The following is a 71,139-nucleotide window of genomic DNA, read 5'->3' as shown; positions in this document are numbered from 1 at the left end:
CTTTAAACGTTGTTTCTCAGCGAGAAAAGCTTTTTCATGCAGTTACAAAGCAGAAATAGCCTTTTCAGTGTGTTTCTAGCTTTGGACACAGAAAGTCTTATTAGAGCTCAAAATGCACTTTTTGCTTAGTTTTTGACTTCTTATGGGCAGAAATGCTGTTTTAGTGCTTCTGAGCAAATGAACTCAAAACAAGTCTAGAAGTGCTTTAAACGTTGTTTCTCAGCGAGAGAAAGCTTTTTCATGCAGTTACAAAGCAGAAATAGCCTTTTCAGTGTGTTTCTAGCTTTGGACACAGAAAGTCTTATTAGAGCTCAAAATGCACTTTTTGCTTAGTTTTGACTTCTTATGGGCAGAAATGCTGTTTTAGTGCTTCTGAGCAAATGAACTCAAAACAAGTCTAGAAGTGCTTTAAACGTTGTTTCTCAGCGAGAGAAAGCTTTTCATGCAGTTACAAAGCAGAAATAGCCTTTTCAGTGTGTTTCAAGCTTTGGACACAGAAAGTCTTTTAGAGCTCAAAATGCACTTTTTGCTTAGTTTTGACTTCTTATGAGCAGAAATGCTGTTTTAGTGCTTCTGAGCAAATGAACTCAAAACAAGTCTAGAAGTGCTTTAAACGTTGTTTCTCAGCGAGAGAAAGCTTTTCATGCAGTTACAAAGCAGAAATAGCCTTTTCAGTGTGTTTCTAGCTTTGGACACAGAAAGTCTTATTAGAGCTCAAAATGCACTTTTTGCTTAGTTTTGACTTCTTATGGGCAGAAATGCTGTTTTAGAGCTTCTGAGCAAATGAACTCAAAACAAGTCTAGAAGTGCTTTAAACGTTGTTTCTCAGCGAGAGAAAGCTTTTTCATGCAGTTACAAAGCAGAAATAGCCTTTTCAATGTGTTTCTAGTCTTAAGCACAGAAAGTCATTTTAGAGCTCAAAATGCACTTTTGCTTAGTTTTTGACTTCTTATGAGCAGAAATGCTGTTTTAGTGCTTCTGAGCAAATGAACTCAAAACAAGTCTAGAAGTGCTTTAAATGTTGTTTCTCAGCGAGAAAAGCTTTTTCATGCAGTTACAAAGCAGAAATAGCCTTTTCAGTGTGTTTCAAGCTTTGGACACAGAAAGTCTTATTAGAGCTCAAAATGCACTTTTTGCTTAGTTTTGACTTCTTATGAGCAGAAATGCTGTTTTAGTGCTTCTGAGCAAATGAACTCAAAACAAGTCTAGAAGTGCTTTAAACGTTGTTTCTCAGCGAGAGAAAGCTTTTTCATGCAGTTACAAAGCAGAAATAGCCTTTTCAGTGTGTTTCTAGCTTTGGACACAGAAAGTCTTATTAGAGCTCAAAATGCACTTTTTGCTTAGTTTTTGACTTCTTATGGGCAGAAATGCTGTTTTAGAGCTTCTGAGCAAATGAACTCAAAACAAGTCTAGAAGTGCTTTAAACGTTGTTTCTCAGCGAGAGAAAGCTTTTTCATGCAGTTACAAAGCAGAAATAGCCTTTTCAATGTGTTTCTAGTCTTAAGACACAGAAAGTCATTTTAGAGCTCAAAATGCACTTTTTGCTTAGTTTTGACTTCTTATGAGCAGAAATGCTGTTTTAGTGCTTCTGAGCAAATGAACTCAAAACAAGTCTAGAAGTGCTTTAAACGTTGTTTCTCAGCGAGAGAAAGCTTTTCATGCAGTTACAAAGCAGAAATAGCCTTTTCAGTGTGTTTCAAGCTTTGGACACAGAAAGTCTTATTAGAGCTCAAAATGCACTTTTTGCTTAGTTTTTGACTTCTTATGAGCAGAAATGCTGTTTTAGTGCTTCTGAGCAAATGAACTCAAAACAAGTCTAGAAGTGCTTTAAATGTTGTTTCTCAGCGAGAAAGCTTTTTCATGCAGTTACAAAGCTGAAATAGCCTTTTCAATGTGTTTCTAGTCTTAGACACAGAAATTCATTTTAGAGCTCGAAATGCACTTTTTGCTTAGTTTTTGACTTCTTATGAGCAGAAATGCTGTTTTAGTGCTTCTGAGCAAATGAACTCAAAACAAGTCTAGAAATGCTTTAAACGTTGTTTCTCAGCGAGAGAAAGCTTTTTCATGCAGTTACAAAGCAGAAGTAGCCTTTTCAATGTGTTTCTAGTCTTAAGCACAGAAAGTCATTTTAGAGCTCAAAATGCACTTTTTGCTTAGTTTTTGACTTCTTATGAGCAGAAATGCTGTTTTAGTGCTTCTGAGCAAATGAACTCAAAACAAGTCTAGAAGTGCTTTAAACGTTGTTTCTCAGCGAGAGAAAGCTTTTTCATGCAGTTACAAAGCAGAAATAGCCTTTTCAGTGTGTTTCTAGCTTTGGACACAGAAAGTCTTATTAGAGCTCAAAATGCACTTTTTGCTTAGTTTTTGACTTCTTATGGGCAGAAATGCTGTTTTAGTGCTTCTGAGCAAATGAACTCAAAACAAGTCTAGAAGTGCTTTAAATGTTGTTTCTCAGCGAAAGAAAGCTTTTTCATGCAGTTACAAAGCAGAAGTAGCCTTTTCAATGTGTTTCTAGTCTTAAGCACAGAAAGTCATTTTAGAGCTCAAAATGCACTTTTTGCTTAGTTTTTGACTTCTTATGAGCAGAAATGCTGTTTTAGTGCCTATCAAATGCTACAAGTCTAGAAGTGCTGCGTTCCTGAATGCTGCGCTGAATGCGCTAATGAAACGTCTTTTGTTCGACCGGTTGTTGAAGCACGTGTGTCAAACACGCCAAAGTTTGGCTTATATAACCTCGGTCAGGTGACGTCACCTGATCATGAACACCTGGAGGTTATAAATAGATGTGACGCGAAACATCCTCAGGTCTTTTGTCTTCAAGGACCGCATTGTGTGTGAGTGTGTGAGGAAGAAGGAGAAAAATAAATAAATAAATATCTGAATAAAAAAAAAAAAAAAGAAGTTTATATAAAATATATAAAAAGAAAAGAAAAAAGTATGACGCATCAGGAAGGAGATGCTTGCCTCCGTGCCAGAGGCAGCTCTCCGAGGGCGATCGTCATAACTTTTGTTTCGAGTGTTGGGGAAGACCACGCGATCCTCGGGCTCGAGGCGAGTCGCGAGCACTGTGATCTGTTTTCCATCAAGGTGCTTGGCGCTCGCCTCGCCTTTTTAAAGGAAGATCGAGTGGATCGCGTGCCGATCCGGCTGAGCAGCGTGAGACGGACCAGCCCCTTTCTCTCGCGCTCGCCGGATCGCGAAGCCCTCGCGTCCGTTTCTCTATCGCGCCCGGCGCTTCTTCTGAAACGGACCGAGGAGACTTCATCTCTTGCTTCTGGGAAGCAGAAAGTGCCACCACAGAGCGCTCCTCCGCGACAATAAAGCGTGCGGAGCTACTCGAGGTGGTAACTCATGCAGTCGAAAGATTACATCTAGACTGGCCCCAGGAGCGAGAGAACCCCAAGCGCTCGAAACTAGACGACAGATTTCTGTCGGGTGGCCGGGGAGGGCCTCAGCGGCGGTCTCTCCCCTTCTTTGACGATCTCCACGAGGAGTTGGTTACGCTCGTGGAGTAAGCCTTATTCGTCCCGTGTCTTCGTGCCATCGGCGTCGATTTATTCGACTATCGTGGATCTGCGAAGGCAGGGCTACTTCGATGATGCCCCAGGTGGAAGAGGCGCTTGCGGGCTATCTCTCCCCTGGGACTTCATCGTCCCTAAAAACCGACCCTCCCCACCAAGCCATGCCGTATGACATCTTCGCTGGTGGGGAAAGCTTTTCAGGCAGCGGGTCAGGCTGGTGCTTCCCTGCACACCATGGCGGTCCTGCAGGCGTACCAGGCTGACCTGCTGAAGGACTTGAGCACAGGCGGGTCCATAGATGAAGAGGCGTTTTTAGAGCTCTGTCTCTCCGACCAAGCCACGGCCCGTGCCATCGGCCGTTCTATGGCTGCTATGGTGTCCACGGAGAGACATCTGTGGCTCAACCTCACGGGCATCAAGGACAAAGACCGCGCCATCCTCCTTGATGCCCCTGTCTCGCCTTCCGGCCTATTTGGCGACTCAGTTAATGCCGTCGCCACTAGGTTTCGGGAGGCGAAACGCTATGAGGAAGCGTTTGTGAGGTTTCTTCCCCGCCGTGCTCAAGAGTCAGGACCGTCGGCCACCCGGTCCCGACCAGGTCCGGTTCCTTTGAGGCGTGAGGCACAGAAGGACAGTGTGGCGAGCGAGCACCCCTCGTAGAGACTGGGGTGCGGCTCGCGCGCTTCACATCGCCTCAAGGAGACCGGACCTGCGGAGCATAATCTCCGCAAAAGAAGTCCTGATGCTGGTGCACTCAGCACCGTGGGAGTGCCTCCCCGGGAGAGCGCGAAAAATTCCAACAGAAAATAAAGGCTCCTTCCCGGCACCCTCAGGAAGCCATTGTTCAATCTCCGCCGCCACTGGTGTTTGAGAAGCAACGGTTTCAAACGAAGCGTTGGATGTTGGTCGCCTCCTGCCACGCGTTTCAGGAAGCCGAACATCTAACAACCCCCAACAAAACGAAGTGTCAAAATTAGTGCCCCTTTCAGAGAAGCTGGCAGCGTGGAAGCTTCTGCCAAATATCTCCCCATGGGTCCAAAAGACCATAGAAAGAGGCTACAGGATTCAGTTCGCATATTGTCCTCCGGCGTTTCAACGGCGTGATTTTCACTTCCGTGAAACCGGGCAGCGCATTTGTTGATACAGGAGTTGCAAACTCTGCTGGACAAAGGGGCCATAGAACGTGTTCCTCTACCAGACAGACAGTCAGGCTATTACAGCCGATATTTTCTCGTTCCCAAGAAAGATGGGGGGCTGCGTCCGATTTTAGATCTTCGAGGATTGAACCATCACCTCAGAACATACAAGTTCAAGATGTTAACAATAAAAATGATTGTTTCTCAAATCCAACCGGGCGATTGGTTTGTGACAATCGATCTAAAGGACGCATATTTTCACATAGAAATATTGCCACAACACAGGAAGTTCCTGAGGTTCGCTTTCGGGGGCGAAGCTTACCAGTATCGGGTTCTTCCTTTCGGCCTAGCATTGTCACCCCGCACATACACAAAATGCATGGATGCAGCTTTGGCTCCTTTACGACTCCAGGGCATCCGCATTCTAAATTACATAGACGACTGGCTGATTCTGGCTCAGTCTCAAGAGCTTGCGCCGACATCGGGATGTCGCCTAGCTCATCTCGGATCGCTGGGGTTGAGACTCAACGCCAAGAAAAGCGTTCTCTCCCCTGTTCAGAGGACAACATATTTGGGGTTGTATGGGATTCGACCACAATGCAGGCACAGCTGTCTCCTGCACGCCTCGAATCCATTCTGAACACCTAAAGAGCATCAAGCTAGGCCAGAAAGTCACTCTTCATCACTTTCAGAGAGTTCTAGGTCTCATGGCAGCTGCTTCCACAGTGATACCTTTGGGCCTCCTGCACATGAGATCGTTTCAGTTGTGGCTCAGAGCCAGGGGATTTCATCAAGGGCCAATCCCCAGAGGCAAATAAGGGTTCTGCGCGTCGAGGGCCGTACCCTATCTATGTGGTTCAGACCCGGTTTCTGACCTTGGGTCCCACTCTGGAGTCCGTGTTGTCGTCGCAAGATGCTAACGACAGACGCATCCCTCACGGGTTGGGAGCGGTCTTAGATGGCCGTCCAGCCCAAGGGATCTGGAGAGTCATCTTCTCGAATGGCACATCAATTGCCTCGAAATGAAGGCTGTATTTCTGGCCCTGAAATACTTCCTCCAGCAGTTGAGAGGCTACCATGTCCTAGTGCGGGTGGACAACACAGCAGTAGTCTCTTACATAAATCGCCAGGGCGGACTGCGGTCGCGCCGCTTGAGCGAGCTAGCGCAGCAGGTTCTGCTTTGGGCGCAGGACAAGTTCCTGTCCCTCAGGGCGATTTATATTCCCGGTCACATGAACAGGGGAGCAGACTTGCTGTCCAGACAAGCTGTGACACATGGGAATGGAAACTCCACCCGAAGTAGTCAGTCAAATCTGGGAAAGGTTTTACGAAGCAGAGGTGGACCTCTTTGCTTCACAGGAGACAGCACAATGTCCCCTCTACTTCTCTCTGACTCATCCAGCTCCCTGGGTCTGGGCGCGATGGCCCATGTGTGGCCCAGAATGCGTCTTTACGCATTTCCTCCGATTGCTCTGCTCCCGGAGTCCTAGCCAAGGTCCGTCAACAGGGTCTCGCCTCTTACTCATAGCGCCCGTTGGCCAGCAGAATATGGTTCTCAGATCTAATATCTCTCCTCGACGGCTCGCCGTGGGTGATTCCGGTGAGGAGGGACCTTCTCTCTCAGGCACAGGGGACAATATTTCATCCCGTCCGAGCTCTGGAATCTTCACGTCTGGCCCCTGAGAGGGACCAACTAAGTGATGCTGGCCTTTCAGCCAATGTAATAGAGACTATTCTTAGCGCTAGGGCTCCCTCCACTAGAAGAACATATGCCATGAAATGGCGCATCTTAAAGTTGGTGTACAACACACCATGCAGACCCAGTTTACTGCCAGATTGTTTCAGTGCTAGAGTTTCTGCAAGAGAAAATGTCCTCAGGCACACATCCTAATACTCTCAGAACTTACGTGGCGCCATTTCGGCTTGCCATGCTCTGATTGAAGGGGCTTCCGTGAGAAACACCCTCTAGTTGTTAACTTCATTCGAGGAGCTAAGAGGTTGAGGCCGCCCAGTAGGGCGACAGTTCCTTCATGGGATCTAGCTATAGTGCTTGAAGGCTTGGTGGACACCCCTTTCGAACCACTAGAGTCAGCGCCTGTCAGGTTTCTGACCCTAAAGATGGTTTTTCTAACAGCTATTACTTCTCTGAAGAGAATTGGGGATTTGCAGGCTCTGTCAGTCTCGCCATCCTGCCTAGATTTTGCCCCTGGGCTGGTAAAAGCTATTTTGCATCCTCACCCTAGTTATCTTCCGAAAGTTCCATTCTCGACTATAAATCCGGTCATCCTTGAAGCCTTCTGCTCTCCGCCATTCATGACACCGGAGCAGGAGAAACTTCACTTACTGTGTCCAGTCGTGCTCTCCAGATCTCGTCCACCGCACTAGCCAGTGGCGTAAGTCAGAGCAACACCGTATGCTATGGTGGCATAACCGGGCGGCTGCCACTAGACAGACTATGTCACACTGGGTGAGAGATGCTATTGCCCTAGCCTATGAGGCGTGGTCAAACTTCGCCTCTAGGAGTTAGAGCTCATTCAACCAGAGGGTTGCATCGTCGATGGCTTTAGCAAGAGCGCGCCCTTGCAGCAAGTCTGTGATGCGGCAGGTTGGTCCTCTCCGCACACATTTGTTAGATTTTATAGTTTGGATGTCCATGCTACTCCGGGCTCGCATGTCCTTGAGTCGACATCCCAGAGTAATGTCTGAGACCTCTTCAGTGTTGCGCGCGCACACACTACACAACGCTGGGGTCCAGACACTCCTAGTCTTGGCGGCGTTGGTATTCTCGTTCCCATTAGCGCATTCAGCGCAGCATCGAGTAGCTTTTGATGAGGAGCGTCTCGGGTTACTTGACTGTAACCCTGTTCCCTGAAAAGCGGGAGACGAGATGCTGCGCCTCAATGCCGCACTGTGGGCGTGACTGGACGTCCTTTCAGACAAAAATTTGACCTGAGGATGTTTCCGTCACATCTATTTATAACCTCCAGGTGTTCATGATCAGGTGGGACGTCACCTGGCCGAGGTTATATAAGCCAAACTTTGGCGTGTTTGACACCGATGCTTCAACAACGGTCGAACAAAGGCGTTCTCATTAAGCGCATTCAGCGCAGCATCTCGTTCCGCTTTTTCAGGAACAGGGTTACAGTCAAGTAACCGAGGCGTTAGTGCTTCTGAGCAAATGAACTCAAAAACAAGTCTAGAAAAATGTGCTTTAAACGTTGTTTCTCAGTCTAGAGAAAGCTTTTTCATGCAGTTACAAAGCAGAAATAGCCTTTTCAGTGTGTTTCTAGCTTTGGACACAGAAAGTCTTATTAGAGCTCAAAATGCACTTTTTTGCTAGTTTTTGACTTCTTATGGGCAGAAATGCTGTTTTAGTGCTTCTGAGCAAATGAACTCAAAACAAGTCTAGAAGTGCTTTAAATGTTGTTTCTCAGCGAGAAAAGCTTTTTCATGCAGTTACAAAGCAGAAGTAGCCTTTTCAATGTGTTTCTAGTCTTAAGCACAGAAAGTCATTTTAGAGCTCAAAATGCACTTTTTGCTTGGTTTTGACTTCTTATGAGCAGAAATGCTGTTTTAGTGCTTCTGAGCAAATGAACTCAAAACAAGTCTAGAAGTGCTTTAAACGTTGTTTCTCAGCGAGAAAAGCTTTTTCATGCAGTTACAAAGCAGAAATAGCCTTTTCAGTGTGTTTCAAGCTTTGGACACAGAAAGTCTTATTAGAGCTCAAAATGCACTTTTTGCTTAGTTTTTGACTTCTTATGAGCAGAAATGCTGTTTTAGTGCTTCTGAGCAAATGAACTCAAAACAAGTCTAGAAGTGCTTTAAACGTTGTTTCTCAGCGAGAAAGCTTTTCATGCAGTTACAAAGCAGAAATAGCCTTTTCAGTGTGTTTCTAGTCTTAGGCACAGAAAGTCATTTTAGAGCTCAAAATGCACTTTTTGCTTAGTTTTTGACTTCTTATGAGCAGAAATGCTGTTTTAGTGCTTCTGAGCAAATGAACTCAAAACAAGTCTAGAAGTGCTTTAAACGTTGTTTCTCAGCGAGAGAAAGCTTTTTCATGCAGTTACAAAGCAGAAATAGCCTTTTCAGTGTGTTTCTAGCTTTGGACACAGAAAGTCTTATTAGAGCTCAAAATGCACTTTTTGTTAGTTTTGACTTCTTATGAGCAGAAATGCTGTTTTAGTGCTTCTGAGCAAATGAACTCAAAACAAGTCTAGAAGTGCTTTAAACGTTGTTTCTCAGCAGAGAAAGCTTTTTTCATGCAGTTACAAAGCAGAAATAGCCTTTTCAGTGTGTTTCTAGTCTTAGGCACAGAAAGTCATTTTAGAGCTCAAAATGCACTTTTGCTTAGTTTTGACTTCTTATGAGCAGAAATGCTGTTTTAGTGCTTCTGAGCAAATGAACTCAAAACAAGTCTAGAAGTGCTTTAAACGTTGTTTCTCAGCGAGAAAGCTTTTTCATGCAGTTACAAAGCAGAAGTAGCCTTTTCAATGTGTTTCTAGTCTTAAGCACAGAAAGTCATTTTTAGAGCTCAAAATGCACTTTTTGCTTAGTTTTGACTTCTTATGAGCAGAAATGCTGTTTTAGTGCTTCTGAGCAAATGAACTCAAAACAAGTCTAGAAGTGCTTTAAACGTTGTTTCTCAGCGAGAGAAAGCTTTTTCATGCAGTTACAAAGCAGAAATAGCCTTTTCAGTGTGTTTCAAGCTTTGGACACAGAAAGTCTTATTAGAGCTCAAAATGCACTTTTTGCTTAGTTTTGGCTTCTTATGAGCAGAAATGCTGTTTTAGTGCTTCTGAGCAAATGAACTCAAAACAAGTCTAGAAGTGCTTTAAATGTTGTTTCTCAGCGAGAGAAAGCTTTTTCATGCAGTTACAAAGCAGAAATAGACTTTTCAATGTGTTTCTAGCTTTGGACACACAAAGTCTTATTAGAGCTCAAAATGCACTTTTTGCTTAGTTTTTGACTTCTTATGAGCAGAAATGCTGTTTTAGTGCTTCTGAGCAAATGAACTCAAAACAAGTCTAGAAGTGCTTTAAACGTTGTTTCTCAGTGAGAGAAAGCTTTTTCATGCAGTTACAAAGCTGAAATAGCCTTTTCAATGTGTTTCTAGTCTTAGACACAGAAAGTCATTTTAGAGCTCAAAATGCACTTTTTGCTTAGTTTTTGACTTCTTATGGGCAGAAATGCTGTTTTAGTGCTTCTGAGCAAATGAACTCAAAACAAGTCTAGAAGTGCTTTAAACGTTGTTTCTCAGCGAGAAAAGCTTTTTCATGCAGTTACAAAGCAGAAATAGCCTTTTCAGTGTGTTTCTAGCTTTGGACACAGAAAGTCTTATTAGAGCTCAAAATGCACTTTTTATGCTAGTTTTGACTTCTTATGGGCAGAAATGCTGTTTTAGTGCTTCTGAGCAAATGAACTCAAAACAAGTCTAGAAGTGCTTTAAACGTTGTTTCTCAGCGAGAGAAAGCTTTTTCATGCAGTTACAAAGCAGAAATAGCCTTTTCAGTGTGTTTCTAGTCTTAGGCACAGAAAGTCTTATTAGAGCTCAAAATGCACTTTTTGCTTAGTTTTTGACTTCTTATGAGCAGAAATGCTGTTTTAGAGCTTCTGAGCAAATGAACTCAAAACAAGTCTAGAAGTGCTTTAAACATTGTTTCTCAGCGAGAAAGCTTTTCATGCAGTTACAAAGCAGAAATAGCCTTTTCAATGTGTTTCTAGTCTTAAGCACAGAAAGTCATTTTAGAGCTCAAAATGCACTTTTTGCTTAGTTTTTGACTTCTTATGAGCAGAAATGCTGTTTTAGTGCTTCTGAGCAAATGAACTCAAAACAAGTCTAGAAGTGCTTTAAACGTTGTTTCTCATCGAGAGAAAGCTTTTTCATGCAGTTACAAAGCAGAAATAGCCTTTTCAGTGTGTTTCAAGCTTTGGACACCGAAAGTCTTATTAGAGCTCAAAATGCACTTTTTGTAGTTTTGACTTCTTATGAGCAGAAATGCTGTTTTAGTGCTTCTGAGCAAATGAACTCAAAACAAGTCTAGAAGTGCTTTAAATGTTGTTTCTCAGCGAGAGAAAGCTTTTTCATGCAGTTACAAAGCAGAAGTAGCCTTTTAAATGTGTTTCTAGTCTTAAGCACAGAAAGTCATTTTAGAGCTCAAAATGCACTTTTTGCTTAGATTTTGACTTCTTATGAGCAGAAATGCTGTTTTAGTGCTTCTGAGCAAATGAACTCAAAACAAGTCTAGAAGTGCTTTAAGCGTTGTTTCTCAGAGAGAAAGCTTTCATGCAGTTACAAAGCAGAAATAGCCTTTTCAGTGTGTTTCTAGCTTTGGACACAGAAAGTCTTATAAGAGCTCAAAATGCACTTTTTGCTTAGTTTTTGACTTCTTATGGGCAGAAATGCTGTTTTAGAGCTTCTGAGTATATGAACTCAAAACAAGTCTAGAAGTGCTTTAAACGTTGTTTCTCAGCGAGAGAAAGCTTTTTCATGCAGTTACAAAGCAGAAATAGCCTTTTCAATGTGTTTCTAGTCTTAAGCACAGAAAGTCATTTTAGAGCTCAAAATGCACTTTTTGCTTAGTTTTTGACTTCTTATGAGCAGAAATGCTGTTTTAGTGCTTGTGAGCAAATGAACTCAAAACAAGTCTAGAAGTGATTTAAACGTTGTTTCTCAGCGAGAGAAAGCTTTTTCATGCAGTTACAAAGCAGAAGTAGCCTTTTCAATGTGTTTCTAGTCTTAAGGACACAGAAAGTCATTTTAGAGCTCAAAATGCACTTTTTGCTTAGTTTTTGACTTCTTATGAGCAGAAATGCTGTTTTAGTGCTTGTGAGCAAATGAACTCAAAACAAGTCTAGAAGTGATTTAAACGTTGTTTCTCAGCGAGAGAAAGCTTTTTCATGCAGTTACAAAGCAGAAATAGCCTTTTCAGTGTGTTTCAAGCTTTGGACACAGAAAGTCTTATTAGAGCTCAAAATGCACTTTTTGCTTAGTTTTTGACTTCTTATGAGCAGAAATGCTGTTTTAGTGCTTCTGAGCAAATGAACTCAAAACAAGTCTAGAAGTGCTTTAAGCGTTGTTTCTCAGCGAGAAAAGCTTTTTTTCATGCAGTTACAAAGCAGAAATAGCCTTTTCAGTGTGTTTCTAGTCTTAGGCACAGAAAGTCATTTTAGAGCTGAAAATGCACTTTTGCTTAGTTTTTGACTTCTTATGGGCAGAAATGCTGTTTAGTGCTTCTGAGCAAATGAACTCAAAACAAGTCTAGAAGTGCTTTAAACGTTGTTTCTCAGCGAGAGAAAGCTTTTTCATGCAGTTACAAAGCAGAAATAGCCTTTTCAGTGTGTTTCTAGCTTTGGACACAGAAAAGTCTTATTAGAGCTCAAAATGCACTTTTTGCTAGTTTTGACTTCTTATGGGCAGAAATGCTGTTTTAGAGCTTCTGAGCAAATGAACTCAAAACAAGTCTAGAAGTGCTTTAAGCGTTGTTTCTCATGAGAGAAAGCTTTTTCATGCAGTTACAAAGCAGAAATAGCCTTTTCAGTGTGTTTCTAGCTTTGGACACAGAAAGTCTTATTAGAGCTCAAAATGCACTTTTTGCTTAGTTTTTGACTTCTTATGGGCAGAAATGCTGTTTTAGAGCTTCTGAGTATATGAACTCAAAACAAGTCTAGAAGTGCTTTAAACGTTGTTTCTCAGCGAGAGAAAGCTTTTTCATGCAGTTACAAAGCAGAAGTAGCATTTTCAATGTGTTTCTAGTCTTAAGCACAGAAAGTCATTTTAGAGCTCAAAATGCACTTTTTGCTTAGTTTTTGACTTCTTATGAGCAGAAATGCTGTTTTAGTGCTTGTGAGCAAATGAACTCAAAACAAGTCTAGAAGTGATTTAAACGTTGTTTCTCAGCGAGAGAAAGCTTTTTCATGCAGTTACAAAGCAGAAATAGCCTTTTCAGTGTGTTTCAAGCTTTGGACACAGAAAGTCTTATTAGAGCTCAAAATGCACTTTTGCTTAGTTTTTGACTTCTTATGAGCAGAAATGCTGTTTTAGTGCTTCTGAGCAAATGAACTCAAAACAAGTCTAGATGTGCTTTAAACGTTGTTTCTCAGCGAGAGAAAGCTTTTTCATGCAGTTACAAAGCAGAAATAGCCTTTTCAGTGTGTTTCAAGCTTTGGACACAGAAAGTCTTATTAGAGCTCAAAATGCACTTTTTGCTTAGTTTTTTGACTTCTTATGAGCAGAAATGCTGTTTTAGTGCTTCTGAGCAAATGAACTCAAAACAAGTCTAGAAGTGCTTTAAACGTTGTTTCTCAGCGAGAGAAAGCTTTTTCATGCAGTTACAAAGCAGAAATAGCCTTTTCAGTGTGTTTCAAGCTTTGGACACAGAAGGTCTTATTAGAGCTCAAAATGCACTTTTGTAGTTTTTGACTTCTTATGGGCAGAAATGCTGTTTTAGTGCTTCTGAGCAAATGAACTCAAAACAAGTCTAGAAGTGCTTTAAACATTGTTTCTCAGCGAGAGAAAGCTTTTTCATGCAGTTACAAAGCAGAAATAGCCTTTTCAGTGTGTTTCTAGCTTTGGACACAGAAAGTCTTATTAGAGCTCAAAATGCACTTTTTGCTTAGTTTTTGACTTCTTATGGGCAGAAATGCTGTTTTAGAGCTTCTGAGCAAATGAACTCAAAACAAGTCTAGAAGTGCTTTAAGCGTTGTTTCTCAGCGAGAGAAGCTTTTTCATGCAGTTACAAAGCAGAAATAGACTTTTCAGTGTGTTTCTAGCTTTGGACACAGAAAGTCTTATTAGAGCTCAAAATGCACTTTTTGCTTAGTTTTGACTTCTTATGGCAGAAATGCTGTTTTAGTGCTTCTGAGCAAATGAACTCAAAACAAGTCTAGAAGTGCTTTAAACGTTGTTTCTCAGTGAGAGAAAGCTTTTCATGCAGTTACAAAGCTGAAATAGCCTTTTCAATGTGTTTCTAGTCTTAGACACAGAAAGTCATTTTTAGAGCTCAAAATGCACTTTTTGCTTAGTTTTGACTTCTTATGGGCAGAAATGCTGTTTTAGTGCTTCTGAGCAAATGAACTCAAAACAAGTCTAGAAGTGCTTTAAACGTTGTTTCTCAGCGAGAAAAGCTTTTTCATGCAGTTACAAAGCAGAAATAGCCTTTTCAGTGTGTTTCTAGCTTTGGACACAGAAAGTCTTATTAGAGCTCAAAATGCACTTTTGCTTAGTTTTTGACTTCTTATGGGCAGAAATGCTGTTTTAGTGCTTCTGAGCAAATGAACTCAAAACAAGTCTAGAAGTGCTTTAAACGTTGTTTCTCAGCGAGAGAAAGCTTTTTCATGCAGTTACAAAGCAGAAATAGCCTTTTCAGTGTGTTTCTAGCTTTGGACACAGAAAGTCTTATTAGAGCTCAAAATGCACTTTTTGCTTAGTTTTTGACTTCTTATGGGCAGAAATGCTGTTTTAGAGCTTCTGAGCAAATGAACTCAAAACAAGTCTAGAAGTGCTTTAAACGTTGTTTCTCAGCGAGAGAAAGCTTTTTCATGCAGTTACAAAGCAGAAATAGACTTTTCAGTGTGTTTCTAGCTTTGGACACAAAAAGTCTTATTAGAGCTCAAAACGCACTTTTTGCTTAGTTTTTGACTTCTTATGGGCAGAAATGCTGTTTTAGTGCTTCTGAGCAAATGAACTCAAAACAAGTCTAGAAGTGCTTTAAACGTTGTTTCTCAGTGAGAGAAAGCTTTTTCATGCAGTTACAAAGCTGAAATAGCCTTTTCAATGTGTTTCTAGTCTTAGACACAGAAAGTCATTTTAGAGCTCAAAATGCACTTTTTGCTTAGTTTTGACTTCTTATGAGCAGAAATGCTGTTTTAGTGCTTCTGAGCAAATGAACTCAAAACAAGTCTAGAAGTGCTTTAAACGCGTTGTTTCTCAGCGAGAGAAAGCTTTTTCATGCAGTTACAAAGCAGAAATAGCCTTTTCAGTGTGTTTCTAGCTTTGGACACAGAAAGTCTTATTAGAGCTCAAAATGCACTTTTGCTTAGTTTTGACTTCTTATGGGCAGAAATGCTGTTTTAGTGCTTCTGAGCAAATGAACTCAAAACAAGTCTAGAAGTGCTTTAAACGTTGTTTCTCAGCGAGAGAAAGCTTTTTCATGCAGTTACAAAGCAAAAATAGCCTTTTCAGTGTGTTTCTAGCTTTGGACACAGAAAGTCTTATTAGAGCTCAAAATGCACTTTTTGCTTAGTTTTTGACTTCTTATGGGCAGAAATGCTGTTTTAGTGCTTCTGAGCAAATGAACTCAAAACAAGTCTAGAAGTGCTTTAAACGTTGTTTCTCAGCGAGAGAAAGCTTTTTCATGCAGTTACAAAGCAGAAATAGCCTTTTAAGTGTGTTTCAAGCTTTGGACCCAGAAAGTCTTTTTAGAGCTCAAAATGCACTTTTTGCTTAGTTTTGACTTCTTATGAGCAGAAATGCTGTTTTAGTGCTTCTGAGCAAATGAACTCAAAAAGTCTAGAAGTGCTTTAAACGTTGTTTCTCAGCGAGAGAAAGCTTTTTCATGCAGTTACAAAGCAGGAATAGCCTTTTCAGTGTGTTTCTAGCTTTGGACACAGAAAGTCTTATTAGAGCTCAAAATGCACTTTTTGCTTAGTTTTTGACTTCTTATGGGCAGAAATGCTGTTTTAGAGCTTCTGAGCAAATGAACTCAAAACAAGTCTAGAAGTGCTTTAAACGTTGTTTCTCAGCGAGAGAAAGCTTTTTCATGCAGTTACAAAGCAGAAGTAGCCTTTTCAATGTGTTTCTAGTCTTAAGCACAGAAAGTCATTTTAGAGCTCAAAATGCACTTTTTGCTTAGTTTTTGACTTCTTATGAGCAGAAATGCTGTTTTAGTGCTTCTGAGCAAATGAACTCAAAACAAGTCTAGAAGTGCTTTAAACGTTGTTTCCTCAGCGAGAGAAAGCTTTTTCATGCAGTTACAAAGCAGAAATAGCCTTTTCAGTGTTTTTCAAGCTTTGGACACAGAAAGTCTTATTAGAGCTCAAAATGCACTTTTTGCTTAGTTTTTGACTTCTTATGAGCAGAAATGCTGTTTTAGTGCTTCTGAGCAAATGAACTCAAAACAAGTCTAGAAGTGCTTTAAACGTTGTTTCTCAGCGAGAGAAAGCTTTTTCATGCAGTTACAAAGCAGAAATAGCCTTTTCAGTGTGTTTCTAGCTTTGGACACAGAAAGTCTTATTAGAGCTCAAAATGCACTTTTTGCTTAGTTTTTGACTTCTTATGGGCAGAAATGCTGTTTTAGAGCTTCTGAGCAAATGAACTCAAAACAAGTCTAGAAGTGCTTTAAACGTTGTTTCTCAGCGAGAGAAAGCTTTTTCATGCAGTTACAAAGCAGAAGTAGCCTTTTCAATGTGTTTCTAGTCTTAAGCACAGAAAGTCATTTTAGAGCTCAAAATGCACTTTTGCTTAGTTTTGACTTCTTATGAGCAGAAATGCTGTTTTAGTGCTTCTGAGCAAATGAACTCAAAACAAGTCTAGAAGTGCTTTAAACGTTGTTTCTCAGCGAGAGAAAGCTTTTTCATGCAGTTACAAAGCAGAAATAGCCTTTTCAGTGTGTTTCAAGCTTTGGACACAGAAAGTCTTATTAGAGCTCAAAATGCACTTTTTGCTTAGTTTTTGACTTCTTATGAGCAGAAATGCTGTTTTAGTGCTTCTGAGCAAATGAACTCAAAACAAGTCTAGAAGTGCTTTAAATGTTGTTTCTCAGCGAGAGAAAGCTTTTTCATGCAGTTACAAAGCTGAAATAGCCTTTTCAATGTGTTTCTAGTCTTAGACACAGAAATTCATTTTAGAGCTCAAAATGCACTTTTTGCTTAGTTTTTGACTTCTTATGAGCAGAAATGCTGTTTTAGTGCTTCTGAGCAAATGAACTCAAAACAAGTCTAGAAATGCTTTAAACGTTGTTTCTCAGCGAGAGAAAGCTTTTTCATGCAGTTACAAAGCAGAAGTAGCCTTTTCAATGTGTTTCTAGTCTTAAGCACAGAAAGTCATTTTAGAGCTCAAAATGCACTTTTTGCTTAGTTTTTGACTTCTTATGAGCAGAAATGCTGTTTTAGTGCTTCTGAGCAAATGAACTCAAAACAAGTCTAGAAGTGCTTTAAACGTTGTTTCTCAGCGAGAAAGCTTTTCATGCAGTTACAAAGCAGAAATAGCCTTTTCAGTGTGTTTCTAGCTTTGGACACAGAATGTCTTATTAGAGCTCAAAATGCACTTTTTGCTTAGTTTTTGACTTCTTATGGGCAGAAATGCTGTTTTAGTGCTTCTGAGCAAATGAACTCAAAACAAGTCTAGAAGTGCTTTAAATGTTGTTTCTCAGCGAGAGAAAGCTTTTTCATGCAGTTACAAAGAAGAAGTAGCCTTTTCAATGTGTTTCTAGTCTTAAGCACAGAAAGTCATTTTAGAGCTCAAAATGCACTTTTTGCTTAGTTTTTGACTTCTTATGAGCAGAAATGCTGTTCCCTATCAAAAGCTACTCTCGATGCTGCGCTGAATGCGCTAATGAGAACGTCTTTTGTTCGACCGGTTGTTGAAGCACGTGTGTCAAACACGCCAAAGTTTGGCTTATATAACCTCGGCCAGGTGACGTCACCTGATCATGAACACCTGGAGGTTATAAATAGATGTGACGCGGAAACATCCTCAGGTCTTTTGTCTTCAAGGACCGCATTGTGTGTGAGTGTGTGTGAGGAAGAAGGAGAAAAAATAAATAAATAAATATCTGAATAAAAAAAGAAAAAGAAAAGAAGTTTATATAAAATATATATAAAAGAAAAGAAAAAAGTATGACGCATCAGGAAGGGAGATGCTTGCCTCCGTACAGAGGCAGCTCTCCGAGGACGATCGTCATAACTTTTGTTTCGAGTGTTGGGGAAGAGCACGCGATCCTCGGGCTCGCAGGCGCAGTCAGCAGCACTGTGATCTGTTTTCCATCAAGGTGCTTCGCGCTCGCCTCGCCTTTTTAAAGGAAGATCGAGTGGATCGCGTGCGATCCGGCTGAGCAGCGTGAGACGGACCAGCCCCTTTCTCTCGCTGCTCTCGCGGATCGCGAAAGCCCTCGCGTCCGTTTTCTATCGCCCCCGGCGCTTCTTCTGAACGGACCGAGGAGACTTCATCTCTTGCTTCTGGGAAGCAGAAAGTACCACCACAGAGCGCTCCTCCCGCGACAATAAAGCGTGACGAGGAGCTACTCGAGGTGGTAACTCATGCAGTCGAAAGATTACATCTAGACTGGCCCCAGGAGCGAGAGAACCCCAAGCGCTCGAAACTAGACGACAGATTTCTGTCGGGTGGCCGGGGAGGGCCTCAGCGACGGTCTCTCCCCTTCTTTGACGATCTCCACGAGGAGTTGGTTCGCTCGTGGAGTAAGCCTTATTCGTCCCGTGTCTTCGTGCCATCGACGTCGATTTATTCGACTATCGTGGATGCGAAGGCACGGGGCTACTCGATGATGCCCCAGGTGGAAGAGACGCTTGCGGGCTATCTCTCCCCTGGGACTTCATCGTCCCTAAAAAAACCGACCCTCCCCACCAAGCCATGCCGTATGACATCTTCGCTGGTGGGAAAGCTTTCAGGCAGCGGGTCAGGCTGGTGCTTCCCTGCACACCATGGCGGTCCTGCAGGCGTACCAGGCTGACCTGCTGAAGGACTTGAGCACAGGCGGGTCCATCGATGAAGAGGCGTTTTTAGAGCTGCGCCGAGCCACGGCCCGTGCCATCGGCCGTTCTATGGCTGCTATGGTGTCCACGGAGAGACATCTGTGGCTCAACCTCACGGGCATCAAGGACAAAGACCGCGCCATCCTCCTTGATGCCCCTGTCTCGCCTTCCGGCCTATTTGGCGACTCAGTTAATGCCGTCGCCACTAGGTTTCGGGAGGCGAAACGCCGCGAGGAAGCGTTTGTGAGGTTTCTTCCCCGCCGTGCTCAAGAGTCAGGACCGTCGGCCACCCGGTCCCGACCAGGTCCGGTTCCTTTGAGGCGTGACGCACAGAAGGACAGTGTGGCGAGCCGAGCACCCCCTCGTAGAGACTGGGGTGCGGCTCGCCGCGCTTCACAGTCCGCCTCAAGGAGACCGGACCTGCGGAGCATAATCTCCGCAAAAAAGAAGCCCTGATGCCGGTGCACTCAGCACCGTGGGGGTGCCTCCCCCCGGGGAGGGGCGCGAAAAATTCCAACAGAAAATAAAGGCTCCTTCCCGGCACCCTCAGGAAGCCATTGTTCAATCTCCGCCGCCACTGGTGTTTCGAGAGCAACGGTTTCAAAAACGTTGGATGTTCGGTCGCCTCCTGCCACGTTTCAGGAAGCCGAACATCTAACAACCCCCCAACAAAACGAAGTGTCAAAATTAGTGCCCCTTTCAGAGAAGCTGACAGCGTGGAAGCTTCTGCCAAATATCTCCCCATGGGTCCAAAAGACCATAGAAAGAGGCTACAGGATTCAGTTCGCATATTGTCCTCCGCGTTTCAACGGCGTGATTTTCACTTCCGTGAAACCGAACGAGCGCATTTGTTGATACAGGAGTTGCAAACTCTGCTGGACAAAGGGCCATAGAACGTGTTCCTCTACCAGACAGACAGTCAGGCTATTACAGCCGATATTTTCTCGTTCCCAAGAAAGATGATGGGGCTGCGTCCGATTTTAGATCTTCGAGGATTGAACCATCACCTCAGAACATACAAGTTCAAGATGTTAACAATAAAAATGATTGTTTCTCAAATCCAACCGGGAAGTTGGTTTGTGACAATCGATCTAAAGGACGCATATTTTCACATAGAAATATTGCCACAACACAGGAAGTTCCTGAGGTTCGCTTTGGCAGGCTTACCAGTATCGGGTTCTTCCTTTCGCCCTAGCATTGTCACCCAAGCACATACACAAAATGCATGGATGCAGCTTTGGCTCCTTTACGACTCCAGGGCATCCGCATTCTAAATTACATAGACGACTGGCTGATTCTGGCTCAGTCTCAAGAGCTTGCGCTCGACATCGGGATGTCGCCTAGCTCATCTCGGATCGCTGGGGTTGAGACTCAACGCCAAGAAAAGCGTTCTCTCCCCTGTTCAGAGGACAACATATTTGGGGTTGTATGGGATTCGACCCACAATGCAGGCACAGCTGTCTCCTGCACGCCTCGAATCCATTCTGAACACCTAAAGAGCATCAAGCTAGGCCAGAAAGTCACTCTTCATCACTTTCAGAGAGTTCTAGGTCTCATGGCAGCTGCTTCCCACAGTGATACCTTTGGGCCTCCTGCACATGAGATCGTTTCAGTTGTGGCTCAGAGCCAGGATTTCATCCAAGGGCCAATCCCCAGAGGCAAATAAGGGTTACGCGCTGAGGGCTTCGGGACTCTATCTATGTGGTTCAGACCCCGGTTTCTGACCTTGGGTCCCACTCTAGAGTCCGTGTTGTCGCCGCAAGATGCTAACGACAGACGCATCCCTCACGGGTTGGGGAGTGGTCTTAGATGGCCGTCCAGCCCAAGGGATCTGGAGAGGTCATCTTCTCGAATGGCACATCAATTGCCTCGAAATGAAGGCTGTATTTCTGGCCCTGAAATACTTCCTCCAGCAGTTGAGAGGCTACCATGTCCTAGTGCGGGTGGACAACACAGCAGAAGTCTCTTACATAAATCACCAGGGCGGACTGCGGTCGCGCCGCTTGAACGAGCTAGCGCAGCAGGTTCTGCTTTGGCGCAGGACAAGTTCCTGTCCTCAGGGCGATTTATATTCCCGGTCACATGAACAGGGGAGCAGACTTGCTGTCCAGACAAGCTGTGACACATGGGAATGGAAACTCCACCCCGGAAGTAGTCAGTCAAATCTGGGAAAGGTTTTACATGAAGCAGAGGTGGACCTCTTTGCTTCACAGGAGACAGCACAATGTCCCCTCTACTTCTCTCTGACTCATCCAGCTCCCCTGGGTCTGGACGCGATGGCCCATGTGTGGCCCAGAATGCGTCTTTACGCATTTCCTCCGATTGCTCTGCTCCCCGGAGTCCTAGCCAAAGTCCGTCAACAGGGTCTCGCCTCTTACTCATAGCGCCCGTTGGCCAACAGAATATGGTTCTCAGATCTAATATCTCTCCTCGACGGCTCGCCGTGGGTGATTCCGGTGAGGAGGGACCTTCTCTCTCAGGCACAGGGGACAATATTTCATCCCCGTCCCGAGCTCTGGAATCTTCACGTCTGGCCCCTGAGAGGGACCAACTAAGTGATGCTGGCCTTTCAGCCAATGTAATAGAGACTATTCTTAGCGCTAGGGCTCCTCCACTAGAAGAACATATGCCATGAAATGGCGCATCTTCAAAGTTGGTGTACAACACACCATGCAGACCCAGTTTACTGCCAGATTGTTTCAGTGCTAGAGTTTCTGCAAGAGAAAATGTCCTCAGGCACACATCCTAATACTCTTAATTTTACTCTATAATTTTACAGTTTGGATGTCCATGCTACTCCGGGCTCGCATGTCCTTGAGTCGACATCCCAGAGTAATGTCTGAGACCTCTTCAGTGTTGCGCGCACACACACTACACAACGCTGGGGGGTCCAGACACTCCTAGTGCTTGCGGCGCGTTGGTATTCTCGTTCCCATTAGCGCATTCAGCGCAGCATCGAGTAGCTTTTGATAGGGAACGCCTCGGGTTACTTGACTGTAACCCTGTAACCCTGTTCCTGAAAAAGCGGAACGAGATGCTGCGCCTCAATGCCGCACTGTGGGCGTGACTGGACGACCTTTCAGACACAAATTTGACCTGAGGATGTTTCGTCGTCACATCTATTTATAACCTCCAGGTGTTCATGATCAGGTGACGCTCCCTGCCGAGGTTATATAAGCCAAACTTTGGCGTGTTTGACACCGCGTGCTTCAACAACCGGTCGAACAAAAGACGTTCTCATTAGCGCATTCAGCGCAGCATCTCGTTCCCGCTTTTTCAGGGAACAGGGTTACAGTCAAGTAACCCGAGACGTTTTAGTGCTTCTGAGCAAATGAACTCAAAACAAGTCTAGAAGTGCTTTAAACGTTGTTTCTCAGCGAGAGAAAGCTTTTCATGCAGTTACAAAGCAGAAATAGCCTTTTCAGTGTGTTTCTAGCTTTGGACACAGAAAGTCTTATTAGAGCTCAAAATGCACTTTTTGCTTAGTTTTTGACTTCTTATGGGCAGAAATGCTGTTTTAGAGCTTCTGAGTATATGAACTCAAAACAAGTCTAGAAGTGCTTTAAACGTTGTTTCTCAGCGAGAGAAAGCTTTTTCATGCAGTTACAAAGCAGAAGTAGCCTTTTCAATGTGTTTCTAGTCTTAAGCACAGAAAGTCATTTTAGAGCTCAAAATGCACTTTTTGCTTAGTTTTTGACTTCTTATGAGCAGAAATGCTGTTTTAGTGCTTCTGAGCAAATGAACTCAAAACAAGTCTAGAAGTGATTTAAACGTTGTTTCTCAGCGAGAGAAAGCTTTTTCATGCAGTTACAAAGCAGAAATAGCCTTTTCAGTGTGTTTCAAGCTTTGGACACAGAAAGTCTTATTAGAGCTCAAAATGCACTTTTTGCTTAGTTTTTGACTTCTTATGAGCAGAAATGCTGTTTTAGTGCTTCTGAGCAAATGAACTCAAAACAAGTCTAGAAGTGCTTTAAACGTTGTTTCTCAGCGAGAGAAAGCTTTTTCATGCAGTTACAAAGCAGAAATAGCCTTTTCAGTGTGTTTCTAGTCTTAGGCACAGAAAGTCATTTTAGAGCTGAAAATGCACTTTTTGCTTAGTTTTTGACTTCTTATGGGCAGAAATGCTGTTTTAGTGCTTCTGAGCAAATGAACTCAAAACAAGTCTAGAAGTGCTTTAAACGTTGTTTCTCAGCGAGAGAAAGCTTTTTCATGCAGTTACAAAGCAGAAATAGCCTTTTCAGTGTGTTTCAAGCTTTGGACACAGAAAGTCTTATTAGAGCTCAAAATGCACTTTTTGCTTAGTTTTTGACTTCTTATGAGCAGAAATGCTGTTTTAGTGCTTCTGAGCAAATGAACTCAAAATAGTCTAGAAGTGCTTTAAACGTTGTTTCTCAGCAAGAGAAAGCTTTTTCATGCAGTTACAAAGCAGAAATAGCCTTTTCAGTGTGTTTCTAGTCTTAGGCACAGAAAGTCATTTTAGAGCTCAAAATGCACTTTTTGCTTAGTTTTTGACTTCTTATGGGCAGAAATGCTGTTTTAGAGCTTCTGAGTATATGAACTTAAAACAAGTCTAGAAGTGCTTTAAACGTTGTTTCTCAGCGAGAGAAAGCTTTTTCATGCAGTTACAAAGCAGAAGTAGCCTTTTCAATGTGTTTCTAGTCTTAAGCACAGAAAGTCATTTTAGAGCTCAAAATGCACTTTTTGCTTAGTTTTTGACTTCTTATGAGCAGAAATGCTGTTTTAGTGCTTCTGAGCAAATGAACTCAAAACAAGTCTAGAAGTGCTTTAAACGTTGTTTCTCAGCGAGAGAAAGCTTTTTCATGCAGTTACAAAGCAGAAATAGCCTTTTCAGTGTGTTTCAAGCTTTGGACACAGAAAGTCTTATTAGAGCTCAAAATGCACTTTTTGCTTAGTTTTTGACTTCTTATGAGCAGAAATGCTGTTTTAGTGCTTCTGAGCAAATGAACTCAAAACAAGTCTAGAAGTGCTTTAAATGTTGTTTCTCAGCGAGAGAAAGCTTTTTCATGCAGTTTTAAAGCTGAAATAGCCTTTTCAATGTGTTTCTAGTCTTAGACACAGAAATTCATTTTAGAGCTCGAAATGCACTTTTTGCTTAGTTTTTGACTTATGAGCAGAAATGCTGTTTTAGTGCTTCTGAGCAAATGAACTCAAAACAAGTATAGAAATGCTTTAAACGTTGTTTCTCAGCGAGAGAAAGCTTTTTCATGCAGTTACAAAGCAGAAGTAGCCTTTTCAATGTGTTTCTAGTCTTAAGCACAGAAAGTCATTTTAGAGCTCAAAATGCACTTTTTGCTTAGTTTTTGACTTCTTATGAGCAGAAATGCTGTTTTAGTGCTTCTGAGCAAATGAACTCAAAACAAGTCTAGAAGTGCTTTAAACGTTGTTTCTCAGCGAGAGAAAGCTTTTCATGCAGTTACAAAGCAGAAATAGCCTTTTCAGTGTGTTTCTAGCTTTGGACACAGAATGTCTTATTAGAGCTCAAAATGCACTTTTGCTTAGTTTTGACTTCTTATGGGCAGAAATGCTGTTTTAGTGCTTCTGAGCAAATGAACTCAAAACAAGTCTAGAAGTGCTTTAAACGTTGTTTCTCAGTGAGAAAGCTTTTTCATGCAGTTACAAAGCTGAAATAGCCTTTTCAATGTGTTTCTAGTCTTAGACACAGAAAGTCATTTAGAGCTCAAAATGCACTTTTTGCTTAGTTTTTGACATCTTATGAGCAGAAATGCTGTTTTAGAGCTTCTGAGTATATGAACTCAAAACAAGTCTAGAAGTGCTTTAAACGTTGTTTCTCAGCGAGAGAAATTTTTCATGCAGTTACAAAGCAGAAGTAGCCTTTTCAATGTGTTTCTAGTCTTAAGCACAGAAAGTCATTTTAGAGCTCAAAATGCACTTTTTGCTTAGTTTTTGACTTCTTATGAGCAGAAATGCTGTTTTAGTGCTTCTGAGCAAATGAACTCAAAACAAGTCTAGAAGTGATTTAAACGTTGTTTCTCAGCGAGAGAAAGCTTTTTCATGCAGTTACAAAGCAGAAATAGCCTTTTCAGTGTGTTTCAAGCTTTGGACACAGAAAGTCTTATTAGAGCTCAAAATGCATTTTTGCTTAGTTTTTGACTTCTTATGAGCAGAAATGCTGTTTTAGTGCTTCTGAGCAAATGAACTCAAAAGAAGTCTAGAAGTGCTTTAAACGTTGTTTCTCAGCGAGAGAAAGCTTTTTCATGCAGTTACAAAGCTGAAATAGCCTTTTCAATGTTTCTAGTCTTAGGCACAGAAAGTCATTTTAGAGCTCGAAACAAAAAGTGCATTTTGAGCTCTAAAATGACTTTCTGTGCTTAAGACTAGAAACACATTGAAAAGGCTACTTCTGCTTTGTAACTGCATGAAAAAGCTTTCTCTCACTGAGAAACAACGTTTAAAGCACTTCTAGACTTGTTTTGAGTTCATATACTCAGAAGCTCTAAAACAGCATTTCTGCCCATAAGAAGTCAAAAACTAAGCAAAAAGTGCATTTTGAGCTCTAAAATGACTTTCTGTGTCTAAGACTAGAAACATATTGAAAAGGCTATTTCAGCTTTGTAACTGCATGAAAAAGCTTTCTCTCACTGAGAAACAACGTTTAAAGCACTTCTAGACTTGTTTTGAGTTCATTTGCTCAGAAGCACTAAAACAGCATTTCTGCCCATAAGTCAAAAACTAAGCAAAAAGTGCATTTTGAGCTCTAATAAGACTTTCTGTGTCCAAAGCTAGAAACACACTGAAAAGGCTATTTCTGCTTTGTAACTGCATGAAAAAGCTTTCTCTCGCTGAGAAACAACGTTTAAAGCACTTCTAGACTTGTTTTGAGTTCATTTGCTCAGAAGCACTAAAACAGCATTTCTGCTCATAAGAAGTCAAAAACTAAGCAAAAAGTGCATTTTGAGCTCTAAAATAACTTTCTGTGCCTAAGACTAGAAACACATTGAAAAGGCTATTTCAGCTTTGTAACTGCATGAAAAAGCTTTCTCTCACTGAGAAACATCGTTTAAAGCACTTCTAGACTTGTTTTGAGTTCATTTGCTCAGAAGCACTAAAACAGCATTTCTGCCCATAAGAAGTCAAAAACTAAGCAAAAAGTGCATTTTGAGCTCTAATAAGACTTTCTGTGTCCAAAGCTAGAAACACACTGAAAAGGCTATTTCTGCTTTGTAACTGCATGAAAAAGCTTTCTCTCGCTGAGAAACAACGTTTAAAGCACTTCTAGACTTGTTTTGAGTTCATTTGCTCAGAAGCACTAAAACAGCATTTCTGCTCATAAGAAGTCAAAAACTAAGCAAAAAGTGCATTTTGAGCTCTAAAATGACTTTCTGTGCCTAAGACTAGAAACACACTGAAAAGGCTATTTCTGCTTTGTAACTGCATGAAAAAGCTTTCTCTCGCTGAGAAACAACGTTTAAAGCACTTCTAGACTTGTTTTGAGTTCATTTGCTCAGAAGCACTAAAACAGCATTTCTGCCCATAAGAAGTCAAAAACTAAGCAAAAAGTGCATTTTGAGCTCTAAAATGACTTTCTGTGTCCAAAGCTTGAAACACACTGAAAAGGCTATTTCTGCTTTGTAACTGCATGAAAAAGCTTTCTCTCGCTGAGAAACAACGTTTAAAGCACTTCTAGACTTGTTTTGAGTTCATTTGCTCAGAAGCACTAAAACAGCATTTCTGCTCATAAGAAGTCAAAAACTAAGCAAAAAGTGCATTTTGAGCTCTAATAAGACTTTCTGTGTCTTAAGACTAAAACACATTGAAAAGGCTACTTCTGCTTTGTAACTGCATGAAAAAGCTTTCTCTCTTTGAGAAACAACGTTTAAAGCACTTCTAGACTTGTTTTGAGTTCATTTACTCAGAAGCACTAAAACAGCATTTCTGCTCATAAGAAGTCAAAAACTAAGCAAAAGTGCATTTTGAGCTCTAATAAGACTTTCTGTGTCCAAAGCTTGAAACACACTGAAAAGGCTATTTCTGCTTTGTAACTGCATGAAAAAGCTTTCTCTCGCTGAGAAACAACGTTTAAAGCACTTCTAGACTTGTTTTGAGTTCATTTGCTCAGAAGCACTAAAACAGCATTTCTGCTCATAAGAAGTCAAAAACTAAGCAAAAAGTGCATTTTGAGCTCTAAAATGACTTTCTGTGCCTAAGACTAGAAACACATTGAAAAGGCTATTTCTGCTTTGTAACTGCATGAAAAAGCTTTCTCTCACTGAGAAACAACGTTTAAAGCACTTCTAGACTTGTTTTGAGTTCATTTGCTCAGAAGCACTAAAACAGCATTTCTGCTCATAAGAAGTCAAAAACTAAGCAAAAAGTGCATTTTGAGCTCTAATAAGACTTTCTGTGTCCAAAGCTTGAAACACACTGAAAAGGCTATTTCTGCTTTGTAACTGCATGAAAAAGCTTTCTCTCGCTGAGAAACAACGTTTAAAGCACTTCTAGACTTGTTTTGAGTTCATTTGCTCAGAAGCACTAAAACAGCATTTCTGCTCATAAGAAGTCAAAAACTAAGCAAAAAGTGCATTTTGAGCTCTAATAAGACTTTCTGTGTCCAAAGCTAGAAACACACTGAAAAGGCTATTTCTGCTTTGTAACTGCATGAAAAAGCTTTCTCTCGCTGAGAAACAACGTTTAAAGCACTTCTAGACTTGTTTTGAGTTCATTTGCTCAGAAGCACTAAAACAGCATTTCTGCTCATAAGAAGTCAAAAACTAAGCAAAAAGTGCATTTTGAGCTCTAAAATGACTTTCTGTGCTTAAGACTAGAAACACACTGAAAAGGCTATTTCTGCTTTGTAACTGCATGAAAAAGCTTTCTCTCGCTGAGAAACAACGTTTAAAGCACTTCTAGACTTGTTTTGAGTTCATATACTCAGAAGCTCTAAAACAGCATTTCTGCTCATAAGAAGTCAAAAACTAAGCAAAAAGTGCATTTTGAGCTCTAAAATGACTTTCTGTGTCTAAGACTAGAAACACATTGAAAAGGCTATTTCAGCTTTGTAACTGCATGAAAAAGCTTTCTCTCACTGAGAAACAACGTTTAAAGCACTTCTAGACTTGTTTTGAGTTCATTTGCTCAGAAGCACTAAAACAGCATTTCTGCCCATAAGAAGTCAAAAACTAAGCAAAAAGTGCATTTTGAGCTCTAATAAGACTTTCTGTGTCCAAAGCTAGAAACACACTGAAAAGGCTATTTCTGCTTTGTAACTGCATGAAAAAGCTTTCTCTCGCTGAGAAACAACGTTTAAAGCACTTCTAGACTTGTTTTGAGTTCATTTGCTCAGAAGCACTAAAACAGCATTTCTGCTCATAAGAAGTCAAAAACTAAGCAAAAAGTGCATTTTGAGCTCTAAAATGACTTTCTGTGTCCAGACTAGAAACACATTGAAAAGGCTACTTCTGCTTTGTAACTGCATGAAAAAGCTTTCTCTCGCTGAGAAACAACGTTTAAAGCACTTCTAGACTTGTTTTGAGTTCATTTGCTCAGAAGCTCTAAAACAGCATTTCTGCTCATAAGAAGTCAAAAACTAAGCAAAAAGTGCATTTTGAGCTCTAAAATGACTTTCTGTGTCTAAGACTAGAAACACATTGAAAAGGCTATTTCAGCTTTGTAACTGCATGAAAAAGCTTTCTCTCACTGAGAAACAACGTTTAAAGCACTTCTAGACTTGTTTTGAGTTCATTTGCTCAGAAGCACTAAAACAGCATTTCTGCTCATAAGAAGTCAAAAACTAAGCAAAAAGTGCATTTTGAGCTCTAATAAGACTTTCTGTGTCCAAAGCTTGAAACACACTGAAAAGGCTATTTCTGCTTTGTAACTGCATGAAAAAGCTTTCTCTCGCTGAGAAACAACGTTTAAAGCACTTCTAGACTTGTTTTGAGTTCATTTGCTCAGAAGCACTAAAACAGCATTTCTGCTCATAAGAAGTCAAAAACTAAGCAAAAAGTGCATTTTGAGCTCTAAAATGACTTTCTGTGCTTAAGACTAGAAACACATTGAAAAGGCTACTTCTGCTTTGTAACTGCATGAAAAGCTTTCTCTCGCTGAGAAACAACGTTTAAAGCACTTCTAGACTTGTTTTGAGTTCATTTACTCAGAAGCACTAAAACAGCATTTCTGCTCATAAGAAGTCAAAAACTAAGCAAAAAGTGCATTTTGAGCTCTAAAATGACTTTCTGTGTCTAAGACTAGAAACACATTGAAAAGGCTATTTCAGCTTTGTAACTGCATGAAAAAGCTTTCTCTCACTGAGAAACAACGTTTAAAGCACTTCTAGACTTGTTTTGAGTTCATTTGCTCAGAAGCACTAAAACAGCATTTCTGCCCATAAGAAGTCAAAAACTAAGCAAAAAGTGCATTTTGAGCTCTAATAAGACTTTCTGTGTCCAAAGCTTGAAACACACTGAAAAGGCTATTTCTGCTTTGTAACTGCATGAAAAAGCTTTCTCTCGCTGAGAAACAACGTTTAAAGCACTTCTAGACTTGTTTTGAGTTCATTTGCTCAGAAGCACTAAAACAGCATTTCTGCTCATAAGAAGTCAAAAACTAAGCAAAAAGTGCATTTTGAGCTCTAAAATGACTCTCTGTGTCTAAGACTAGAAACACATTGAAAAGGCTATTTCAGCTTTGTAACTGCATGAAAAAGCTTTCTCTCACTGAGAAACAACGTTTAAAGCACTTCTAGACTTGTTTTGAGTTCATTTGCTCAGAAGCACTAAAACAGCATTTCTGCTCATAAGAAGTCAAAAACTAAGCAAAAAGTGCATTTTGAGCTCTAAAATGACTTTCTGTGTCCAAAGCTTGAAACACACTGAAAAGGCTATTTCTGCTTTGTAACTGCATGAAAAAGCTTTCTCTCGCTGAGAAACAACGTTTAAAGCACTTCTAGACTTGTTTTGAGTTCATTTGCTCAGAAGCACTAAAACAGCATTTCTGCTCATAAGAAGTCAAAAACTAAGCAAAAAGTGCATTTTGAGCTCTAATAAGACTTTCTGTGTCCAAAGCTAGAAACACACTGAAAAGGCTATTTCTGCTTTGTAACTGCATGAAGCTTCTCTCGCTGAGAAACAACGTTTAAAGCACTTCTAGACTTGTTTTGAGTTCATTTGCTCAGAAGCACTAAAACAGCATTTCTGCTCATAAGAAGTCAAAAACTAAGCAAAAAGTGCATTTTGAGCTCTAATAAGACTTTCTGTGTCCAAAGCTTGAAACACACTGAAAAGGCTATTTCTGCTTTGTAACTGCATGAAAAAGCTTTCTCTCGCTGAGAAACAACGTTTAAAGCACTTCTAGACTTGTTTTGAGTTCATTTGCTCAGAAGCACTAAAACAGCATTTCTGCTCATAAGAAGTCAAAAACTAAGCAAAAAGTGCATTTTGAGCTCTAAAATGACTTTCTGTGTCCAAAGCTAGAAACACACTGAAAAGGCTATTTCTGCTTTGTAACTGCATGAAAAAGCTTTCTCTCGCTGAGAAACAACGTTTAAAGCACTTCTAGACTTGTTTTGAGTTCATTTGCTCAGAAGCACTAAAACAGCATTTCTGCTCATAAGAAGTCAAAAACTAAGCAAAAAGTGCATTTTGAGCTCTAAAATGACTTTCTGTGTCTAAGACTAGAAACACATTGAAAAGGCTATTTCTGCTTTGTAACTGCATGAAAAAGCTTTCTCTCGCTGAGAAACAACGTTTAAAGCACTTCTAGACTTGTTTTGAGTTCATTTGCTCAGAAGCACTAAAACAGCATTTCTGCTCATAAGAAGTCAAAAACTAAGCAAAAAGTGCATTTTGAGCTCTAATAAGACTTTCTGTGTCCAAAGCTTGAAACACACTGAAAAGGCTATTTCTGCTTTGTAACTGCATGAAAAAGCTTTCTCTCGCTGAGAAACAACGTTTAAAGCACTTCTAGACTTGTTTTGAGTTCATTTGCTCAGAAGCACTAAAACAGCATTTCTGCCCATAAGAAGTCAAAAACTAAGCAAAAAGTGCATTTTGAGCTCTAAAATGACTTTCTGTGCCTAAGACTAGAAACACACTGAAAAGGCTATTTCTGCTTTGTAACTGCATGAAAAAGCTTTCTCTCGCTGAGAAACAACGTTTAAAGCACTTCTAGACTTGTTTTGAGTTCATTTGCTCAGAAGCACTAAAACAGCATTTCTGCTCATAAGAAGTCAAAAACTAAGCAAAAAGTGCATTTTGAGCTCTAATAAGACTTTCTGTGTCCAAAGCTTGAAACACACTGAAAAGGCTATTTCTGCTTTGTAACTGCATGAAAAAGCTTTCTCTCGCTGAGAAACAACGTTTAAAGCACTTCTAGACTTGTTTTGAGTTCATATACTCAGAAGCTCTAAAACAGCATTTCTGCTCATAAGAAGTCAAAAACTAAGCAAAAAGTGCATTTTGAGCTCTAAAATGACTTTCTGTGTCTAAGACTAGAAACACACTGAAAAGGCTATTTCAGCTTTGTAACTGCATGAAAAAGCTTTCTCTCGCTGAGAAACAACGTTTAAAGCACTTCTAGACTTGTTTTGAGTTCATTTGCTCAGAAGCACTAAAACAGCATTTCTGCTCATAAGAAGTCAAAAACTAAGCAAAAAGTGCATTTTGAGCTCTAATAAGACTTTCTGTGTCCAAAGCTAGAAACACACTGAAAAGGCTATTTCTGCTTTGTAACTGCATGAAAAAGCTTTCTCTCGCTGAGAAACAACGTTTAAAGCACTTCTAGACTTGTTTTGAGTTCATTTGCTCAGAAGCACTAAAACAGCATTTCTGCTCATAAGAAGTCAAAAACTAAGCAAAAAGTGCATTTTGAGCTCTAATAAGACTTTCTGTGTCCAAAGCTTGAAACACACTGAAAAGGCTATTTCTGCTTTGTAACTGCATGAAAAAGCTTTCTCTCGCTGAGAAACAACGTTTAAAGCACTTCTAGACTTGTTTTGAGTTCATTTGCTCAGAAGCACTAAAACAGCATTTCTGCTCATAAGAAGTCAAAAACTAAGCAAAAGTGCATTTTGAGCTCTAATAAGACTTTCTGTGTCCAAAGCTTGAAACACACTGAAAAGGCTATTTCTGCTTTGTAACTGCATGAAAAAGCTTTCTCTCGCTGAGAAACAACGTTTAAAGCACTTCTAGACTTGTTTTGAGTTCATTTGCTCAGAAGCACTAAAACAGCATTTCTGCTCATAAGAAGTCAAAAACTAAGCAAAAAGTGTATTTTGAGCTCTAATATGACTTTCTGTGTCCAAAGACTAGAAACACACTGAAAAGGCTATTTCAGCTTTGTAACTGCATGAAAAAGCTTTCTCTCACTGAGAAACAACGTTTAAAGCACTTCTAGACTTGTTTTGAGTTCATTTGCTCAGAAGCACTAAAACAGCATTTCTGCCCATAAGAAGTCAAAAACTAAGCAAAAAGTGCATTTTGAGCTCTAATAAGACTTTCTGTGTCCAAAGCTAGAAACACACTGAAAAGGCTATTTCTGCTTTGTAACTGCATGAAAAAGCTTTCTCTCTGAGAAACAACGTTTAAGCACTTCTAGACTTGTTTTGAGTTCATTTGCTCAGAAGCACTAAAACAGCATTTCTGCTCATAAGAAGTCAAAAACTAAGCAAAAAGTGCATTTTGAGCTCTAATAAGACTTTCTGTGTCCAAAGCTTGAAACACACTGAAAAGGCTATTTCTGCTTTGTAACTGCATGAAAAAGCTTTCTCTCGCTGAGAAACAACGTTTAAAGCACTTCTAGACTTGTTTTGAGTTCATTTGCTCAGAAGCACTAAAACAGCATTTCTGCTCATAAGAAGTCAAAAACTAAGCAAAAGTGCATTTTGAGCTCTAAAATGACTTTCTGTGCTCCAGACTAGAAACACATTGAAAAGGCTACTTCTGCTTTGTAACTGCATGAAAAAGCTTTCTCTCGCTGAGAAACAACGTTTAAAAGCACTTCTAGACTTGTTTTGAGTTCATTTGCTCAGAAGCACTAAAACAGCATTTCTGCTCATAAGAAGTCAAAAACTAAGCAAAAAGTGCATTTTGAGCTCTAAAATGACTTTCTGTGTCTAAGACTAGAAACACACTGAAAAGGCTATTTCTGCTTTGTAACTGCATGAAAAAGCTTTCTCTCACTGAGAAACAACGTTTAAAGCACTTCTAGACTTGTTTTGAGTTCATTTGCTCAGAAGCACTAAAACAGCATTTCTGCTCATAAGAAGTCAAAAACTAAGCAAAAAGTGCATTTTGAGCTCTAATAAGACTTTCTGTGTCCAAAGCTAGAAACACACTGAAAAGGCTATTTCTGCTTTGTAACTGCATGAAAAAGCTTTCTCTCGCTGAGAAACAACGTTTAAAGCACTTCTAGACTTGTTTTGAGTTCATTTGCTCAGAAGCACTAAAACAGCATTTCTGCTCATAAGAAGTCAAAAACTAAGCAAAAAGTGCATTTTGAGCTCTAATAAGACTTTCTGTGTCCAAAGCTTGAAACACACTGAAAAGGCTATTTCTGCTTTGTAACTGCATGAAAAAGCTTTCTCTCGCTGAGAAACAACGTTTAAAGCACTTCTAGACTTGTTTTGAGTTCATTTGCTCAGAAGCACTAAAACAGCATTTCTGCCCATAAGAAGTCAAAAACTAAGCAAAAAGTGCATTTTGAGCTCTAAAATGACTTTCTGTGCCTAAGACTAGAAACACATTGAAAAGGCTACTTCTGCTTTGTAACTGCATGAAAAAGCTTTCTCTCGCTGAGAAACAACGTTTAAAGCACTTCTAGACTTGTTTTGAGTTCATTTGCTCAGAAGCACTAAAACAGCATTTCTGCTCATAAGAAGTCAAAAACTAAGCAAAAAGTGCATTTTGAGCTCTAATAAGACTTTCTGTGTCCAAAGCTTGAAACACACTGAAAAGGCTATTTCTGCTTTGTAACTGCATGAAAAAGCTTTCTCTCGCTGAGAAACAACGTTTAAAGCACTTCTAGACTTGTTTTGAGTTCATTTGCTCAGAAGCACTAAAACAGCATTTCTGCTCATAAAGTCAGTCAAAAACTAAGCAAAAAGTGCATTTTGAGCTCTAAAATGACTTTCTGTGTCTAAGACTAGAAACACACTGAAAAGGCTATTTCTGCTTTGTAACTGCATGAAAAAGCTTTCTCTTGCTGAAAACAACGTTTAAAGCACTTCTAGACTTGTTTTGAGTTCATTTGCTCAGAAGCACTAAAACAGCATTTCTGCTCATAAGAAGTCAAAAACTAAGCAAAAAGTGCATTTTGAGCTCTAAAATGACTTTCTGTGTCCAAGACTAGAAACACATGAAAAGGCTATTTCTGCTTTGTAACTGCATGAAAAAGCTTTCTCTCGCTGAGAAACAACGTTTAAAGCACTTCTAGACTTGTTTTGAGTTCATTTGCTCAGAAGCACTAAAACAGCATTTCTGCCCATAAGAAGTCAAAAACTAAGCAAAAAGTGCATTTTGAGCTCTAAAATGACTTTCTGTGTCTAAGACTAGAAACACACTGAAAAGGCTATTTCTGCTTTGTAACTGCATGAAAAAGCTTTCTCTCGCTGAGAAACAACGTTTAAAGCACTTCTAGACTTGTTTTGAGTTCATTTGCTCAGAAGCACTAAAACAGCATTTCTGCTCATAAGAAGTCAAAAACTAAGCAAAAAGTGCATTTTGAGCTCTAATAAGACTTTCTGTGTCCAAGCTAGAAACACACTGAAAAGGCTATTTCTGCTTTGTAACTGCATGAAAAAGCTTTCTCTCACTGAGAAACAACGTTTAAAGCACTTCTAGACTTGTTTTGAGTTCATTTGCTCAGAAGCACTAAAACAGCATTTCTGCTCATAAGAAGTCAAAAACTAAGCAAAAAGTGCATTTTGAGCTCTAATAAGACTTTCTGTGTCCAAAGCTAGAAACACACTGAAAAGGCTATTTCTGCTTTGTAACTGCATGAAAAAGCTTTCTCTCGCTGAGAAACAACGTTTAAAGCACTTCTAGACTTGTTTTGAGTTCATTTGCTCAGAAGCACTAAAACAGCATAAAACTGCATTCTGCTCATAAGAAGTCAAAAACTAAGCAAAAAGTGCATTTTGAGCTCTAAAATGACTTTCTGTGCTTAAGACTAGAAACACATTGAAAAGGCTACTTCTGCTTTGTAACTGCATGAAAAAGCTTTCTCTCGCTGAGAAACAACGTTTAAAGCACTTCTAGACTTGTTTTGAGTTCATTTGCTCAGAAGCACTAAAACAGCATTTCTGCTCATAAAAAGTCAAAAACTAAGCAAAAAGTGCATTTTGAGCTCTAAAATGACTTTCTGTGTCCTAAGACTAGAAACACACTGAAAAGGCTATTTCTGCTTTGTAACTGCATGAAAAAGCTTTCTCTCGCTGAGAAACAACGTTTAAAGCACTTCTAGACTTGTTTTGAGTTCATTTGCTCAGAAGCACTAAAACAGCATTTCTGCTCATAAGAAGTCAAAAACTAAGCAAAAGTGCATTTTGAGCTCTAATAAGACTTTCTGTGTCCAAAGCTTGAAACACACTGAAAAGGCTATTTCTGCTTTGTAACTGCATGAAAAAGCTTTCTCTCGCTGAGAAACAACGTTTAAAGCACTTCTAGACTTGTTTTGAGTTCATTTGCTCAGAAGCACTAAAACAGCATTTCTGCCCATAAGAAGTCAAAAACTAAGCAAAAAGTGCATTTTGAGCTCTAATAAGACTTTCTGTGTCCAAAGCTAGAAACACACTGAAAAGGCTATTTCTGCTTTGTAACTGCATGAAAAAGCTTTCTCTCGCTGAGAAACAACGTTTAAAGCACTTCTAGACTTGTTTTGAGTTCATTTGCTCAGAAGCACTAAAACAGCATTTCTGCTCATAAGAAGTCAAAAACTAAGCAAAAAGTGCATTTTGAGCTCTAATAAGACTTTCTGTGTCCAAAGCTTGAAACACACTGAAAAGGCTATTTCTGCTTTGTAACTGCATGAAAAAGCTTTCTCTCGCTGAGAAACAACGTTTAAAGCACTTCTAGACTTGTTTTGAGTTCATTGCTCAGAAGCACTAAAACAGCATTTCTGCTCATAAGAAGTCAAAAACTAAGCAAAAAGTGCATTTTGAGCTCTAAAAGACTTTCTGTGTCCAAAGACTAGAAACACATTGAAAAGGCTATTTCTGCTTTGTAACTGCATGAAAAAGCTTTCTCTCGCTGAGAAACAACGTTTAAAGCACTTCTAGACTTGTTTTGAGTTCATTTGCTCAGAAGCACTAAAACAGCATTTCTGCTCATAAGAAGTCAAAAACTAAGCAAAAAGTGCATTTTGAGCTCTAAAATGACTTTCTGTGTCTAAGACTAGAAACACACTGAAAAGGCTATTTCTGCTTTGTAACTGCATGAAAAAGCTTTCTCTCACTGAGAAACAACGTTTAAAGCACTTCTAGACTTGTTTTGAGTTCATTTGCTCAGAAGCACTAAAACAGCATTTCTGCTCATAAGAAGTCAAAAACTAAGCAAAAAGTGCATTTTGAGCTCTAATAAGACTTTCTGTGTCCAAAGCTAGAAACACACTGAAAAGGCTATTTCTGCTTTGTAACTGCATGAAAAAGCTTTCTCTCGCTGAGAAACAACGTTTAAAGCACTTCTAGACTTGTTTTGAGTTCATTTGCTCAGAAGCACTAAAACAGCATTTCTGCTCATAAGAAGTCAAAAACTAAGCAAAAAGTGCATTTTGAGCTCTAAAATGACTTTCTGTGTCCAAAGACTAGAAACACACTGAAAAGGCTATTTCTGCTTTGTAACTGCATGAAAAAGCTTTCTCTCGCTGAGAAACAACGTTTAAAGCACTTCTAGACTTGTTTTGAGTTCATTTGCTCAGAAGCACTAAAACAGCATTTCTGCTCATAAGAAGTCAAAAACTAAGCAAAAAGTGCATTTTGAGCTCTAAAATGACTTTCTGTGTCTAAGACTAGAAACACATTGAAAAGGCTATTTCTGCTTTGTAACTGCATGAAAAAGCTTTCTCTCGCTGAGAAACAACGTTTAAAGCACTTCTAGACTTGTTTTGAGTTCATTTGCTCAGAAGCACTAAAACAGCATTTCTGCTCATAAGAAGTCAAAAACTAAGCAAAAAGTGCATTTTGAGCTCTAAAATGACTTTCTGTGTCTAAGACTAGAAACACACTGAAAAGGCTATTTCTGCTTTGTAACTGCATGAAAAAGCTTTCTCTCACTGAGAAACAACGTTTAAAGCACTTCTAGACTTGTTTTGAGTTCATTTGCTCAGAAGCACTAAAACAGCATTTCTGCTCATAAGAAGTCAAAAACTAAGCAAAAAGTGCATTTTGAGCTCTAATAAGACTTTCTGTGTCCAAAGCTAGAAACACACTGAAAAGGCTATTTCTGCTTTGTAACTGCATGAAAAAGCTTTCTCTCACTGAGAAACAACGTTTAAAGCACTTCTAGACTTGTTTTGAGTTCATTTGCTCAGAAGCACTAAAACAGCATTTCTGCTCATAAGAAGTCAAAAACTAAGCAAAAAGTGCATTTTGAGCTCTAAAATGACTTTCTGTGCTTAAGACTAGAAACACATTGAAAAGGCTATTTCTGCTTTGTAACTGCATGAAAAAGCTTTCTCTCGCTGAGAAACAACGTTTAAAGCACTTCTAGACTTGTTTTGAGTTCATTTGCTCAGAAGCACTAAAACAGCATTTCTGCCCATAAGAAGTCAAAAACTAAGCAAAAAGTGCATTTTGAGCTCTAATAAGACTTTCTGTGTCCAAAGCTAGAAACACACTGAAAAGGCTATTTCTGCTTTGTAACTGCATGAAAAAGCTTTCTCTTGCTGAGAAACGTCTCGGGTTACTTGACTGTAACCCTGTTCCCTGAAAAAGCGGGAACGAGATGCTGCGCTGAATGCGCTAATGAGAACGTCTTTTGTTCGACCGGTTGTTGAAGCACGTGTGTCAAACACGCCAAAGTTTGGCTTATATAACCTCGGTCAGGTGACGTCCTACCTGATCATGAACACCTGGAGGTTATAAATAGATGTGACGCGGAAACATCCTCAGGTCAAATTTTTGTCTGAAAGGGCGTCCAGTCACGCCCACAGTGCGGCATTGAGGCGCAGCATCTCGTTCCGCTTTTTCAGGAACAGGGTTACAGTCAAGTAACCCGAGGCGTTCCCTTTCAAAAGCTACTCTCGATGCTGCGCTGAATGCGCTAATGGGAACGAGAATACCAACGCCGCCGCGCACTAGGAGTGTCTGGACCCCCAGCGTTGTGTAGTGTGTGCGCGCAACACTGAAGAGGTCTCAGACATTACTCTGGGATGTCGACTCAAGGACATGCGAGCCGGAGTAGCATGGACATCAAACTATAAAATCTAACAAATGTGTGCGGAGAGACCAACCTGCCGCATCACAGACTTGCTGCAAGGCGCGCCTCTTGCTAAAGCCATCGACGATGCAACCCCTCTGGTTGAATGAGCTCTAACTCCTAGAGCGAAGTTTGACCATGCGCCTCATAGGCTAGGGCAATAGCATCTCTCACCCAGTGTGACATAGTCTGTCTAGTGGCAGCCGCCCCGGTTCGCGGCCACCATAGCATCTGGCTGCTCTGACTTACGCCACTGGCTAGTGCGGTGGGCGTAGATCTGGAGAGCACGTACTGGACACAGTAAGTGAAGTTTCTCCTGCTCGGTGTCATGAATGGCGGAGAGCAGAAGGCTTCAAGGATGACCGGTTATAGTCGAGAATGGAACTTTCGGAAGATAACTAGGGTGAGGATGCAAAATAGCTTTTACCAGCCCAGGGGCAAAATCTAGGCAGGATGGCGAGACTGACAGAGCCTGCAAATCCCCAATTCTCTTCAGAGAAGTAATAGCTGTTAGAAAAACCATCTTTAGGGTCAGAAACCTGACAGGCGCTGACTCTAGTGGTTCGAAAGGGTGTCCACCAAGCCTTCAAGCACTATAGCTAGATCCCATGAAGGAACTGTCGCCCTACTGGGCGGCCTCAACCTCTTAGCTCCTCGAATGAAGCGAACAACTAGAGGGTGTTTCCCTCACGGAAGCCCCTTCAATCAGAGCATGGCAAGCCGAAATGGCGGCCACGTAAGTTCTGAGAGTATTAGGATGTGTGCCTGAGGACATTTTCTCTTGCAGAAACTCTAGCACTGAAACAATCTGGCAGTAAACTGGGTCTGCATGGTGTGTTTTACACCAACTTTCGAAGATGCGCCATTTCATGGCATATGTTCTTCTAGTGGAGGGAGCCCTAGCGCTAAGAATAGTCTCTATTACATTGGCTGAAAGGCCAGCATCACTTAGTTGGTCCCTCTCAGGGGCCAGATGTGAAGATTCAGAGCTCTCGGGACGGGGATGAAATATTGTCCCCTGTGCCTGAGAGAGAAGGTCCCTCCTCACCGGAATCGCCCACGGCGAGCCGTCGAGGAGAGATATTAGATCTGAGAACCATATTCTGGTTGGCCAACGGGGCGCTATGAGTAAGAGGCGAGACCCCTGTTGACGGACCTTGGCTAGAACTCCGGGGAGCAGAGCAATCGGAGGAAATGCGTAAAGACGCATTCTGGGCCACACATGGGCCATCGCGTCCAGACCCAGGGGAGCTGGATGAGTCAGAGAAAGTAGAGGACATTGTGCTGTCTCCTGTGAAGCAAAGAGGTCCACCTCTGCTTCGTAAAACCTTTCCCAGATTTGACTGACTACTTGGGGTGGAGTTTCCATTCCCCATGTGTCACAGCTTGTCTGGACAGCAAGTCTGCTCCCCTGTTCATGTGACCGGGAATATAAATCGCCCTGAGGACAGGAACTTGTCCTGCGCCCAAAGCAGAACCTGCTGCGCTAGCTCGTTCAAGCGGCGCGACCGCAGTCCGCCCTGGCGATTTATGTAAGAGACTACTGCCGTGTTGTCCACCCGCACTAGGACATGGTAGCCTCTCAACTGCTGGAGGAAGTATTTCAGGGCCAGAAATACAGCCTTCATTTCGAGGCAATTGATGTGCCATTCGAGAAGATGACCTCTCCAGATCCCTTGGGCTGGGCGGCCATCTAAGACCGCTCCCCAACCCGTGAGGATGCGTCTGTCGTTAGCATCTTGCGGCGACAACACGGACCTAGAGTGGGACCCAAGGTCAGAAACCGGGTCTGAACCACATAGATAGAGAGTCACGAAGCCCTCGGCGCGTAACCCTTATTTGCCTCTGGGGATTGGCCCTTGGATGAAATCCCCTGGCTCTGAGCCACAACTGAAACGATCTCATGTGCAGGAGGCCCAAAGGTATCACTGTGGAAGCAGCTGCCATGAGACCTAGAACTCTCTGAAAGTGATGAAGAGTGACTTTCTGGCCTAGCTTGATGCTCTTTAGGGTGTTTAGAATGGATTCGAGGCGTGCAGGAGACAGCTGTGCCTGCATTGTGGTCGAATCCCATACGACCCCAAATATGTTGTCCTCTGAACAGGGGAGAGAACGCTTTTCTTGGCGTTGAGTCTCAACCCCAGCGATCCGAGATGAGCTAGGGCGACATCCCGATGTCGAAGCGCAAGCTCTTGAGACTGAGCCAGAATCAGCCAGTCGTCTATGTAATTTAGAATGCGGATGCCCTGGAGTCGTAAAGGAGCCAGAGCTGCATCCATGCATTTTGTGTATGTGCGGGGTGACAATGCTAGGCCGAAAGGAAGAACCCGATACTGGTAAGCTTCGCCCCAGCGAACCTCAGGAACTTCCTGTGTTGTGGCAATATTTCTATGTGAAAATATCGTCCTTTAGATCGATTGTCACAAACCAATCGCCCGGTTGGATTTGAGAAACAATCATTTTTATTGTTAACATCTTGAACTTGTATGTTCTGAGGTGATGGTTCAATCCTCGAAGATCTAAAATCGGACGCAGCCCCCCATCTTTCTTGGGAACGAGAAAATACCGGCTGTAATAGCCTGACTGTCTGTCTGGTAGAGGAACACGTTCTATGGCCCCTTTGTCCAGCAGAGTTTGCAACTCCTGTATCAACAAATGCGCTCGTTCGGTTTCACGGAAGTGAAAATCACGCCGTTGAAACGCGGAGGGCGATATCACGAACTGAATCCTGTAGCCTCTTTCTATGGTCTTTTGGACCCATGGGGAGATATTTGGCAGAAGCTTCCACGCTGCCAGCTTCTCTGAAAGGGGCACTAATTTTGACACTTCGTTTTGTTGGGGTTTGTTAGATGTTGGCGTCCTGAAAGCGTGGCAGGAGGCGACCGAACATCCAACGTTTCGTTGGAAACCGTTGCTCCCCGAAACACCAGTGGCGGCGGAGATTGAACAATGGCTTCCTGAGGTGCGGGAAGGAGCATTTATTCTCTGTTGGAATTTTTCGCGCCCCTCCCGGAGAAACCACCACGGTGCTGAGTGCACCAGCATCAGGACTTCTTCTTTGCGGAGATTATGCTCCGCAGGTCCGGTCTCCTTGAGGCGGACTGTGAAGCGCGGCGAGCCGCACCCCAGTCTCTGAGGGTGCTCGGCTCGCCACACTGTCCCTCTGTGCCTCACGCCTCAAAGGAACCGGACCTGGTCGGGACCGGGTGGCCGCGGTCCCGACTCTTGAGCACGGCGGGAAGAAACCTCACGAACGCTTCCTCATAGCGTTTCGCCTCCCGAAACCTAGTGGCGGCGGCATTAACTGAGTCGCCAAATAGGCCGGAAGGCGAGACAGGGGCATCAAGGAGGATGGCGCGGTCTTTGTCCTTGATGCCCGTGAGGTTGAGCCACAGATGTCTCTCCGTGGACACCATAGCAGCCATAGAACGGCCGATGCGCGGGCCGTCTGCTTGGTCGCGCGGAGAGACAGATCTGTGGCTCGGCGCAGCTCTAAAAACGCCTCTTCATCTATGGACCGCCTGTGCTCAAGTCCTTCAGCAGATCAGCCTGAAATGCGCCTGCAGGACCGCCATGGTGTGCAGGAAGCACCAGCCTGACCGCTGCCTGAAAAGCTTTCCCCACCAGCGAAGATGTCATACGGCGCGGCTTGGTGGGGAGGGTCGATCTTTTAGGGGCGATGAAGTTCCAGGAGAGAGATAGCCATAAGCGTCTCTTCCACCTGGGGCATCATCGAGTAGCCCGATGCCTTCGCATCCCACGATAGTCGAATAAATCGGCGTCGATGGCACGAACCACGGGACGAATAAGGCTTACTCCACGGCGCACCAACTCCTCGTGGAGATCGTCAAAGAAGGAGAGACCGTCGCTGAGGCCCCTCCCCGGCCACCCGACAGAAATCTGTCGTCTAGTTTCGCGCGCTTGGGGTTCTCTCGCTCCTGGGGCCAGTCTAGATGTAATCTTTCGACTGCATGAGTTACCACCTCGAGTAGCTCCTCGTGCGCTTTATTGTCGCGGGAGGAGCGCTCTGTGGTGGCACTTTCTGCTTCCCAGAAGCAAGAGATGAAATCTCCTCGGTCCGTTCAGAAGAAGCGCTGGGGCGCGATAGAAAGCAGGGCGCGAGGGGGCTTCGCGATCCGCGAGCGCGAGAAAGGGGCTGGTCCGTCTCACGCGGCTCAGCCGGATCGGCCTGCGATCCACTCGGTCCTCCTTTAAAAAAGCGGCGGCGCGAAAGCACCTTGATTGAAAACAAATCACAGTGCTACTTTTCGCCCTCGAGCCGAGATCGCGTGCTCTTCCCAAGCACTCGAAACAAAAATTATGGTGATCGTCATCGGAGAGCTGCCTCTGGCACGAGGCAAGCATCTCCTTTCTTGATCACGTCATATTATCTTTTTTTTTTTTTTTTTCTCTCTCTTTTATATATATTTTATATATATTTTTTTTTTCTTCACACACACACTCACACACAATGCGGTCCTTGAAGACAAAAGACCTGAGGATGTTTCCGCGTCACATCTATTTATAACCTCCAGGTGTTCATGATCAGGTAGGGCGTCACCTGACCGAGGTTATATAAGCCAAACTTTGGCGTGTTTGACACACGATGCTTCAACAACGGTCGAACAAAGAGCGTTCTCATTAGCGCATTCAGCGCAGCATCGAGTAGCTTTTGAAAGGGAACAACGTTAAAGCACTTCTAGACTTGTTTTGAGTTCATTTGCTCAGAAGCACTAAAACAGCATTTCTGCTCATAAGAAGTCAAAAACTAAGCAAAAGTGCATTTTGAGCTCTAATAAGACTTTCTGTGTCCAAGACTTGAAACACACTGAAAAGGCTATTTCTGCTTTGTAACTGCATGAAAAAGCTTTCTCTCGCTGAGAAACAACGTTTAAAGCACTTCTAGACTTGTTTTGAGTTCATTTGCTCAGAAGCACTAAAACAGCATTTCTGCCCTTAAGAAATCAAAAACTAAGCAAAAAGTGCATTTTGAGCTCTAATAAGACTTTCTGTGTCCAAAGCTAGAAACACACTGAAAAGGCTATTTCTGCTTTGTAACTGCATGAAAAAGCTTTCTCTCGCTGAGAAACAACGTTTAAAGCACTTCTAGACTTGTTTTGAGTTCATTTGCTCAGAAGCACTAAAACAGCATTTCTGCTCATAAGAAGTCAAAAACTAAGCAAAAAGTGCATTTTGAGCTCTAAAATAACTTTCTGTGCCTAAGACTAGAAACACATTGAAAAGGCTATTTCTGCTTTGTAACTGCATGAAAAAGCTTTCTCTCACTGAGAAACAACGTTTAAAGCACTTCTAGACTTGTTTTGAGTTCATTTGCTCAGAAGCACTAAAACAGCATTTCTGCTCATAAGAAGTCAAAAACTAAGCAAAAAGTGCATTTTGAGCTCTAATAAGACTTTCTGTGTCCAAAGCTTGAAACACACTGAAAAGGCTATTTCTGCTTTGTAACTGCATGAAAAAGCTTTCTCTCGCTGAGAAACAACGTTTAAAGCACTTCTAGACTTGTTTTGAGTTCATTTGCTCAGAAGCACTAAAACAGCATTTCTGCTCATAAGAAGTCAAAAACTAAGCAAAAAGTGCATTTTGAGCTCTAAAATGACTTTCTGTGCCTAAGACTAGAAACACACTGAAAAGGCTATTTCTGCTTTGTAACTGCATGAAAAAGCTTTCTCTTGCTGAGAAACAACGTTTAAAGCACTTCTAGACTTGTTTTGAGTTCATTTGCTCAGAAGCACTAAAACAGCATTTCTGCTCATAAGAAGTCAAAAACTAAGCAAAAAGTGCATTTTGAGCTCTAATAAGACTTTCTGTGTCCAAAGCTTGAAACACACTGAAAAGGCTATTTCTGCTTTGTAACTGCATGAAAAAAGCTTTCTCTCGCTGAGAAACAACGTTTAAAAGCACTTCTAGACTTGTTTTGAGTTCATTTGCTCAGAAGCACTAAAACAGCATTTCTGCTCATAAGAAGTCAAAAACTAAGCAAAAAGTGCATTTTGAGCTCTAAAATGACTTTCTGTGCTTAAGACTAGAAACACATTGAAAAGGCTACTTCTGCTTTGTAACTGCATGAAAAAGCTTTCTCTCGCTGAGAAACAACGTTTAAAGCACTTCTAGACTTGTTTTGAGTTCATTTGCTCAGAAGCACTAAAACAGCATTTCTGCTCATAAGAAGTCAAAAACTAAGCAAAAGTGCATTTTGAGCTCTAAAATGACTTTCTGTGTCTAAGACTAGAAACACATTGAAAAGGCTATTTCAGCTTTGTAACTGCATGAAAAAGCTTTCTCTCACTGAGAAACAACGTTTAAAGCACTTCTAGACTTGTTTTGAGTTCATTTGCTCAGAAGCACTAAAACAGCATTTCTGCTCATAAGAAGTCAAAAACTAAGCAAAAAGTGCATTTTGAGCTCTAATAAGACTTTCTGTGTCCAAAGCTAGAAACACACTGAAAAGGCTATTTCTGCTTTGTAACTGCATAAAAAACAACGCTTTCTCTCGCTGAGAAACAACGTTTAAAGTACTTCTAGACTTGTTTTGAGTTCATTTGCTCAGAAGCACTAAAACAGCATTTCTGCTCATAAGAAGTCAAAAACTAAGCAAAAAGTGCATTTTGAGCTCTAAAATAACTTTCTGTGCCTAAGACTAGAAACACATTGAAAAGGCTATTTCAGCTTTGTAACTGCATGAAAAAGCTTTCTCTCACTGAGAAACATCGTTTAAAGCACTTCTAGACTTGTTTTGAGTTCATTTGCTCAGAAGCACTAAAACAGCATTTCTGCTCATAAGAATTCAAAAACTAAGCAAAAGTGCATTTTGAGCTCTAATAAGACTTTCTGTGTCCAAAGCTTGAAACACACTGAAAAGGCTATTTCTGCTTTGTAACTGCATGAAAAAGCTTTCTCTCGCTGAGAAACAACGTTTAAAGCACTTCTAGACTTGTTTTGAGTTCATTTGCTCAGAAGCACTAAAACAGCATTTCTGCCCATAAGAAGTCAAAAACTAAGCAAAAGTGCATTTTGAGCTCTAAAATGACTTTCTGTGCCTAAGACTAGAAACACACTGAAAAAGGCTATTTCTGCTTTGTAACTGCATGAAAAAGCTTTCTCTCGCTGAGAAACAACGTTTAAAGCACTTCTAGACTTGTTTTGAGTTCATTTGCTCAGAAGCACTAAAACAGCATTTCTGCTCATAAGAAGTCAAAAACTAAGCAAAAAGTGCATTTTGAGCTCTAATAAGACTTTCTGTGTCCAAAGCTTGAAACACACTGAAAAGGCTATTTCTGCTTTGTAACTGCATGAAAAAGCTTTCTCTCGCTGAGAAACAACGTTTAAAGCACTTCTAGACTTGTTTTGAGTTCATTTGCTCAGAAGCACTAAAACAGCATTTCTGCTCATAAGAAGTCAAAAACTAAGCAAAAAGTGCATTTTGAGCTCTAAAATGACTTTCTGTGTCCAAGACTAGAAACACATTGAAAAGGCTATTTCTGCTTTGTAACTGCATGAAAAAGCTTTCTCTCGCTGAGAAACAACGTTTAAAGCACTTCTAGACTTGTTTTGAGTTCATTTGCTCAGAAGCACTAAAACAGCATTTCTGCCCATAAGAAGTCAAAAACTAAGCAAAAAGTGCATTTTGAGCTCTAATAAGACTTTCTGTGTCCAAAGCTTGAAACACACTGAAAAGGCTATTTCTGCTTTGTAACTGCATGAAAAAGCTTTCTCTCCTGAGAAACAACGTTTAAAGCACTTCTAGACTTGTTTTGAGTTCATTTGCTCAGAAGCACTAAAACAGCATTTCTGCTCATAAGAAGTCAAAAACTAAGCAAAAGTGCATTTTGAGCTCTAAAATACTTTCTGTGTCCTAAGACTAGAAACACATTGAAAAGGCTATTTCTGCTTTGTAACTGCATGAAAAAGCTTTCTCACTGAGAAACAACGTTTAAAGCACTTCTAGACTTGTTTTGAGTTCATTTGCTCAGAAGCACTAAAACAGCATTTCTGCTCATAAGAAGTCAAAAACTAAGCAAAAAGTGCATTTTGAGCTCTAATAAGACTTTCTGTGTCCAAAGCTAGAAACACACTGAAAAGGCTATTTCTGCTTTGTAACTGCATGAAAAAGCTTTCTCTCGCTGAGAAACAACGTTTAAAGCACTTCTAGACTTGTTTGAGTTCATTTGCTCAGAAGCACTAAAACAGCATTTCTGCTCATAAGAAGTCAAAAACTAAGCAAAAAGTGCATTTTGAGCTTTAATAAGACTTTCTGTGTCCAAAGCTTGAAACACATTGAAAAGGCTATTTCTGCTTTGTAACTGCATGAAAAAGCTTTCTCTCGCTGAGAAACAACGTTTAAAGCACTTCTAGACTTGTTTTGAGTTCATTTGCTCAGAAGCACTAAAACAGCATTTCTGCTCATAAGAAGTCAAAAACTAAGCAAAAAGTGCATTTTGAGCTCTAATAAGACTATGTCCAAAGCTTGAAACACACTGAAAAGGCTATTTCTGCTTTGTAACTGCATGAAAAAGGTTTCTCTCCCTGAGAAACAACGTTTAAAGCACTTCTAGACTTGTTTTGAGTTCATTTGCTCAGAAGCACTAAAACAGCATTTCTGCTCATAAGAAGTCAAAAACTAAGCAAAAAGTGCATTTTGAGCTCTAAAATAACTTTCTGTGCCTAAGACTAGAAACACATTGAAAAGGCTATTTCAGCTTTGTAACTGCATGAAAAAGCTTTCTCTCACTGAGAAACAACGTTTAAGCACTTCTAGACTTGTTTTGAGTTCATTTGCTCAGAAGCACTAAAACAGCATTTCTGCTCATAAGAAGTCAAAAACTAAGCAAAAAGTGCATTTTGAGCTCTAATAAGACTTTCTGTGTCCAAAGCTTGAAACACACTGAAAAGGCTATTTCTGCTTTGTAACTGCATGAAAAAGCTTTCTCTCGCTGAGAAACAACGTTTAAAGCACTTCTAGACTTGTTTTGAGTTCATTTGCTCAGAAGCACTAAAACAGCATTTCTGCTCATAAGAAGTCAAAAACTAAGCAAAAGTGCATTTTGAGCTCTAATAAGACTTTCTGTGTCCAAAGCTTGAAACACACTGAAAAGGCTATTTCTGCTTTGTAACTGCATGAAAAAGCTTTCTCTCGCTGAGAAACAACGTTTAAAGCACTTCTAGACTTGTTTTGAGTTCATTTGCTCAGAAGCACTAAAACAGCATTTCTGCTCATAAGAAGTCAAAAACTAAGCAAAAAGTGCATTTTGAGCTCTAAAATGACTTTCTGTGCTTAAGACTAGAAACACATTGAAAAGGCTATTTCTGCTTTGTAACTGCATGAAAAAGCTTTCTCTCGCTGAGAAACAACGTTTAAAGCACTTCTAGACTTGTTTTGAGTTCATATACTCAGAAGCTCTAAAACAGCATTTCTGCTCATAAGAAGTCAAAAACTAAGCAAAAAGTGCATTTTGAGCTCTAAAATGACTTTCTGTGTCTAAGACTAGAAACACATTGAAAAGGCTATTTCAGCTTTGTAACTGCATGAAAAATCTTTCTCTCACTGAGAAACAACGTTTAAAGCACTTCTAGACTTGTTTTGAGTTCATTTGCTCAGAAGCACTAAAACAGCATTTCTGCCCATAAGAAGTCAAAAACTAAGCAAAAAGTGCATTTTGAGCTCTAATAAGACTTTCTGTGTCCAAAGCTTGAAACACACTGAAAAGGCTATTTCTGCTTTGTAACTGCATGAAAAAGCTTTCTCTCGCTGAGAAACAACGTTTAAAGCACTTCTAGACTTGTTTTGAGTTCATTTGCTCAGAAGCACTAAAACAGCATTTCTGCTCATAAGAAGTCAAAAACTAAGCAAAAAGTGCATTTTGAGCTCTAAAATGACTTTCTGTGTCCAAAGACTAGAAACACATTGAAAAGGCTATTTCTGCTTTGTAACTGCATGAAAAAGCTTTCTCTCGCTGAGAAACAACGTTTAAAGCACTTCTAGACTTGTTTTGAGTTCATTTGCTCAGAAGCTCTAAAACAGCATTTCTGCTCATAAGATGTCAAAAACTAAGCAAAAAGTGCATTTTGAGCTCTAAAATGACTTTCTGTGTCTAAGACTAGAAACACATTGAAAAGGCTATTTCAGCTTTGTAACTGCATGAAAAAGCTTTCTCTCACTGAGAAACAACGTTTAAAGCACTTCTAGACTTGTTTTGAGTTCATTTGCTCAGAAGCACTAAAACAGCATTTCTGCTCATAAGAAGTCAAAAACTAAGCAAAAAGTGCATTTTGAGCTCTAAAATAACTTTCTGTGCCTAAGACTAGAAACACATTGAAAAGGCTATTTCAGCTTTGTAACTGCATGAAAAAGCTTTCTCTCACTGAGAAACATCGTTTAAAGCACTTCTAGACTTGTTTTGAGTTCATTTGCTCAGAAGCACTAAAACAGCATTTCTGCTCATAAGAAGTCAAAAACTAAGCAAAAGTGCATTTTGAGCTCTAATAAGACTTTCTGTGTCCAAAGCTTGAAACACACTGAAAAGGCTATTTCTGCTTTGTAACTGCATGAAAAAGCTTTCACTCGCCGAGAAACAACGTTTAAAGCACTTCTTAACTTGTTTTGAGTTCATTTGCTCAGAAGCACTAAAACAGCATTTCTGCCCATAAGAAGTCAAAAACTAAGCAAAAAGTGCATTTTGAGCTCTAATAAGACTTTCTGTGTCCAAAGCTTGAAACACACTGAAAAGGCTATTTCTGCTTTGTAACTGCATGAAAAAGCTTTCTCTCGCTGAGAAACAACGTTTAAAGCACTTCTAGACTTGTTTTGAGTTCATTTGCTCAGAAGCACTAAAACAGCATTTCTGCTCATAAGAAGTCAAAAACTAAGCAAAAAGTGCATTTTGAGCTCTAAAATGACTTTCTGTGCTTAAGACTAGAAACACATTGAAAAGGCTATTTCTGCTTTGTAACTGCATGAAAAAGCTTTCTCTCGCTGAGAAACAACGTTTAAAGCACTTCTAGACTTGTTTTGAGTTCATTTGCTCAGAAGCACTAAAACAGCATTTCTGCTCATAAGAAGTCAAAACTAAGCAAAAAGTGCATTTTGAGCTCTAAAATGACTTTCTGTGTCTAAGACTAGAAACACATTGAAAAGGCTATTTCAGCTTTGTAACTGCATGAAAAAGCTTTCTCTCACTGAGAAACAACGTTTAAAGCACTTCTAGACTTGTTTTGAGTTCATTTGCTCAGAAGCACTAAAACAGCATTTCTGCTCATAAGAAGTCAAAAACTAAGCAAAAAGTGCATTTTGAGCTCTAATAAGACTTTCTGTGTCCAAAGCTTGAAACACACTGAAAAGGCTATTTCTGCTTTGTAACTGCATGAAAAAGCTTTCTCTCGCTGAGAAACAACGTTTAAAGCACTTCTAGACTTGTTTTGAGTTCATTTGCTCAGAAGCACTAAAACAGCATTTCTGCTCATAAGAAGTCAAAAACTAAGCAAAAGTGCATTTTGAGCTCTAAAATGACTTTCTGTGCTCTAAGACTTGAAACACATTGAAAAGGCTATTTCTGCTTTGTAACTGCATGAAAAAGCTTTCTCTCGCTGAGAAACAACGTTTAAAGCACTTCTAGACTTGTTTTGAGTTCATTTGCTCAGAAGCACTAAAATAGCATTTCTGCTCATAAGATGTCAAAAACTAAGCAAAAAGTGCATTTTGAGCTCTAAAATGACTTTCTGTGTCTAAGACTAGAAACACATTGAAAAGGCTATTTCAGCTTTGTAACTGCATGAAAAAGCTTTCTCTCGCTGAGAAACAACGTTTAAAGCACTTCTAGACTTGTTTTGAGTTCATTTGCTCAGAAGCACTAAAACAGCATTTCTGCTCATAAGAAGTCAAAAACTAAGCAAAAAGTGCATTTTGAGCTCTAAAATAACTTTCTGTGTCCTAAGACTAGAAACACACTGAAAAGGCTATTTCTGCTTTGTAACTGCATGAAAAAGCTTTCTCTCACTGAGAAACAACGTTTAAAGCACTTCTAGACTTGTTTTGAGTTCATTTGCTCAGAAGCACTAAAACAGCATTTCTGCTCATAAGAAGTCAAAAACTAAGCAAAAAGTGCATTTTGAGCTCTAATAAGACTTTCTGTGTCCAAAGCTTGAAACACACTGAAAAGGCTATTTCTGCTTTGTAACTGCATGAAAAAGCTTTCTCTCGCTGAGAAACAACGTTTAAAGCACTTCTAGACTTGTTTTGAGTTCATTTGCTCAGAAGCACTAAAACAGCATTTCTGCTCATAAGAAGTCAAAAACTAAGCAAAAAGTGCATTTTGAGCTCTAATAAGACTTTCTGTGTCCAAAGCTTGAAACACACTGAAAAGGCTATTTCTGCTTTGTAACTGCATGAAAAAGCTTTCTCTCGCTGAGAAACAACGTTTAAAGCACTTCTAGACTTGTTTTGAGTTCATTTGCTCAGAAGCACTAAAACAGCATTTCTGCTCATAAGAAGTCAAAAACTAAGCAAAAAGTGCATTTTGAGCTCTAAAATGACTTTCTGTGTCAAAGACTTGAAACACATTGAAAAGGCTATTTCTGCTTTGTAACTGCATGAAAAAGCTTTCTCTCGCTGAGAAACAACGTTTAAAGCACTTCTAGACTTGTTTTGAGTTCATTTGCTCAGAAGCACTAAAACAGCATTTCTGCTCATAAGAAGTCAAAAACTAAGCAAAAGTGCATTTTGAGCTCTAAAATGACTTTCTGTGTCCAAAGACTAGAAACACACTGAAAAGGCTATTTCTGCTTTGTAACTGCATGAAAAAGCTTTCTCTCACTGAGAAACAACGTTTAAAGCACTTCTAGACTTGTTTTGAGTTCATTTGCTCAGAAGCACTAAAACAGCATTTCTGCTCATAAGAAGTCAAAAACTAAGCAAAAAGTGCATTTTGAGCTCTAATAAGACTTTCTGTGTCCAAAGCTAGAAACACACTGAAAAGGCTATTTCTGCTTTGTAACTGCATGAAAAAGCTTTCTCTCGCTGAGAAACAACGTTTAAAGCACTTCTAGACTTGTTTTGAGTTCATTTGCTCAGAAGCACTAAAACAGCATTTCTGCTCATAAGAAGTCAAAAACTAAGCAAAAAGTGCATTTTGAGCTCTAATATGACTTTCTGTGTCCAAAGCTAGAAACACACACTGAAAAGGCTATTTCTGCTTTGTAACTGCATGAAAAAGCTTTCTCTCGCTGAGAAACAACGTTTAAAGCACTTCTAGACTTGTTTTGAGTTCATTTGCTCAGAAGCACTAAAACAGCATTTCTGCTCATAAGAAGTCAAAAACTAAGCAAAAGTGCATTTTGAGCTCTAAAATGACTTTCTGTGTCTAAGACTAGAAACACACTGAAAAGGCTATTTCTGCTTTGTAACTGCATGAAAAAGCTTTCTCTCGCTGAGAAACAACGTTTAAAGCACTTCTAGACTTGTTTTGAGTTCATTTGCTCAGAAGCACTAAAACAGCATTTCTGCTCATAAGAAGTCAAAAACTAAGCAAAAAGTGCATTTTGAGCTCTAATAAGACTTTCTGTGTCCAAGCTTGAAACACACTGAAAATGCTATTTCTGCTTTGTAACTGCATGAAAAAGCTTTCTCTCGCTGAGAAACAACGTTTAAAGCACTTCTAGACTTGTTTTGAGTTCATTTGCTCAGAAGCACTAAAACAGCATTTCTGCTCATAAGAAGTCAAAAACTAAGCAAAAGTGCATTTGAGCTCTAAAATGACTTTCTGTGTCTAAGACTAGAAACACATTGAAAAGGCTATTTCAGCTTTGTAACTGCATTAAAAATCTTTCTCTCGCTGAGAAACAACGTTTAAAGCACTTCTAGACTTGTTTTGAGTTCATTTGCTCAGAAGCACTAAAACAGCATTTCTGCCCATAAGAAGTCAAAAACTAAGCAAAAAGTGCATTTTGAGCTCTAATAAGACTTTCTGTGTCCAAAGCTTGAAACACACTGAAAAGGCTATTTCTGCTTTGTAACTGCATGAAAAAGCTTTCTCTCGCTGAGAAACAACGTTTAAAGCACTTCTAGACTTGTTTTGAGTTCATTTGCTCAGAAGCACTAAAACAGCATTTCTGCTCATAAGAAGTCAAAAACTAAGCAAAAAGTGCATTTTGAGCTCTAATAAGACTTTCTGTGTCCAAAGCTAGAAACACACTGAAAAGGCTATTTCTGCTTTGTAACTGCATGAAAAAGCTTTCTCTCGCTGAGAAACAACGTTTAAAGCACTTCTAGACTTGTTTTGAGTTCATTTGCTCAGAAGCACTAAAACAGCATTTCTGCTCATAAGAAGTCAAAAACTAAGCAAAAAGTGCATTTTGAGCTCTAAAATGACTTTCTGTGTCCAAAGCTTGAAACACACTGAAAAGGCTATTTCTGCTTTGTAACTGCATGAAAAAGCTTTCTCTCACTGAGAAACAACGTTTAAAGCACTTCTAGACTTGTTTTGAGTTCATTTGCTCAGAAGCACTAAAACAGCATTTCTGCTCATAAGAAGTCAAAAACTAAGCAAAAAGTGCATTTTGAGCTCTAAAATGACTTTCTGTGTCCAAAGACTAGAAACACATTGAAAAGGCTATTTCTGCTTTGTAACTGCATGAAAAAGCTTTCTCTCGCTGAGAAACAACGTTTAAAGCACTTCTAGACTTGTTTTGAGTTCATTTGCTCAGAAGCACTAAAACAGCATTTCTGCTCATAAGAAGTCAAAAACTAAGCAAAAAGTGCATTTTGAGCTCTAATAAGACTTTCTGTGTCCAAAGCTTGAAACACACTGAAAAGGCTATTTCTGCTTTGTAACTGCATGAAAAAGCTTTCTCTCGCTGAGAAACAACGTTTAAAGCACTTCTAGACTTGTTTTGAGTTCATTTGCTCAGAAGCACTAAAACAGCATTTCTGCTCATAAGAAGTCAAAAACTAAGCAAAAGTGCATTTTGAGCTCTAAAATGACTTTCTGTGCCAAAGCTAGAAACACACTGAAAAGGCTATTTCTGCTTTGTAACTGCATGAAAAAGCTTTCTCTAAGCTGAGAAACAACGTTTAAAGCACTTCTAGACTTGTTTTGAGTTCATTTGCTCAGAAGCACTAAAACAGCATTTCTGCTCATAAGAAGTCAAAAACTAAGCAAAAAGTGCATTTTGAGCTCTAAAATGACTTTCTGTGTCTAAGACTAGAAACACATTGAAAAGGCTATTTCTGCTTTGTAACTGCATGAAAAAGCTTTCTCTCACTGAGAAACAACGTTTAAAGCACTTCTAGACTTGTTTTGAGTTCATTTGCTCAGAAGCACTAAAACAGCATTTCTGCTCATAAGAAGTCAAAAACTAAGCAAAAAGTGCATTTTGAGCTCTAATAAGACTTTCTGTGTCCAAAGCTTGAAACACACTGAAAAGGCTATTTCTGCTTTGTAACTGCATGAAAAAGCTTTCTCTCGCTGAGAAACAACGTTTAAAGCACTTCTAGACTTGTTTTGAGTTCATTTGCTCAGAAGCACTAAAACAGCATTTCTGCTCATAAGAAGTCAAAAACTAAGCAAAAAAGTGCATTTTGAGCTCTAAAATGACTTTCTGTGCTTAAGACTAGAAACACATTGAAAAGGCTATTTCTGCTTTGTAACTGCATGAAAAAGCTTTCTCTCGCTGAGAAACAACGTTTAAAGCACTTCTAGACTTGTTTTGAGTTCATTTGCTCAGAAGCACTAAAACAGCATTTCTGCTCATAAGAAGTCAAAAACTAAGCAAAAAGTGCATTTTGAGCTCTAAAATGACTTTCTGTGTCTAAGACTAGAAACACATTGAAAAGGCTATTTCTGCTTTGTAACTGCATGAAAAAGCTTTCTCTCAGCTGAGAAACAACGTTTAAAGCACTTCTAGACTTGTTTTGAGTTCATTTGCTCAGAAGCACTAAAACAGCATTTCTGCTCATAAGAAGTCAAAAACTAAGCAAAAAGTGCATTTTGAGCTCTAATAAGACTTTCTGTGTCCAAAGCTAGAAACACACTGAAAAGGCTATTTCTGCTTTGTAACTGCATGAAAAAGCTTTCTCTCGCTGAGAAACAACGTTTAAAGCACTTCTAGACTTGTTTTGAGTTCATTTGCTCAGAAGCACTAAAACAGCATTTCTGCTCATAAGAAGTCAAAAACTAAGCAAAAAGTGCATTTTGAGCTCTAATAAGACTTTCTGTGTCCAAAGCTTGAAACACACTGAAAAGGCTATTTCTGCTTTGTAACTGCATGAAAAAGCTTTCTCTCGCTGAGAAACAACGTTTAAAGCACTTCTAGACTTGTTTTGAGTTCATTTGCTCAGAAGCACTAAAACAGCATTTCTGCTCATAAGAAGTCAAAAACTAAGCAAAAAGTGCATTTTGAGCTCTAATATGACTTTCTGTGTCCAAAGACTAGAAACACACTGAAAAGGCTATTTCTGCTTTGTAACTGCATGAAAAAGCTTTCTCTCGCTGAGAAACAACGTTTAAAGCACTTCTAGACTTGTTTTGAGTTCATTTGCTCAGAAGCACTAAAACAGCATTTCTGCTCATAAGAAGTCAAAAACTAAGCAAAAGTGCATTTTGAGCTCTAATATGACTTTCTGTGTCCAAAGCTAGAAACACACTGAAAAGGCTATTTCTGCTTTGTAACTGCATGAAAAAGCTTTCTCTCACTGAGAAACAACGTTTAAAGCACTTCTAGACTTGTTTTGAGTTCATTTGCTCAGAAGCACTAAAACAGCATTTCTGCTCATAAGAAGTCAAAAACTAAGCAAAAAGTGCATTTTGAGCTCTAATAAGACTTTCTGTGTCCAAACTAGAAACACACTGAAAAGGCTATTTCTGCTTTGTAACTGCATGAAAAAGCTTTCTCTCGCTGAGAAACAACGTTTAAAAAGCACTTCTAGACTTGTTTTGAGTTCATTTGCTCAGAAGCACTAAAACAGCATTTCTGCTCATAAGAAGTCAAAAACTAAGCAAAAAGTGCATTTTGAGCTCTAAAATGACTTTCTGTGTCCTAAGACTAGAAACACACTGAAAAGGCTATTTCTGCTTTGTAACTGCATGAAAAAGCTTTCTCTCGCTGAGAAACAACGTTTAAAGCACTTCTAGACTTGTTTTGAGTTCATTTGCTCAGAAGCACTAAAACAGCATTTCTGCTCATAAGAAGTCAAAAACTAAGCAAAAAGTGCATTTTGAGCTCTAATATGACTTTCTGTGTCTAAAGCTAGAAACACATTGAAAAGGCTATTTCTGCTTTGTAACTGCATGAAAAAGCTTTCTCTCGCTGAGAAACAACGTTTAAAGCACTTCTAGACTTGTTTTGAGTTCATTTGCTCAGAAGCACTAAAACAGCATTTCTGCTCATAAGAAGTCAAAAACTAAGCAAAAAGTGCATTTTGAGCTCTAAAATGACTTTCTGTGTCTAAGACTAGAAACACATTGAAAAGGCTATTTCTGCTTTGTAACTGCATGAAAAAGCTTTCTCTCGCTGAGAAACAACGTTTAAAGCACTTCTAGACTTGTTTTGAGTTCATATACTCAGAAGCTCTAAAACAGCATTTCTGCTCATAAGAAGTCAAAAACTAAGCAAAAGTGCATTTTGAGCTCTAAAATGACTTTCTGTGTCTAAGACTAGAAACACACTGAAAAGGCTATTTCAGCTTTGTAACTGCATGAAAAAGCTTTCTCTCACTGAGAAACAACGTTTAAAGCACTTCTAGACTTGTTTTGAGTTCATTTGCTCAGAAGCACTAAAACAGCATTTCTGCTCATAAGAAGTCAAAAACTAAGCAAAAAGTGCATTTTGAGCTCTAAAAAGACTTTCTGTGTCCAAACTAGAAACACACTGAAAAGGCTATTTCTGCTTTGTAACTGCATGAAAAAGCTTTCTCTCACTGAAACAACGTTTAAAGCACTTCTAGACTTGTTTTGAGTTCATTTGCTCAGAAGCACTAAAACAGCATTTCTGCTCATAAGAAGTCAAAAACTAAGCAAAAAGTGCATTTTGAGCTCTAATAAGACTTTCTGTGTCCAAAGCTTGAAACACACTGAAAAGGCTATTTCTGCTTTGTAACTGCATGAAAAAGCTTTCTCTCGCTGAGAAACAACGTTTAAAGCACTTCTAGACTTGTTTTGAGTTCATTTGCTCAGAAGCACTAAAACAGCATTTCTGCTCATAAGAAGTCAAAAACTAAGCAAAAGTGCATTTTGAGCTCTAATATGACTTTCTGTGTCCAAGACTAGAAACACACTGAAAAGGCTATTTCTGCTTTGTAACTGCATGAAAAAGCTTTCTCTCGCTGAGAAACAACGTTTAAAGCACTTCTAGACTTGTTTTGAGTTCATTTGCTCAGAAGCACTAAAACAGCATTTCTGCTCATAAGAAGTCAAAAACTAAGCAAAAAGTGCATTTTGAGCTCTAAAATGACTTTCTGTGCTTAAGACTAGAAACACACTGAAAAGGCTACTTCTGCTTTGTAACTGCATGAAAAAGCTTTCTCTCACTGAGAAACAACGTTTAAAAGCACTTCTAGACTTGTTTTGAGTTCATTTACTCAGAAGCTCTAAAACAGCATTTCTGCTCATAAGAAGTCAAAACTAAGCAAAAAGTGCATTTTGAGCTCTAAAATGACTTTCTGTGTCTAAGACTAGAAACACATTGAAAAGGCTATTTCTGCTTTGTAACTGCATGAAAAAGCTTTCTCTCACTGAGAAACAACGTTTAAAGCACTTCTAGACTTGTTTTGAGTTCATTTGCTCAGAAGCACTAAAACAGCATTTCTGCTCATAAGAAGTCAAAAACTAAGCAAAAAGTGCATTTTGAGCTCTAATATGACTTTCTGTGTCCAAAGCTAGAAACACACTGAAAAGGCTATTTCTGCTTTGTAACTGCATGAAAAAGCTTTCTCTCGCTGAGAAACAACGTTTAAAGCACTTCTAGACTTGTTTTGAGTTCATTTGCTCAGAAGCACTAAAACAGCATTTCTGCTCATAAGAAGTCAAAAACTAAGCAAAAAGTGCATTTTGAGCTCTAATATGACTTTCTGTGTCCAAAGCTAGAAACACACTGAAAAGGCTATTTCTGCTTTGTAACTGCATGAAAAAGCTTTCTCTCGAGAAACTGAGAAAGCGTCTCGACTGTAACCCTGTTCCTGAAAAAGCGGGAGCGAGATGCTGCGCTGAATGCGCTAATGAGAACGTCTTTTGTTCGACCGGTTGTTGAAGCACGTGTGTCAAACACGCCAAAGTTTGGCTTATATAACCTCGGTCAGGTGGCGTCCTACCTGATCATGAACACCTGGAGGTTATAAATAGATGTGTGGAAACATCCTCAGGTCAAATTTTTGTCTGAAAGGGCGTCCAGTCACACCCACAGTGCGGCATTGAGCGCAGCATCTCGTTCCGCTTTTTCAGGGAACAGGGTTACAGTCAAGTAACCGAGGCGTTCCCTTTCAAAAGCTACTCTCGATGCTGCGCTGAATGCGCTAATGGGAACGAGAATACCAACGCCGCCGCACTAGGAGTGTCTGGACCCCCAGCGTTGTGTAGTGTGTGCGCGCGCAACACTGAAGAGGTCTCAGACATTACTCTGGGATGTCGACTCAAGGACATGCGAGCCCGGAGTAGCATGGACATCAAACTATAAAATCTAACAAATGTGTGCGGAGAGGACCAACCTGCCGCATCACAGACTTGCTGCAAGGGCGCCCTCTTGCTAAAGCCATCGACGATGCAACCCCTCTGGTTGAATGAGCTCTAACTCCTAGAGCGAGAAGTTTGACCATGCGCCTCATAGGCTAGAGGCAATAGCATCTCTCACCCAGTGTGACATAGTCTGTCTAGTGGCAGCCGCCCGGTTGCGGCCACCATAGCATCTGGCTGCTCTGACTTACGCCACTGGCTAGTGCGGTGGGCGTAGATCTGGAGAGCACGTACTGGACACAGTAAGTGAAGTTTCTCCTGCTCCGGTGTCATGAATGGCGGAGAGCAGAAGGCTTCAAGGATGACCGGTTTATAGTCGAGAATGGAACTTTCGGAAGATAACTAGGGTGAGGATGCAAAATAGCTTTTACCAGCCCAGGGGCAAAATCTAGGCAGGATGGCGAGACTGACAGAGCCTGCAAATCCCAATTCTCTTCAGAGAAGTAATAGCTGTTAGAAAAACCATCTTTAGGGTCAGAAACCTGACAGGCGCTGACTCTAGTGGTTCGAAAGGGTGTCCACCAAGCCTTCAAGCACTATAGCTAGATCCCATGAAGGAACTGTCGCCCTACTGGGCGGCCTCAACCTCTTAGCTCCTCGAATGAAGCGAACAACTAGAGGGTGTTTCCCTCTGGAAGCCCCTTCAATCAGAGCATGGCAAGCCGAAATGGCGGCCACGTAAGTTCTGAGAGTATTAGGATGTGTGCCTGAGGACATTTTCTCTTGCAGAAACTCTAGCACTGAAACAATCTGGCAGTAAACTGGGTCTGCATGGTGTGTTTTACACCAACTTTCGAAGATGCGCCATTTCATGGCATATGTTCTTCTAGTGGAGGGAGCCCTAGCGCTAAGAATAGTCTCTATTACATTGGCTGAAAGGCCAGCATCACTTAGTTGGTCCCTCTCAGGGGCCAGGCGTGAAGATTCAGAGCTCGGGACGGGGATGAAATATTGTCCCCTGTGCCTGAGAGAGAGAGGTCCCTCCTCACCGGAATCGCCCACGGCGAGCACGTCGAGAGAGATATTAGATCTGAGAACCATATTCTGGTTGGCCAGCGGGCGCTATGAGTAGGCGAGACCCCTGTTGACGGACCTTGGCTAGAACTCCGGGGAGCAGAGCAATCGGAGGAAATGCGTAAAGACGCACTCTGGGCCACACATGGGCCATCGCGTCCAGACCCAGGGGAGCTGGATGAGTCAGAGAGAAGTAGAGGGGACATTGTGCTGTCTCCTGTGAAGCAAAGAGGTCCACCTCTGCTTCGTAAAACCTTTCCCAGATTTGACTGACTACTTCGGGGTGGAGTTTCCATTCCCCATGTGTCACAGCTTGTCTGGACAGCAAGTCTGCTCCCCTGTTCATGTGACCGGGAATATAAATCGCCCTGAGGGACAGGAACTTGTCCTGCGCCCAAAGCAGAACCTGCTGCGCTAGCTCGTTCAAGCGGCGCGACCGCAGTCCGCCCTGGCGATTTATGTAAGAGACTACTGCCGTGTTGTCCACCCGCACTAGGACATGGTAGCCTCTCAACTGCTGGAGGAAGTATTTCAGGGCCAGAAATACAGCCTTCATTTCGAGGCAATTGATGTGCCATTCGAGAAGATGACCTCTCCAGATCCCTTGGGCTGGGCGGCCATCTAAGACCGCTCCCCAACCCGTGAGGATGCGTCTGTCGTTAGCATCTTGCGGCGACAACACGGACCTAGAGTGGGACCCAAGGTCAGAAACCGGGGTCTGAACCACATAGATAGAGTGCAAAGCCCTCGGCCAGCGTAACCCTTATTTGCCTCTGGGGATTGGCCCTTGGATGAAATCCCTGGCTCTGAGCCACAACTGAAACGGTCTCATGTGCAGGAGGCCCAAAGGTATCACTGTGGAAGCAGCTGCCATGAGACCTAGAACTCTCTGAAAGTGATGAAGAGTGATTTTCTGGCCTAGCTTGATGCTCTTTAGGGTGTTTAGAATGGAATCGAGGCGTGCAGGAGACAGCTGTGCCTGCATCGTGGTCGAATCCCATCGACCCCAAATATGTTGTCCTCTGAACAGGGGAGAGAACACTTTTCTTGGCGTTGAGTCTCAACCCCAGCGATCCGAGATGAGCTAGGGCGACATCCCGATGTCGAGCGCAAGCTCTTGAGACTGAGCCAGAATCAGCCAGTCGTCTATGTAATTCAGAATCACGGATGCCCTGGAGTCGTAAAGGAGCCAGAGCTGCATCCATGCATTTTGTGTATGTCTTGAGGTGACAATGCTAGGCCAAAGGAAGAACCCGATACTGGTAAGCTTACGCCCCAGCGAACCTCAGGAACTTCCTGTGTTGTGGCAATATTTCTATGTGAAAATATCGTCCTTTAGATCGATTGTCACAAACCAATCGCCGGTTGGATTTGAGAAACAATCATTTTTATTGTTAACATCTTGAACTTGTATGTTCTGAGGTGATGGTTCAATCCTCGAAGATCTAAAATCGGACGCAGCCCCCATCTTTCTTGGGAGCGAGAAAATACCGGCTGTAATAGCCTGACTGTCTGTCTGGTAGAGGAACACGTTCTATGGCCCCTTTGTCCAGCAGAGTTTGCAACTCCTGTATCAACAAATCGCTCGTTCGGTTTCACGGAAGTGAAAATCACGCCGTTGAAAGCGCGGAGGGCGATATGCGAACTGAATCCTGTAGCCTCTTTCTATGGTCTTTTGGACCCATGGGGAGATATTTGGCAGAAGCTTCCACGCTGCCAGCTTCTCTGAAAGGGCACTAATTTTGACACTTCGTTTTGTTGGGGTTGTTAGATGTTGGCGTCCTGAAAGCGTGGCAGGAGGCGACCGAACATCAGCGTTTCGTTGAAACCGTTGCTCCCGAAACACCAGTGGCGGCGGAGATTGAACAATGGCTTCCTGAGGGTGCCGGGAAGGAGCATTTATTCTCTGTTGGAATTTTTCGCGCCCCTCCCGGGAGCACCCCACGGTGCTGAGTGCACCAGCATCAGGACTTCTTCTTTGCGGAGATTATGCTCCGCAGGTCCGGTCTCCTTGAGGCGGACTGTGAAGCCGGCGAGCCGCACCCCTCTCTGAGGGTGCTCGGCTCGCCACACTGTCCCTCTGTGCCTCACGCCTCAAAGGAACCGGACCTGGTGGGACCGGGTGGCGGCGGTCCCGACTCTTGAGCACGGCGGGAAGAAACCTCACGAAGCGCTTCCTCATAGCGTTTCGCCTCCCGAAACCCTAGTGGCGGCGGCATTAACTGAGTCGCCAAATAGGCGGAAGGCGAGACAGGGGCATCAAGGAGGATGGCGCGGTCTTTGTCCTTGATGCCCGTGAGGTTGAGCCACAGATGTCTCTCCGTGGACACCATAGCAGCCATAGAACGGCCGATGCTTGCGGGCCGTCTGCTTGGTCGCCGCGGAGAGACAGATCTGTGGCTTCGGCGCCTTCTCTAAAAACGCCTCTTCATCTATGGACCGCCTGTGCTCAAGTCCTTCAGCAGATCAGCCTGAAATGCGCCTGCAGGACCGCCATGGTGTGCAGGAAGCACCAGCCTGACCCGCTGCCTGAAAAGCTTTCCCCACCAGCGAAGATGTCATACGGCACGGCTTGGTGGGGAGGGTCGATCTCTTTTAGGGACGATGAAGTTCCAGGGAGAGATAGCCATAGCGTCTCTTCCACCTGGGGCATCATCGAGGTAGCCCGTGCCTTCGCATCCACGATAGTCGAATACATCGGCGTCGATGGCACGAAGACACGGGGACGAATAAGGCTTACTCCGCGAGCGCACCAACTCCTCGTGGAGATCGTCAAAGAAGGAGAGACCGTCGCTGAGGCCCCTCCCCGGCCACCCGACAGAAATCTGTCGTCTAGTTTGGCGCTTGGGTTCTCTCGCTCCTGGGGCCAGTCTAGATGTAATCTTTCGACTGCATGAGTTACCACCTCGAGTAGCTCCTCGTCGCTTTTATTGTCGCGGGAGGAGCGCTCTGTGGTGGCACTTTCTCTTCCCCAGAAGCAAGAGATGAAGTCTCCTCGGTCCGTTCAGAAGAAGCGGCTGGGCGCGATAGAAAGCAGGCGCGAGAGGAGGGCCAGCGATCGGCGAGCGCGAGAGAAAGGGCTGGTCCGTCTCACGCGGCTCAGCCGGATCGGCCGCGCGATCCACTCGGTCCTCCTTTAAAAAAGCGAGCGGCGCGAAGCACCTTGATTGAAAACAAATCACAGTGCTCGCTTTTCGCCCTCGAGCCCGAGATCGCGTGCTCTTCCCAAGCACTCGAAACAAAAATTATGGAGATCGTCATCGGAGAGCTGCCTCTGGCACGGAGGCAAGCATCTCCTTTCTTGATCGTCATATTATCTTTTTTTTTTTTCTCTCTCTTCTCTTTTATATATATTTTATATATTTTTTTCACACACACATTCACACACAATGCGGTCCTTGAAGACAAAAGACCTGAGGATGTTTCGCGTCACATCTATTTATAACCTCCAGGTGTTCATGATCAGGTAGGGCGTCACCTGACCGAGGTTATATAAGCCAAACTTTGGCGTGTTTGACACGATGCTTCAACAACCGGTCGAACAAAAGCGTTCTCATTAAGCGCATTCAGCGCAGCATCGAAAGTAGCTTTTGAAAGGAACAACGTTTAAAAGCACTTCTAGACTTGTTTTGAGTTCATTTGCTCAGAAGCACTAAAACAGCATTTCTGCTCATAAGAAGTCAAAAACTAAGCAAAAGTGCATTTTGAGCTCTAAAATGACTTTCTGTGTCCAAAGACTAGAAACACACTGAAAAGGCTATTTCTGCTTTGTAACTGCATGAAAAAGCTTTCTCTCGCTGAGAAACAACGTTTAAAGCACTTCTAGACTTGTTTTGAGTTCATTTGCTCAGAAGCACTAAAACAGCATTTCTGCTCATAAGAAGTCAAAAAACTAAGCAAAAGTGCATTTTGAGCTCTAATAAGACTTTCTGTGTCCAAAGACTAGAAACACACTGAAAAGGCTATTTCTGCTTTGTAACTGCATGAAAAAGCTTTCTCTCGCTGAGAAACAACGTTTAAAAAGCACTTCTAGACTTGTTTTGAGTTCATTTGCTCAGAAGCACTAAAACAGCATTTCTGCTCATAAGAAGTCAAAAACTAAGCAAAAAATGCATTTTGAGCTCTAATAAGACTTTCTGTGTCCAAAGCTAGAAACACACTGAAAAGGCTATTTCTGCTTTGTAACTGCATGAAAAAGCTTTCTCTCACTGAGAAACAACGTTTAAAGCACTTCTAGACTTGTTTTGAGTTCATTTGCTCAGAAGCACTAAAACAGCATTTCTGCTCATAAGAAGTCAAAAACTAAGCAAAAAGTGCATTTTGAGCTCTAATAAGACTTTCTGTGTCCAAAGCTAGAAACACACTGAAAAGGCTATTTCTGCTTTGTAACTGCATGAAAAAGCTTTCTCTCGCTGAGAAACAACGTTTAAAGCACTTCTAGACTTGTTTTGAGTTCATTTGCTCAGAAGCACTAAAACAGCATTTCTGCTCATAAGAAGTCAAAAACTAAGCAAAAAGTGCATTTTGAGCTCTAATAAGACTTTCTGTGTCCAAAGACTAGAAACACACTGAAAAGGCTATTTCTGCTTTGTAACTGCATGAAAAAGCTTTCTCTCGCTGAGAAACAACGTTTAAAGCACTTCTAGACTTGTTTTGAGTTCATTTGCTCAGAAGCACTAAAACAGCATTTCTGCTCATAAGAAGTCAAAAACTAAGCAAAAAGTGCATTTTGAGCTCTAATAAGACTTTCTGTGTCCAAAGCTAGAAACACACTGAAAAGGCTATTTCTGCTTTGTAACTGCATGAAAAAGCTTTCTCTCAAGCTGAGAAACAACGTTTAAAAACACTTCTAGACTTGTTTTGAGTTCATTTGCTCAGAAGCACTAAAACAGCATTTCTGCTCATAAGAAGTCAAAAACTAAGCAAAAAGTGCATTTTGAGCTCTAATAAGACTTTCTGTGTCCAAAGCTTGAAACACACTGAAAAGGCTATTTCTGCTTTGTAACTGCATGAAAAAGCTTTCTCTCGCTGAAAACAACGTTTAAAAGCACTTCTAGACTTGTTTTGAGTTCATTTGCTCAGAAGCACTAAAACAGCATTTCTGCTCATAAGAAGTCAAAAACTAAGCAAAAGTGCATTTTGAGCTCTAATAAGACTTTCTGTGTCTAAAGCTTGAAACACACTGAAAAGGCTATTTCTGCTTTGTAACTGCATGAAAAAGCTTTCTCTCGCTGAGAAACAACGTTTAAAGCACTTCTAGACTTGTTTTGAGTTCATTTGCTCAGAAGCACTAAAACAGCATTTCTGCTCATAAGAAGTCAAAAACTAAGCAAAAGTGCATTTTGAGCTCTAAAATGACTTTCTGTGTCTAAGACTAGAAACACACTGAAAAGGCTATTTCTGCTTTGTAACTGCATGAAAAAGCTTTCTCTCGCTGAGAAACAACGTTTAAAGCACTTCTAGACTTGTTTTGAGTTCATTTGCTCAGAAGCACTAAAACAGCATTTCTGCTCATAAGAAGTCAAAAACTAAGCAAAAAGTGCATTTTGAGCTCTAATAAGACTTTCTGTGCCTAAGACTAGAAACACACTGAAAAGGCTATTTCTGCTTTGTAACTGCATGAAAAAGCTTTCTCTCACTGAGAAACAACGTTTAAAGCACTTCTAGACTTGTTTTGAGTTCATTTGCTCAGAAGCACTAAAACAGCATTTCTGCTCATAAGAAGTCAAAAACTAAGCAAAAAGTGCATTTTGAGCTCTAATAAGACTTTCTGTGTCTAAGCTTGAAACAAACTGAAAAGGCTATTTCTGCTTTGTAACTGCATGAAAAAGCTTTCTCTCGCTGAGAAACAACGTTTAAAGCACTTCTAGGTTTGTTTTGAGTTCATTTGCTCAGAAGCACTAAAACAGCATTTCTGCCCATAAGAAGTCAAAAACTAAGCAAAAAGTGCATTTTGAGCTCTAATAAGACTTTCTGTGCCTAAGACTAGAAACACACTGAAAAGGCTATTTCTGCTTTGTAACTGCATGAAAAAGCTTTCTCTCGCTGAGAAACAACGTTTAAAGCACTTCTAGACTTGTTTGAGTTCATTTGCTCAGAAGCACTAAAACAGCATTTCTGCTCATAAGAAGTCAAAAACTAAGCAAAAAGTGCATTTTGAGCTCTAATAAGACTTTCTGTGTCCAAAGCTTGAAACACACTGAAAAGGCTATTTCTGCTTTGTAACTGCATGAAAAAGCTTTCTCTCGCTGAGAAACAACGTTTAAAGCACTTCTAGACTTGTTTTGAGTTCATTTGCTCAGAAGCACTAAAACAGCATTTCTGCTCATAAGAAGTCAAAAACTAAGCAAAAGTGCATTTTGAGCTCTAATAAGACTTTCTGTGTCCAAAGCTTGAAACACACTGAAAAGGCTATTTCTGCTTTGTAACTGCATGAAAAAGCTTTCTCTCGCTGAGAAACAATGTTTTAAAGCACTTCTAGACTTGTTTTGAGTTCATTTCCTCAGAAGCACTAAAACAGCATTTCTGCTCATAAGAAGTCAAAAACTAAGCAAAAAGTGCATTTTGAGCTCTAAAATGACTTTCTGTGTCTAAGACTAGAAACACATTGAAAAGGCTATTTCTGCTTTGTAACTGCATGAAAAAGCTTTCTCTCGCTGAGAAACAACGTTTAAAGCACTTCTAGACTTGTTTTGAGTTCATTTGCTCAGAAGCACTAAAACAGCATTTCTGCTCATAAGAAGTCAAAAACTAAGCAAAAAGTGCATTTTGAGCTCTAATAAGACTTTCTGTGTCAAAGCTTGAAACACACTGAAAAGGCTATTTCTGCTTTGTAACTGCATGAAAAAGCTTTCTCTCACTGAGAAACAACGTTTAAAAGCACTTCTAGACTTGTTTTGAGTTCATTTGCTCAGAAGCACTAAAACAGCATTTCTGCTCATAAGAAGTCAAAAACTAAGCAAAAGTGCATTTTGAGCTCTAATAAGACTTTCTGTGTCCAAGACTTGAAACACACTGAAAAGGCTATTTCTGCTTTGTAACTGCATGAAAAAGCTTTCTCTCGCTGAGAAACAACGTTTAAAGCACTTCTAGACTTGTTTTGAGTTCATTTGCTCAGAAGCACTAAAACAGCATTTCTGCTCATAAGAGTCAAAAACTAAGCAAAAGTGCATTTTGAGCTCTAAAATGACTTTCTGTGTCTAAGACTAGAAACACACTGAAAAGAATTATTTCTGCTTTGTAACTGCATGAAAAAGCTTTCTCTCTCGCTGAAAAACAACGTTTAAAGCACTTCTAGACTTGTTTTGAGTTCATTTGCTCAGAAGCACTAAAACAGCATTTCTGCTCATAAGAAGTCAAAAACTAAGCAAAAAGTGCATTTTGAGCTCTAAAATGACTTTCTGTGTCTAAAGCTAGAAACACACTGAAAAGGCTATTTCTGCTTTGTAACTGCATGAAAAAGCTTTCTCTCGCTGAGAAACAACGTTTAAAGCACTTCTAGACTTGTTTTGAGTTCATTTGCTCAGAAGCACTAAAACAGCATTTCTGCTCATAAGAAGTCAAAAACTAAGCAAAAAGTGCATTTTGAGCTCTAAAATGACTTTCTGTGTCTAAGACTAGAAACACATTGAAAAGGCTATTTCAGCTTTGTAACTGCATGAAAAAGCTTTCTCTCGCTGAGAAACAACGTTTAAAGCACTTCTAGACTTGTTTTGAGTTCATTTGCTCAGAAGCACTAAAACAGCATTTCTGCTCATAAAAGTCAAAAACTAAGCAAAAAGTGCATTTTGAGCTCTAATAAGACTTTCTGTGCCTAAGACTAGAAACACACTGAAAAGGCTATTTCTGCTTTGTAACTGCATGAAAAAGCTTTCTCTCGCTGAGAAACAACGTTTAAAGCACTTCTAGACTTGTTTTGAGTTCATTTGCTCAGAAACACTAAAACAGCATTTCTGCTCATAAGAAGTCAAAAAACTAAGCAAAAAGTGCATTTTGAGCTCTAATAAGACTTTCTGTGTCCAAAGCTTGAAACACACTGAAAAGGCTATTTCTGCTTTGTAACTGCATGAAAAAGCTTTCTCTCACTGAGAAACAACGTTTAAAGCACTTCTAGACTTGTTTTGAGTTCATTTGCTCAGAAGCACTAAAACAGCATTTCTGCCCATAAGAAGTCAAAAACTAAGCAAAAAGTGCATTTTGAGCTCTAAAATGACTTTCTGTGTCCCTAAGACTAGAAACACATTGAAAAGGCTATTTCTGCTTTGTAACTGCATGAAAAAGCTTTCTCTCGCTGAAAACAACGTTTAAAGCACTTCTAGACTTGTTTTGAGTTCATTTGCTCAGAAACACTAAAACAGCATTTCTGCTCATAAGAAGTCAAAAACTAAGCAAAAAGTGCATTTTGAGCTCTAATAAGACTTTCTGTGTCCAAAGACTTGAAACACACTGAAAAGGCTATTTCTGCTTTGTAACTGCATGAAAAAGCTTTTTCTCTCGCTGAGAAACAACGTTTAAAAGCACTTCTAGACTTATTTTGAGTTCATTTGCTCAGAAACACTAAAACAGCATTTCTGCTCATAAGAAGTCAAAAAACTAAGCAAAAGTGCATTTTGAGCTCTAATAAGACTTTCTGTGTCCAAGCTTGAAACACACTGAAAAGGCTATTTCTGCTTTGTAACTGCATGAAAAAGCTTTCTCTCTCGCTGAGAAACAACGTTTAAAGCACTTCTAGACTTGTTTTGAGTTCATTTGCTCAGAAGCACTAAAACAGCATTTCTGCTCATAAGAAGTCAAAAACTAAGCAAAAAGTGCATTTTGAGCTCTAATAAGACTTTCTGTGTCCAAAGCTAGAAACACACTGAAAAGGCTATTTCAGCTTTGTAACTGCATGAAAAAGCTTTCTCTCACTGAGAAACAACGTTTAAAGCACTTCTAGACTTGTTTTGAGTTCATTTGCTCAGAAGCACTAAAACAGCATTTCTGCTCATAAGAAGTCAAAAACTAAGCAAAAAGTGCATTTTGAGCTCTAATAAGACTTTCTGTGTCCAGGCTAGAAACACACTGAAAAGGCTATTTCTGCTTTGTAACTGCATGAAAAAGCTTTCTCTCACTGAAAACAACGTTTAAAAACACTTCTAGACTTGTTTTGAGTTCATTTGCTCAGAAACACTAAAACAGCATTTCTGCTCATAAGAAGTCAAAAACTAAGCAAAAAGTGCATTTTGAGCTCTAATAAGACTTTCTGTGTCCAAAGCTTAGAAACACACTGAAAAGGCTATTTCTGCTTTGTAACTGCATGAAAAAGCTTTCTCTCGCTGAGAAACAACGTTTAAAGCACTTCTAGACTTGTTTTGAGTTCATTTGCTCAGAAGCACTAAAACAGCATTTCTGCTCATAAGAAGTCAAAAAACTAAGCAAAAAGTGCATTTTGAGCTCTAATAAGACTTTCTGTGTCCAAAGCTAGAAACACACTGAAAAGGCTATTTCTGCTTTGTAACTGCATGAAAAAGCTTTCTCTCGCTGAGAAACAACGTTTAAAGCACTTCTAGACTTGTTTTGAGTTCATTTGCTCAGAAGCACTAAAACAGCATTTCTGCTCATAAGAAGTCAAAAACTAAGCAAAAAGTGCATTTTGAGCTCTAATAATGACTTTCTGTGTCCTAAGACTAGAAACACACTGAAAAGGCTACTTCTGCTTTGTAACTGCATGAAAAAGCTTTCTCTCTCTCGCTGAGAAACAACGTTTAAAAACACTTCTAGACTTGTTTTGAGTTCATTTTGCTCAAACACTAAAACAGCATTTCTGCTCATAAGAAGTCAAAAACTAAGCAAAAAGTGCATTTTGAGCTCTAATAAGACTTTCTGTGTCTAAAGCTAGAAACACACTGAAAAGGCTATTTCTGCTTTGTAACTGCATGAAAAAGCTTTCTCTCGCTGAGAAACAACGTTTAAAGCACTTCTAGACTTGTTTTGAGTTCATTTGCTCAGAAGCACTAAAACAGCATTTCTGCTCATAAGAAGTCAAAAACTAAGCAAAAAGTGCATTTTGAGCTCTAAAATGACTTTCTGTGTCTAAGACTAGAAACACATTGAAAAGGCTATTTCTGCTTTGTAACTGCATGAAAAAGCTTTCTCTCGCTGAGAAACAACGTTTAAAGCACTTCTAGACTTGTTTTGAGTTCATTTGCTCAAAGCACTAAAACAGCATTTCTGCTCATAAGAAGTCAAAACTAAGCAAAAAGTGCATTTTGAGCTCTAAAATGACTTTCTGTGTCCAAAGACTAGAAACACACTGAAAAGGCTATTTCTGCTTTGTAACTGCATGAAAAAGCTTTCTCTCGCTGAAAACAACGTTTAAAGCACTTCTAGACTTGTTTTGAGTTCATTTGCTCAGAAGCACTAAAACAGCATTTCTGCCATAAGAAGTCAAAAAACTAAGCAAAAGTGCATTTTGAGCTCTAATAAGACTTTCTGTGTCCAAAGCTTGAAACACACTGAAAAGGCTATTTCTGCTTTGTAACTGCATGAAAAAGCTTTCTCTCGCTGAAAACAACGTTTAAAGCACTTCTAGACTTGTTTTGAGTTCATTTGCTCAGAAGCACTAAAACAGCATTTCTGCTCATAAGAAGTCAAAAACTAAGCAAAAAGTGCATTTTGAGCTCTAATAAGACTTTCTGTGTCTAAAGCTAGAAACACACTGAAAAGGCTATTTCTGCTTTGTAACTGCATGAAAAAGCTTTCTCTCGCTGAGAAACAACGTTTAAAAACACTTCTAGACTTGTTTGAGTTCATTTACTCAGAAGCACTAAAACAGCATTTCTGCTCATAAGAAGTCAAAAACTAAGCAAAAAGTGCATTTTGAGCTCTAATAATGACTTTCTGTGTCTAAAGCTAGAAACACATTGAAAGGCTATTTCTGCTTTGTAACTGCATGAAAAAGCTTTCTCTCGCTGAAAACAACGTTTAAAGCACTTCTAGACTTGTTTTGAGTTCATTTGCTCAGAAGCACTAAAACAGCATTTCTGCTCATAAGAAGTCAAAAACTAAGCAAAAGTGCATTTTTGAGCTCTAATATGACTTTCTGTGTCTAAGACTAGAAACACACTGAAAAAGGCTATTTCTGCTTTGTAACTGCATGAAAAAGCTTTCTCTCGCTGAGAAACAACGTTTAAAGCACTTCTAGACTTGTTTTGAGTTCATTTGCTCAGAAGCACTAAAACAGCATTTCTGCTCATAAGAAGTCAAAAACTAAGCAAAAGTGCATTTTGAGCTCTAATAAGACTTTCTGTGTCTAAAGCTAGAAACACATTGAAAAGGCTATTTCTGCTTTGTAACTGCATGAAAAAGCTTTCTCTCGCTGAGAAACAACGTTTAAAGCACTTCTAGACTTGTTTTGAGTTCATTTGCTCAAGAAGCACTAAAACAGCATTTCTGCTCATAAGAAGTCAAAAACTAAGCAAAAAGTGCATTTTGAGCTCTAATAAGACTTTCTGTGTCTCCAAGCTAGAAACACACTGAAAAAGGCTATTTCTGCTTTGTAACTGCATGAAAAAGCTTTCTCTCAGCTGAGAAACAACGTTTAAAGCACTTCTAGACTTGTTTTGAGTTCATTTGCTCAGAACACTAAAACAGCATTTCTGCTCATAAGAAGTCAAAAACTAAGCAAAAGTGCATTTTGAGCTCTAAAATGACTTTCTGTGTCCAAAGCTTAGAAACACACTGAAAAGGCTATTTCTGCTTTGTAACTGCATGAAAAAGCTTTCTCTCTGCTGAGAAACAACGTTTAAAAGCACTTCTAGACTTGTTTTGAGTTCATTTGCTCAGAAGCACTAAAACAGCATTTCTGCTCATAAGAAGTCAAAAACTAAGCAAAAGTGCATTTTGAGCTCTAAAATGACTTTCTGTGTCTAAGACTAGAAACACACTGAAAAGGCTATTTCTGCTTTGTAACTGCATGAAAAAGCTTTCTCTCGCTGAGAAACAACGTTTAAAGCACTTCTAGACTTGTTTTGAGTTCATTTGCTCAGAAGCACTAAAACAGCATTTCTGCCCATAAGAAGTCAAAAACTAAGCAAAAAGTGCATTTTGAGCTCTAATAAGACTTTCTGTGTCAAAGCTAGAAACACACTGAAAAGGCTATTTCTGCTTTGTAACTGCATGAAAAAGCTTTCTCTCAGCTGAGAAACAACGTTTAAAGCACTTCTAGACTTGTTTTGAGTTCATTTGCTCAGAAGCACTAAAACAGCATTTCTGCTCATAAGAAGTCAAAAACTAAGCAAAAAGTGCATTTTGAGCTCTAATAAGACTTTCTGTGTCTAAGACTAGAAACACATTGAAAAGGCTATTTCTGCTTTGTAACTGCATGAAAAAGCTTTCTCTCGCTGAAACAACGTTTAAAGCACTTCTAGACTTGTTTTGAGTTCATTTGCTCAAAGCACTAAAACAGCATTTCTGCTCATAAGAAGTCAAAAACTAAGCAAAAAAATGCATTTTGAGCTCTAAAATGACTTTCTGTGTCTAAGACTAGAAACACATTGAAAAGGCTATTTCTGCTTTGTAACTGCATGAAAAAGCTTTCTCTCGCTAAAAAACAACGTTTAAAGCACTTCTAGACTTGTTTTGAGTTCATTTTGCTCAGAAG

Source organism: Puntigrus tetrazona, unplaced genomic scaffold, assembly GCF_018831695.1.
Source record: "Puntigrus tetrazona isolate hp1 unplaced genomic scaffold, ASM1883169v1 S000000666, whole genome shotgun sequence".
NCBI lineage: Eukaryota > Metazoa > Chordata > Actinopteri > Cypriniformes > Cyprinidae > Puntigrus > Puntigrus tetrazona.
The sequence above is the reverse complement of the archived record's forward strand: the minus strand, read 5'-3'. Positions refer to the sequence as shown.